The sequence below is a fragment of the Bufo bufo genome, chromosome 6, assembly GCF_905171765.1.
Source record: "Bufo bufo chromosome 6, aBufBuf1.1, whole genome shotgun sequence".
Classification (NCBI taxonomy): Eukaryota; Metazoa; Chordata; class Amphibia; order Anura; family Bufonidae; genus Bufo; species Bufo bufo.
Window position 1 is genome coordinate 339405131 of NC_053394.1, and position 72089 is coordinate 339477219.

The 72089-nt window shown below is 44.7% G+C and overlaps 2 protein-coding genes across 2 annotated transcripts; both read right to left on the reverse strand.

Moving 5' to 3' along the window:
* Nucleotides 1-4456: 4456 nt before the first annotated feature.
* DHX35 (DEAH-box helicase 35) lies at nucleotides 4457-46934 on the reverse strand. The gene is made up of 22 exons (XM_040437599.1): nucleotides 46844-46934; nucleotides 44527-44654; nucleotides 44351-44443; nucleotides 41601-41678; nucleotides 40133-40237; nucleotides 39413-39474; nucleotides 39161-39230; nucleotides 37982-38041; nucleotides 37778-37890; nucleotides 35392-35488; nucleotides 33843-34001; nucleotides 33543-33753; nucleotides 20824-20948; nucleotides 18187-18241; nucleotides 16660-16755; nucleotides 16254-16348; nucleotides 15376-15453; nucleotides 13781-13910; nucleotides 13610-13691; nucleotides 8126-8197; nucleotides 6624-6735; nucleotides 4457-5493 (listed from the first exon to the last, which is right to left on the reverse strand). The coding sequence occupies exons 1-22, from the start codon at nucleotides 46881-46883 to the stop codon at nucleotides 5449-5451; spliced, it is 2106 nt and encodes a 701-aa protein (XP_040293533.1). The 5' UTR covers nucleotides 46884-46934; the 3' UTR covers nucleotides 4457-5448.
* A 9909-nt stretch (nucleotides 46935-56843) lies between these two features.
* FAM83D (family with sequence similarity 83 member D) lies at nucleotides 56844-69847 on the reverse strand. The gene is made up of 4 exons (XM_040436154.1): nucleotides 69400-69847; nucleotides 58691-58858; nucleotides 58091-58215; nucleotides 56844-57952 (listed from the first exon to the last, which is right to left on the reverse strand). Exons 1-4 carry the CDS (start codon nucleotides 69841-69843, stop codon nucleotides 56995-56997), a joined length of 1695 nt encoding a protein of 564 aa, XP_040292088.1. The 5' UTR covers nucleotides 69844-69847; the 3' UTR covers nucleotides 56844-56994.
* Between the last annotated feature and the right edge of the window lie 2242 nt (nucleotides 69848-72089).

Consider the following 72089-nt stretch of genomic DNA (forward strand, 5'->3'; position numbering starts at 1 on the left):
AAAAAAAAAAAAAAAAAAAAAGTAATATGTATAGCGTTTTTTTTTTTCATACTGATCTGCATAGGAAGTGACATGGGACGGTGCATACTTTCCTGTAACAAAACACATGGCTTGCAAAAGAAACGCCATAAAAAAAGCATGTTCTCAAACACACTATTTGTTAGGGGGGGAAAAAAAAAATCGACAAAAATACCAACATAAAAAAACAGCAACCTACAAAATAGAGTGAGCTTGCTGTAAAGAGGAAAATAAATGTATTTTATTCTTAAAGGTTAAGATTTTTTTCCCCGTTTAATACAGATAATTATTCCAAAATGAACAGAACAAAAAGGCAGAGGGTTTGAAGTGGTGCAGACATCGGGGTTTGAAACATGTGGTGTTATTGTGCCACCTAATGGTGAAAAGTTGTCACTACACTATATTTTTTTTATATTGCTTTTAAGAATGATTTTGTATTCGGATAAAAATCAATATCCATTATTTTAACCCTTAAGTGATCACCTATATGCCTTTTTACAGTGGTCACTAAGGAGCCTTAGGCTAGGTCACCGTCTTTTTACAGCGACCCAGTCTAACTGCTGAATAACCGGGCTCCTGCTCTAATACCCAGTATCGGCAATCTCGGCCATTTAACCCATTAGACCCCTTTCAGACAAGTGAGTGTCACGCTCCGGACTTGCAGCACAACTCCCGTCCTGAACTTCCAGCACTGCCTGGGTCACATAGCGTCATATTAATTTATTAGAGGTCTGAAATGTATAGGATAACACTGACAGCCTTATGTCAGTGTTATCCACTACATTTCAGAATTGTAAGGGTCACATAGCATCATAAATCAATATAATGCTATGCAAGGAAAGCTGTCTTACATTTAATATCGTCAGTGGATGCGCCAAAGTTACGTAGAGGCCGGCGATAACTTTGGCGATCCACCGCCAGCACAGGGGTTTATTAATAAATGTGCCCCTATGTATTTGGCATCTCTGTAATCATACTGACCCAAAGGGTAAAGTTATCATGTTATTTAGGGCTCATGCACATGACCGTGTTTTTTGTCCGCATCCAATCGGCATTTTTTTGTGGATCAGATGAGGATGCATTCACTTCCATGGGGCCGCAAAAGATAGGAACAGGACACTGTGTGCTGTCCGCATCCGTATGTCCATTACGCGGCCCCGTACAAATATAGAACATGTCCTATTGTTCCGTTTTATGGACAAGGATAGGATTGTTCTATAGAAGGCAGGACATTCCGTTCTGTAAAACTGAATATGCATGGCCTGTATCTGTGTTTTGCGGATCCGCAATTCGCGGAACGCAAAACGGCGACAGCCATGTGCATGAGCCCTCAGGCTGCATTGTGAATGTCGCAAAATTTACAAAGTAAAAAGTTAATAAGAGATAATCAATGAGTTATATTTAACCTAAACTGGTGCCATTAAAATCTGCAACTTAGGCCACATGCACACGAACGTTGTTTGCTTCCGTGTCTGTTCCTTTTTTTTTTGCCGATTCATTTCAATGGGTCCGCAAAAAATGCGGACAGCACACTGTGTGCTATCTGCATCAGTATGTCCGTTCCGTAGCCCCGCAAAAAAAAAAAATGTCCTACTCTTGTCCGTTTTAGGCATTGTTACAATGGATTGGCAAAAAGAAAAAAAAACGGATGGCATACGTATGTCATCCCTTTTTTTTTTGTGGATGCGCAATTTGCAGACCGCAAAACACATACACATAGGGTCGTGTGCATGCAGCCTTATCCTACAAAAAAAACACAAGCCCTCATACTATAAGATAAAACAAGTTACAGCTCTTGGAATGCAGCAATCAAAAAATGAAAAAAAGTGTGTGGCCACTAAGGGGTTAAGAAATCTGGTGGGCGCCGAGAGTCGTACTAAGGACGCATACATTACAGATCCATAATACAGCAGTGTGCATTAGCCCTTACCAACACACAGGAGCAATGTCAATGCCGCGGGCAGGCGTCGGCCATGCTGCGGCCGGGGGTCAGTAATCACGTCACAAGCTGAGGTACCTTCTGGTTTATTGTGATGATGTCCAGATATTTACAGGCAAAAGGCTGCGGCGGATCAAGGACACATACGGAGACATGTGGAGGACGAGGTTGGTGACCACGTTGTACCAATATGCACATATACAGGGTAAATGCTCATTAACCCTTTGCTGAACAGAACCGAGCCTAAAGCAAACCTGTGATAAAGACCTGATGATAGTAGTGTGGGGGGGGGGGGGGGGGGAATAAAAGAGGATGTTATTATCTTTATACGTGAAGTAGAGGCTCTAATGTTTTTCAGGATTTTTATTTTTTTTGCATTTTACTAATTCGGAGTCATTAATTGTTGCCCATAGGCTTTCATTTTTACAACAGTTCTGGAGCATCCATTCTTAGAACTCAGCCCTGTGTCTTTCCTCCGTTATTCCTCCTGGAAACAGAGATTTACTATTCTTTTGTCGATAGGGTGCAATGTCAGACAACCTTCTCGAAATGGGACTGTGATGTAAAAAGGAACGGCACAAGGCAGACTTCTGAGAGACGATGCTCCAGCACTCCAGGGGTTGTGAAACTACATCTCCCATCATGCACACTTGCTTGGCTGCTCTCTAAACTCCCACAGAAGTGAAAGGAGCATGCTGGGAGTTGTAGTTTCAGAACAGCTGGAGTTGACGAAGATTGCTGATCCCTGCTCTAGTTGGACAATCCTCTTTAGGGCACCGCCACTTGGAGTGGGTATTCTGCACTATGGGAGAGGTCATCAGTATCAGATGAGCCGGGGTCTCGGCAGCCCCTCTGCCCGGCTGTTTTCTGGAGCTGCTGTGAGCTGGAACCAGGCTAGAATACTACAGCTCCGGACAATGTGCAGTAACCAGGCCCAGCGACTACAACGTGTACAGTACTGTGGGGTTCCAGTGCCTGGCTCCGGCGCACAGCTAATTATGGTGGGTGTCGGGAATCAGCCCCCCGCCAATCTGATATTGATAACTTTTCCTAAGGCTAGGTCATACATATTTAACTCCCAGAAAACTCCTTGAACATATTACTTAATGGAGCACATCCCGTGTTCTGGGCTTTCATCATGGTGTTACCGGCTCATACACATTTACATTATAGAGGCACCCATGTACACAGCATCTCATTGGAAGTGACAGGAGCTGGTTCCCCGATCCAAACCCCTACCTCCTTGTTTTCGGTTTCATTTCGATATATCTGGCACAATTTGGTGGTTGCTTTCGGTTTATTGTGACATATTAAATGTCCCCTGAACACACAAACTGACACATCACATGCAACGGTGATCTACAGTTCGTATGTCATTAGGACGAGTATTGGTCCATGATCATCCCCTCGGGCTGCCCGATTCACATCTTCAGCTACTCCTTGCACAGGCATGGCTTTTTTTTTTGTCATCTGTGCCTGGATGATGGTCATGGCATTATGACATACAGATCTTTGCCCAGCACAGCAGTGGTGTTATCTGGTCATTAAGGAGTTAAAACACCTGGGAATCTGCTAGCCTCGAGATTTTAAAGGGCATCTGTCAGCAGTTTTGTACCTATGACACTGGCTGACCTGTTGTATGTGCGCTTGGCAGCTGAAGACGTCTGTGTTGGTCCCATGTTCATATGTGCCCGCATTGCTGAGAATGAAAATTTTATATATTCTAATGAGCCTCTAGGAGCAAAAGGGGCATTGCTGTTACACCTAAAGGCTCTGCTCTCTCTGCAACCGATGCCCCCTCACCACTGTGATTGACAGGGCCAGGGGTTATGACTTTTTCGCTGTCTAGCCCTGTCAAGTGGAGAAGGCGCTGCAGTGGCAGAGAGAGCAGATTCCCTAGGTGTAACGGCAACGCCCCCGTTGCTCCTATAGGCTCATTTGCATATATTAAAACATAATTTTTCTCAGCAACGTGGGCACATATGAACATGGTATCAAAAAATATCTACACTAATGTGGAGGGGGAATGCATAATAAAAACCTAACTTTTACTACATATACAATAAAAATGCAAACCACCAACAAATATGAAGATGAGACAAGTGCGGGGTTATTCTGTAAGATACACCCCAGTGTAGTGCACAGCGTAGGGGCATGCCGATGCCACACCCAATCCCAATGATCTGCATTAATTAAGGGCACGCTCCTCTCCCTCTTTTGAGGAGCTGGCAAAAAATGAGTCAATGGGACAGAAACGTGCCACGTCGGGAGCGAACATCAGGGGCTACATTTAGGCAATTAGGCGACAATTTTTATAATGATAGTCTATGGTGCCGCACTGCGACCTGCTTCGAGATGGATTTTTCTGCGACTGTCGTGTCGCAGCATGTCGCATTGCAACACTGTAGACTTCCATTTTAAAAATGTGGTTGTGTAGACCTAGCCTTAGGATTTTGGCCGTGCATAGGGGCAGGTATCCGGACGGGATCACCCTTTTTCGGGACGGGTGCTCTGTCTAGATAGGTAAGGTGTAAGTTGTTTCCCTCCCCTATTTGTTAGGGTGACACTAGGGATAGAAACCTCCCAGTACAAACTATACCACCACTGCACGGACACCAGGACCCCTACAGAACCAAATGGTGCCCTATTCGGTACCGGACCCATATTACAATTTTTTTTAAGGACCCGGTAAGACCGTTCTACTATACATTGTGAATTACTGACACCTATTCATCATTGGGTGACATAATTATTACCAGCATGGGGGTATATCTCACAGATTAACTCCGCACTTGTCTCGTATTGATATTTCTTGGAGTTTTGCATTTTTATTGTATATCTAGTAAAAGTTACGTTTTATTATACACTCCCCCTCCATATTAGTATAGGCATTTTTTGATTGTACTTGGGTGACACAACACTGCCCCCCTCTTTATTCCAAATGTGAACATGGGACCAACACAGACGCCTTCGGCTGCCAAGCACACATAGAACAGGTCAGCCAGTGTCATAGGTACAAACCTGCTGACAGATACCCTTTGCAAACCTGATGAGTAGATGCGCATTGATAAAAATAAGCCTATGTAACAAAGATGGTAGCAATTGCAAAAACGGCACCGGTGCTACTCTCACCTTGTGAGGATTTGCTATCCTGGCATCTGACCCTATTCACTTCCTTTCCGTCATTTACAACTTAAAAAAATAAAACGGCTTTCTGTTATACATACATATATATACTTAGAAATACATATACTATGTGCCTAAAGGAAGACGTTGTGTGGAATGGCACAGCCAAACACAATTTGGAGCTCAGAGTACATGTACATGAATATGCTCGGCGCTAAGAAGCCGCCCCACGAAACGGTGAGAGGCCCTGAACTCCATCCTCAGAGGAAGGCAGGCAGATCTCCATGGGAGTTGAGGTCAGACAGAGATGTTGGCGAGAGCGGAGTTGATTTTCTCTCTTGTGGTTACGTATAAATGCCGGGGGTTTACAAATTGTCCAGCTTGGCCCTTTTCCTGGTTCGAGATAGATGCTGCGGGAATGAAAGAAACAGAATGAAGCTTAGAACGTGCAGAACACTAGAGCTTGGTGCGGATAGGAAGTATACATGGATAGCGCACTTAGGCTTCATGCACAAAACTCGATTTTTTTTTTTCAGCATTTTTTGCAGACTGGTTGCGGGCCCATTCATTGGTGCTAACCGCATTTGTACTTTCCGCATGACCATCCCACAAAAAATAAATAGAATTCTTGTTCGTTTTGGGGGAAAGGATAGGAATTTCGACAATGGCGCCCACAGAAATTGTGGGATGCACAGGGCCGGTATCCGCATTTTGCAGATCCGTAAAAAATACATACGGTCATGTGCATGAGGCCTTGCTGTCAGCGTTGAGCATTGCAATCCCCATCCTCCAGAAGGCAAAAACGGTCATGCTTATAGTTCCACCTACAAGTATTCAGGCCTTAAAGGATATGGACACCTTTGCATCAATTTTATTTTGACTGAATTTCATCTATTTGGTACACTTTGTCTTCTGCAGCCTGCATGTGTCCATAATCCTTACAGGCTGCTCACTCCCCTCTGCCAGATTGGCTATGACGACTCACTCTGTGCCGCTTGCCTCCGGTCTCCTGAACCTGAATCTCTAGTCTTAAGCCAATATTTTTACAAACTAAAAAATAAACTTTCAGCAAAAAAAAAGATGTCAGCTTGGAAGATCGTTCAGGCTACACAGTGAGCCATCACACAGCTTGTCTGAGGAATTTCACTCTGAACGGGACTGAGCAGCTTGCAATGTATATGAACACATCGAGGCTGCAGAAGACAAATGGTTGAGAATTTTTAATAGAAGCCAATTGCCAAAAATATTTCTATCACATAATATATGCAATTAATTTGACAATAATGATGCAAAAGTGTCCATAGTCTTTAAGTCAATTTCTGGCACCTTAGCCGATTCAACTTGGTGGATATTCGCAAGAAGAATCAGCATCTTTAGTGATATTGGTGCTCATTGATGATGGATCCTCCTTTCCAGAACTGGGAGAATGATTCTACTGACCGTTTAGTCCAAGCCATGATCTCCATGATTTCCTCATGGCAACAGTGCGTTCTATAGATAAAACAAAATAGTCATTTGATGAGAGTGCCGTAGGTCATACCGTTCCCTGCTGATAAAAGTGCGGGGCCAGCTCCAGCAGCCATGCTGACTCGACTGCAGTCACATCCCGCATGTAGTACTTGTTGGTCTGGATCACCTCACTGAATAGCACCCTACAAAGGTAAAAACAGGACCATGGATTCGTTCCCATTCTAACGTTCAGGCGCCACAGCTTACAAAAATAAAATAAACCACTTGGAAAGAGGTTTTCATCCTGCTCCCTTGGGCTTCCGAAACAGCAGGAAAATCGGCCAAGTGAATAAGGCTAGTTGAGTATTTTGGGAGATGATTTTCAGTTTTTTTCTCTGCATTCGGTTTTAGAAACCGGACCCCGGAGAAAAGAAGTGCCTTGTCCATTCTTGACGCAAAATCCACATCCAGAATTCCATCGACAATGGCCAGCAATGAAATGCCTCGCCATAACAGCACCAGATTTTTTTTCAGTGCTGAAAATACTTTGTGTGAACCTAGCCAGAGTGAACATTCCCATGACAGAATTGTGGTGTGGACAGTAGCAAAAATGTCACTGAAAACCCGCCAGCGGCCGCGTCCTTTCTGCCTCCTAATCATTTCAATGGGAAGTAGCGCTGAGGATTGAGGAGCAGCATCTTAACGCCGCGGCCGTGCCTATAAGCCCCCCCCTGCTCCACGATCCTCAGCGATGCCTACATTGAGATGTATGGAAGGCAGAAAGGACGTGGCCGCCTGCAGGTTTTCAGCAGAACAGCACTCCGCTATCTCCGCAACTCCCATAGAAATAGAGTGGCCGAACACATTTGCAACCAGCTGCTCCGTTCATTTCAGGGGGGCTCCATAAGTTATGGGGCCCCCGTTTTTGTGATCGGTGGGGGTCCAAGTGGTAGATAGTAATAATAGATAATTTTAGGCTACTTTCACACTCGCGTTTGGGGCGGATCAGTCATGGATCTGCACAGATGGATACGTTCAGATAATGCGATCATCTGCATCCGTTCAGAATGGATCCGTTTGTATTACCTGTAACATAGCCAAGAGGGATCCGTCTTGAACACCATTAAAAGTCAATCGAGGACGGATCCGTTTTCTATTGTGTCAGTGAAAACGGATCCGTCTCCATTGACTTACATTGTGTGTCAGGACGGATCCGTTTGCCTTCGCAATGGTCAGACGGACACCAAAACGCTGCAAACAGCTTTTTTGGTGTCCGCCTCCAAAGCGGAATGGAGGCAGAACGGAGGCAAACTGATGCATTCTGAGCAGATCCTTTTCCATTCAGAATGCATTAGGGCAGAACTGATCCGTTTTGGACCGCTTGTGAGAGCCCTGAACGAATCTCACAAACTGAAAGCCAAAACGCCAGTGTGAAAGTAGCCTTAAAGTGTAAAATTCGTCAAAGCAGCCGAATCAAATTTTTTAATACTTTGCTCCTCTCTAGTGATAAGCCGCACAGAGTAATAAGTGCAGGCAGCGGTAACATTGGCTGAAATGTGGTGAATACGGTATACAGTACATGGTCAAACTCACCAGTTTGGAGGCTTCTCGGCATATAGAACTGATGTTGGATGTATATGTAATTCATGACCGTCTCTTAATGTCCTTAGGAGAGAGAAATAAGAAAAATGTCCAAGGGAACATATCATGTATTTCTACAAGGCAACCTGTATAACAGTGGGGGCAGCTATTTGGGAAAGAAATACCCCTAGAAAAACAAGGTGGCACAACATTCAGGACATCTGAGAGATGAACATCTAAGTACTATACCTCACTTTCGTCATATGTGTGCTCCTAAGGCCCTGTTCACACTAGTGTCATGAAATCCGGTTCGAATGGAGCAATTAAACATTTTCCGGTAAACCCTGGCTTATAATAAAGTCAGCTTTCCGTGCCAGTATTTTTGAGGGCAAGAAAAGTGCTGCAGATTACTCTGTCAAAGATCACCAAAAAACATTAGAGCTTGAATTGTCCTCTCGTGTCAGAGCTTTTCGACTATTTTACAATTGCCATTATTTATTTGAAAGCTGGACGACAATCAATATGGCTGCCGTTACAGCTCCCACAGGAGGCGGTGGCCGAGCCTGTAGCACTACATAACTGGAGTCTGGAAAAGCTGGGCGACAACTCATCCTGGTGGAATCCTAGAACTTACCCGTATATTATGCACTCTAATACGCATCAAGGTTTTAGATGAAGAAAAAACTGGCATCTGTCAGCAGGTTTGTACCTATGACACTGGCTGACCTGATGAGCACTTGGCAGCTGAAGACATCTGTGTTGGTCCCATGTTCATATGTGCCCGCATTGCTGAGAAAAATGATGATTTAATATATGCAAATGAGCCTCTAGGAGCAACGGGGGCGTTACCATTACACCTAGAGGCTCTGCGCTCTCTGCAACTAGTGTGCCCTCTGCACTTTGATTGACAGAGCCAAGTGTGATCATGTTTTCACTGCCTGGCTCTGTCACTAAAAAGTGCAGAGGGCGCGGCAGTTGCAAAGAGAGCAGAGCAGAGTGATTTCTAATATTTCTCTATGATCACCTACTGGTACCCTTGACGTACATTTGTAATTAGGTCACCGTGCACTTTTGAGACAGGGGTAAGTTGACCCTTCATCCGTGTGGTTTATGTGTAGATTTTATTTTTGAGTATTTTCCCTCTTGTTTTAGTATTCCCCTCCGCTTTCTTTTTTTCTCCTAGATTCTGCATTTTATGGGTGGGTCAACCCCTTCCTTAAGTTATACCCCTATTCCCTACACCTCTCTATTGTATTTATGTTCCTACCCCCAGGCTCGATTTTGACAATGTTTCAGTTTAAATTTCTACATGGATCTGAGGGGCCTTTTTTCACTACACTAGCGTCTTACACTTGATGCAGGCCGCTATGCTTTACCAGTTTCCCATAGTTATTCTCCACTACCCCTTTATTTTGTACAATGCCACGGTACACTGGCGCAGCGCACTTGGCGCATGCGCTCTAGCTCCAACAGCTTTTTCCCTCGATTCAATACCTTCTCAGCTATCCTCCTCCTTCCTCTAGTACTTTTATTGCTATCCAGTGTATATGCACTTTAAACACCGGGAGACGCTCTTGGGCGCCTCATGCGCCATGCTGCTCTATGTACATTATGGCCCGTTTCTAACATTATATATATGTATGTATGTATATATATTTTAATACTCTCCTTGACTTTACCAGCAAAATGTAGCACATGGATTTGGTTGATTGGATTGGCTCACCCTCTATTAGCATGGAATGGGTGCTCCCCCTAAAAAAGATATCCCCAATCTTTTAAAATGGTTGGATTGTTAAAATGGATGGATGAGAGGGGCACACCGACAACTAGAATCACAATGCAGACCAGCCAGTATGTGAATAAGCTATTTATTAGCAACTCAATAAAATAAGATAAAATGAGGATCCTCAAAAATCAATCATTTGAAACATACACTTTATAAAACATAAAAAACCAAGGTGGTAGTATCATAAGATACAACAATGACACTGATGGATAATAATGTTAGCTGATTGTAGCAGGTTTTTCTAGGAAACGATTCAAGTACGCAGGTCTATTGCGCAATGTCTCTCTGGTTACTAAAAATTCAGGCTAAGCCGATATTTGCAAGTACATGTAGAGTCTTTGTGGTGTTAAATCTTCACAGCATATAACAAAGAATCTGCTGTTAAACTGTACTGTATATGGACACACTACTCACAGTTTCGGTATAATGAGGCGGCCGATCACTTGTGCTTGGCGTGGCGTCCCACGTGGTACAGCACCGATGGTCTGATTTTGGATCCGCTTATTTATACTGATGAGTAGATCTCCAGGACAATGCAAACAATAGGTATAGGCGCCGGGGTCAAGTGTTTGTCAAGACCCAATAAGTTATTCGGCGTTGCTGTGTGTCTTTTATCCAAACACAAGAAATCCTATGTTTTCTTCCTGTGCGCTATGAGGAAGCGCTTCTGAAGATTCAAAGACGGTGCGCAGATGATAGTCTCGAGGAAAGAAAGAAACCGCAGGCTGTGTACACCAGACGCGTTTCGGAGTTGACAGTGACTCCTTCCTCAGGGGTCCAGTCTCGTCTGTGGTATAGGGGTTTATATAGGGCTAAATCCAGCCTCTCATTAGTGATTATTGCATCGTCACAAGGAATGTCAGAAAATACCGACATGGATTCTCTAATCATATAACCTTCAATCGTAACGGTGTGCGTATAAAAACTATTAAACATAGAAAAGGTGTGCATAATATATATATAATAACATATGTTAAAAACATACTGGCTGGATAAATAATTATAAATATAATTATAAATACAATTATAAACTTCTTGTCCAAGAAAACATATTTTAACATGCATAAAATCCCATATTGATGGAATGCGGTTTTATATATAATGTGATTTGGGACAACATGACTACAGAATATATACCGCATGTTCATGTTGAATCACCATTCTTTATTTTCCTTAGTATGGTTTTTAATAGAGTATATTTATCTTGCTATGTCGGCATCTCTATCCAATGCGGTTTTTATGCGTTTTATCTATATAGCTTCGGATTCCATACAAATAGTTGAGATGCAAACATAGAAAAACAGTACACAATTATAGGGCAGTAGCTTAAGAGTAATAGTAATAATAATATTATTGTTTGCATGGGCACCTAGTTAAAAATATGAATAAATAGATATACATAAATAAAATTGCATATAAAAATATAAATTAAAATACATAGAAAATATTTAATACATTTTTTTAAATATATAAAATTGTATCAAATATATAATATTTATATATTTAAAAAAATGTATTAAATATTTTCTATGTATTTTAATTTATATTTTTATATGCAATTTTATTTATGTATATCTATTTATTCATATTTTTAACTAGGTGCCCATGCAAACAATAATATTATTATTACTATTACTCTTAAGCTACTGCCCTATAATTGTGTACTGTTTTTCTATGTTTGCATCTCAACTATTTGTATGGAATCCGAAGCTATATAGATAAAACGCATAAAAACCGCATTGGATAGAGATGCCGACATAGCAAGATAAATATACTCTATTAAAAACCATACTAAGGAAAATAAAGAATGGTGATTCAACATGAACATGCGGTATATATTCTGTAGTCATGTTGTCCCAAATCACATTATATATAAAACCGCATTCCATCAATATGGGATTTTATGCATGTTAAAATATGTTTTCTTGGACAAGAAGTTTATAATTGTATTTATAATTATATTTATAATTATTTATCCAGCCAGTATGTTTTTAACATATGTTATTATATATATATTATGCACACCTTTTCTATGTTTAATAGTTTTTATACGCACACCGTTACGATTGAAGGTTATATGATTAGAGAATCCATGTCGGTATTTTCTGACATTCCTTGTGACGATGCAATAATCACTAATGAGAGGCTGGATTTAGCCCTATATAAACCCCTATACCACAGACGAGACTGGACCACTGAGGAAGGAGTCACTGTCAACTCCGAAACGCGTCTGGTGTACACAGTCTCGAGGAAAGAAAGAAACCGCAGGCTATCATCTGCGCACCGTCTTTGAATCTTCAGAAGCGCTTCCACACAGCGCACAGGAAGAAAACATAGGATTTCTTGTGTTTGGATAAAAGACACACAGCAACGCCGAATAACTTATTGGGTCTTGACAAACACTTGACCCCGGCGCCTATACCTATTGTTTGCATTGTCCTGGAGATCTACTCATCAGTATAAATAAGCGGATCCAAAATCAGACCATCGGTGCTGTACCACGTGGGACGCCACGCCAAGCACAAGTGATCGGCCGCCTCATTATACCGAAACTGTGAGTAGTGTGTCCATATACAGTACAGTTTAACAGCAGATTCTTTGTTATATGCTGTGAAGATTTAACACCACAAAGACTCTACATGTACTTGCAAATATCGGCTTAGCCTGAATTTTTAGTAACCAGAGAGACATTGCGCAATAGACCTGCGTACTTGAATCGTTTCCTAGAAAAACCTGCTACAATCAGCTAACATTATTATCCATCAGTGTCATTGTTGTATCTTATGATACTACCACCTTGGTTTTTTATGTTTTATAAAGTGTATGTTTCAAATGATTGATTTTTGAGGATCCTCATTTTATCTTATTTTATTGAGTTGCTAATAAATAGCTTATTCACATACTGGCTGGTCTGCATTGTGATTCTAGTTGTCGGTGTGCCCCTCTCATCCATCCATTTTAAAAATGTAGCACATACTTTATTTTATACTGAGACCATGCTGCTTCACACGGTAAGGTGCACTGACATTTAGGCCCCATGTTTTGGGGGAAAAAGTGCATTTTATAGTGTGAAAACTACAGTATATAGCTGAGGAACAGCTGACAAGATCACACAAGAGCACAGATTAAAGGGGTATTATAATCTTCAGTATTTTCATCATATGCATAGGAGTTGCCATAAGGTAGGGACGCTCAACCTGTGGCCCTCCAGCTGTTGGAGAACTACAACTCCTAGCATGCCCTAATAGCTGTAGGCTGTACAGGCATGCTAGGAGTTATAGTTCTTCAACAGCTGGAGGGCCGCAGGTTGGGCATTCTTGCCATAAGACAGGCACCATTTCTGGGACTACTGCTGAGGGCAGTGATTGGCTGCAGGGTTCACGTGCTGTCCTACCTGCATGTCACTCCTGTGGTTCCTATACATGCAATGGCAGGAGGGTCGGACCAGCGCCACAGAGAACAATGCAGGAGAAAAGGGCGAATAGGAGTTGATTTTTTACTTCAGGCTGTTCAGGGCCTTCCGAGATATTTAATTATCTCCTTTAAATGCCGAAACCCCTTCAAGGACTAGGGGTGAGGCAGTCTATGCGTAATACGTTTTAAATGGCAGCTATTTATACAACCATGCAGCTGTCACAAAATGGGTTAATACACAACGTGGCAAAGTCAATACTGGAGCTGCTTAGCTTGGTCAATTCCCCTCTAATTACCTGTAGGCGCCTGTGGAATGAAGCTTGGCAGCATTGGCAAAGAAACCAGCGACTATACAACGTAAAATGGGATCTGGATCTCCTACAAGAGGATGGCAATAATGTGTTATGAAGTACAGTCATAAGGAAGACAACAGAGGTGCAATGGTCCTGTGACTCCTGCCCGCTCACCTTCACTAGATATCTTGGGTACTTTAAACTTGCTGAGAAGCTTCTTCAGTTGTTCCCGCACAGTGACCGCTCTCATAAGCCCCTTGTAGTTGAGAAAGTGCTGCTGACACCACTGTGAGCTCTTGTTAAACTGCCAGAAAAAGAGATTTTTTGTAAAAATACAATAAATGTTGAAATTTACAATATAGAAGACAAAATATATAATTACAAAGTCTGAACAATTAGGAGTCTCTAGTCCTCACATTAAACACAAGTCATGGAGGGGAAATGGAATTTTGTATTCAGTACTAGCAACAGAAAGTAATGAAACAGATTTGGGATTAATGTTAACTTGGGAAGTAGAGTTGTAACAACACTTTGCTGGATGCAGCCCAATTGTGGTCATTCATGTACTGTAAATGGGTGCAAACCCTCCTTCCTGGGCCGACCTGTAAAGCGATGCATGCTTACCTCCTTCCCAGAGCTGGCTCCAGCCATCTCCAGTTGCTGTTCTGCTGGGCTCCCTGGATGTAAACTTCCTGTCTGATTCCACTCTTGCCAATTGCTGGTGACAGCGAAGCCCCTGCTCTTCTTGTGTCACGTGACTATTTCCTATGACGCAAGGGGAGCAGGTCTAGCAATTGGCTGTTGGGGGGCAAACAAGAAGTTTAGATCCAGGTTGCCTAGCGGAGCAGCCTAGGCCATGGAGCAAAGGAGCTGGGAGCCAGCACCAGGAAGCAGGTAAGTATGATTCCCTTCGCGGGTCTGCCCAGGAAGGGTGGTTTGCCAAACCCCCGCCAAAAGGTGCACCACCTCTTTAAGCTGGTCATACACTTAAGGCAGCCAACAGCATCAGCCAAATAAGCTTCTGCCAGACATTTCTGGAACCTGAGAACAAAAGAAATCCAACAGCCTGATCCTTTCATCCTGCAACATCTGCTGTCAGAATATCAAATGCACATGGGATGGTTGTCTGGTCCCGCCAAAATTGACAGCTTCAGCTGACATTGGTCAATTATGTATGATCACCTTTAATTATGCATGAAATGAGGGTTAACCCACAAATTAAGGCTAATTTACACAACCATAGGCAGTTAAGGAAACACGGGCTGTGTGTCAGCTGCATCTCATGGACCAACGGTGGTGATTTATGATACAGTCAGTTTCTGACCGTGAGTCTATTATACTTGTCCGACATCTTCATATGAGTAAAAGGTGGGTGCACGTGTCAGCACTAAACTTTCTGGATGCTCACTTGATGTTGAAATATACATTGTACCTCGTCAGTTAAAGGGGTTTTCCAAGATTCTGATACTGATGACCTTACCTCGGGATAGGCCATCAGTATCTGATCAGTGGGTATCCGACACCCGGGATCCCCACTGATCAGCGAAATGAGAAGGCACTGGTGCTGTACATTGTATAGCTGTGCTTGGTATCAACCCATCAGACCCATTCACTCACAGCAGCACCAGTGCCTTCTCATTCCGCTGATCGTTGGGGGTCCCAGGTGTCGGACCCCCACTGATCAGATACTGATGACGGTCATCAGTATCAAAATCCTGTAAAAACCCTTTAAGAAATAAAATGGTCTCAATGAAGGAAACCGCTCTTACCTTGATAAAAGCCTCAAACACATTTAACATCGTCAGGTGGTCTCCCTCTTCCACCGCAAACTTTCGAAGTTCTCTTGTCTAAGAACAGAAGTTGAGAAGAAGTTCAGATGCAAATGCAGGGAAAAAAATAAAAATCAGCAACAAAACCCGTAAGGCTATGTTCACACTGTGGATTTTGACTCAGTCCTGGTTTCTGCCACATTTTTCAAATGTAATGCCATGGACCCGCTCGCGGTTTAGCACCATTAAGTGGAGCAAATGGGACACCCGTCACAGCTTCCATCTGTATAGGACTTTCTTGGTGCAGTCTCAGCTTTAAACCTGCGGCCACCCAAAATGGCAGTTCGGCCTCCCACTTAAAGCAATGGGAGTCAGATTCAACATGGTCACCACATTTTGATGCAGAATCTGTGGCAAATTTGGGGCAGATTAGTCACAGGTCTCACCTGCTGTATTTTACAGGGTGAAATCCCCAGCAAAAATTGACGTGCTGAGTATTTAAAATCTGCCCCACATGTTCACTTCAGCACGGATTCCACACATTTTTTGATTTGTTTAAGGGTACATTCACATGGCGCCAGCAAAACACAGATCCGCAAAACGATGACGTGTGTGAGACATCCACACTGCATCTATTTTTTATTTTTTGTGAAACCATTGACTTCAATGAACCATATTTTACACCGAGAACAAGAGCACGTTCTATCTTTCTGCAAAATGGACATGCAGAAAGCACACGCAAAAAAAATACGATGCAACATGTGTATTATCCATATTTTGCAGATCCACATTTTGCGAACCGCAAAATACATACAGTCTTATGAATGTACCCCAAACCCCATCCACGTTGTTTGCTCTTAAACCTTCGGTGCACTTACTGCTTGAGCTTTCTGGTTTGGAGGAACAACAAAGATATTCTGAATCTGCATCATTGCTGCAATGCTTAAAATTTCAGCCGAACATCCAAAATTACCTGCGTGATGAGAAGACAACGCATCCAACTTTAGACTGATAACTCGAGCAATCTGCCACGTACAGAAGTAAGATATGTGGACACAAGTCTACACAAATAATGCAAGACAGGGAGCCTGCCTGGAAGGATGCCTGAAGGAAAAGCACATTATGCTGGCACCTACTTCTCCAAACCGGCACCCTAACCAGGAATGTAGGGATATAAGAAATATTTGTCTGGATACTGGATGTGCAATGGTCCTGTGCCATCTCATGTGACAAGGCAGCTGCCTAGACAATCCATATTCAGTCAAATAGCCACCTAAAACTTACCCGACTCCAGCAGCATCTTGGCGAACATTGGGTTAAGTGGAAACTCTGCCATTCTTACACCAAGTGGCTCAGTCAAACGACAGTGCTTGTCCAAGCCTACAAAAGAGGAAAAAGTTCAATCCTTTCCGGAGATTTGAAACATTGGATAATCTACAGAGCAACGCCAATACTCCGGCAATATCAGAGCCATAGAGGTGCTAGATTATTGGACACCGTACACGGTTTCCCCAGATTCGCCTGATGGCATCTGCTCTTCCTTTATCTACAGCTGCTTTCCCATGGCCGTGTGCAGTCCTACATAATGCGGTCCGTGTGACGGCCGCGGGCTTATGTGAGCTGAACTCACTGCATCATAGTGATCTTCAAGACCCAGAATGCAGGACATAGACTGGCGGTCGGGATGGAACTCACAGCATCACAGATAACTAAGGTGCAGTCAGTTCGTCTCACGTGAGCAGTGGTCGGCCCGGGGAATGCAGACGTCACACGGACTACATGTCACGGACCACAATGGCCAAGTGAAAGCAGCCTAAAAGGCAGAGTAATCCCTTGAATGGACGCTTTCAGGCTATAATAGGGGATATATACATATACAGCAATGAACAACTCTTCAACTCACAAAACTGAGCAGACTTTAACCAGGAAGCATGTTTTAGTAATAATGGTATCCTTTGTAATACATGACAGTTACGTAGATTAGCTCCCCACCAGGGACAGGGGTCCTGAGAGCATTCCTCACTCCCTGGATGCATCTGCCGAGTTGCATGAAATCTCTCAAGATATGGTCCTGCACCAGGGCCTCATAAAACAGAATGAAGCCAAGCTAATCTGGTCAAAAAAATTATTTTGGCTTCATGTTTTTTGTTTCTACCGATTACATTTTCAGCATTGTTGGGTTGTACAGGGACCAACTTGAGGGTTGTACAGGGACCAACTTGAGCAATAGTTAAAGGGGTTGTCCCATCACAGACAATGGGGGCACATCGCTAGGATATGGTGCACCTATATCGAGAACGGAGAACCCGAAAATGTTGGAAGGTGCACTGTGCATGTGCAGCCATCCTCTATTCATTTTCTATGGGGGTCACCGAAAATAGCTGAGAGCTGGCTTGGCTATTTCCGTCAGGCCCATAGAAGTGAATGGGAGCAGTGGCCGGTCATTCACTTCTCTGGGGGGCGCACTTGGTGGTGGCCGGACCGGAGTCCTCCAGCCACCACCTTGCGGCGCTCCTTTCTCTATATAGGTGCTGGTCCCAGTGGTGGCACCTGCGCCTATAAGACGATGGGGGCATATCCTAGCGATATGCCCCCCCATGACTGTGATGAGACAACCCCTTTAATATAATAGCAGAAAACCAACCAGCATAGCAAAAGTGAGAACCATCAGAACACTGGTTGGATCAGGGAAAATAACTCTGTCTATGGCGAGAAATAATTACAGACCAAGTCAAACTGTAGCCATCACTGACAACAATACGCAGGACATGTGTTCAGTATAACAGTCAGACAAGACAAGACGATCCTCACCTCCGAGCGCATACAGAAGTTCCAAGGCCTGAACCATGGACTGTGCTGGGGGCGGCTGGAAAAAGTAAAAGCAGAGGTAATAAACAGAACATCTACCTAATCACAAGCCTATGGCATTAGATAGAAAAGTTACATACAGTAAAATAAAGAGAAAATGTTGTTAGAGGTGTGGCTTTAGTGGCTCCTTACGGACCAGGCCGTTTTTTGGAAATTTGACATGTGCCACTTTATGTGGTAATAACTTTGAAACGCTTTTACTTATCCAAGCCGAGACACATTGTACTTCATGATAGTGTTAAATATCAGTCTATATTTTTTTTTTTATTAAAAAAATATATAAAAATTTTTTTGATAGTGATACCTCATAATAGTCATTACTTTACATTTCCCATATGTCTACTTCATGTTTGGATCATTTTGGGAATGCCATTTTATTTTTTGGGGACGTTAGAAGGCTTAGAAGTTTAGAAGCAAATCTTGAAATTTTTCAGAAAATTTCCAAAAGTCACTTTTTAAAGGACCAGTTCAGGTCCGAAGTCACTTTGTGCGGCTTACATAATAGAAACCACCCAAAAATGACCCCATTTTAGAAACTACACCCCTCAAGATATTCAAAACTGATTTTACAAACGTTGTTCCACAAGAATTAAAGGAAAATGTAGATTCAGAATTTCACTTTATTGGCAGATTTTCCATTTTAATCCATTTTTTTCCAGTAACAAAGCAAGGGTTAACAGCCAAACAAAACACAATATTTATTACCACGATTCTGTAGTTTACAGAAACACCCCATATGTGGTCGTAAACTGCTGTACGTGCACAGGGCAGGGCGCAGAAGGAAAGGAACGCAGATTTTGCTGGACTCGTTTTTTGACACCATGTCCCATTTGAAGCCCCCCTGGTGCACCCCAGAGTAGAAACTACCAAAAAATGACAGGTGGCAGTTTTGTTGGTACTATTTTAGGGTACATATGATTTTTGGTTGCTCTATATTACACTTTATGTGAGGCAAGGTAACAAAAAATACTGTATTTTTCGCCCATAAAACGCACCTAGGTTTTTGAGGAGGAAAAGAATAAAAAAAAAAATTTGAACCAAAAGGTGTGCTTTTTTTAAACTAATGGTGGTCTGTGGATGGCACTGTTACGGGGGCATCTGTAGATGGCACTATTACGGGGGCATCTGTGGATGACATGACACTGCTATGGGGGGAGGGGGGGGATCTGTGGATGGGAGAAGAGCCCGATAAGTAGGAGAAAGAGGCATTTCTCTGTAATAAGATATATTATAAAGTTTCTAATCTTTGCTTATACTATTGATTGATGGGAAAAACTTAAATGCCATCAAGATAATTAACATCTAACTATGCCTATTACCTTATCTTTCCAGGCATGTTGTCCCTGATGGTACCATTTTCCTGGTCTTGTGTTTCATGCTTGCATAGAGAAATCATCTCTCCACTCTATGCTAATGACCGCTTTCAAGTCAAGTCACTGCACCAAAATCCTTCCTCCTTCACCTCGATTGATATTTCAGAACAATGGCAACATCATCCCCCCACATCTCCACGTCATGTGCAGACGCAGTCTGTCTCCTCCAGGGTACCTGCGCAGTGAAGCAAACCTACCAGGCACGCATTGTCCCCACTACCTGGCACATGCGCAGTGAAGCACTGAAGACGTACATTCATCTTCACTGTGCAGGTGCCCTGGAAGAAGCAGACTGTGCCAGCACGGGATGTGGAGGGTGATGAGCGGATGAGGTTGGCACTGCTCTGAAACATAAATTAAAGGGGCAGGAGCTAGGATTTGGGCACGGCAAGTTTGACTCTGAGAATACAAAACGCCAGCTTCCTTGACAACAGCACCATCAAGGACAACAATCTTGGAAAAGTAAGGTAACGTTCAAAGTTAAATGTCAAATATCTTGCTGACAGGTTCCCTTTAAATGATAGTTACTCTTTGAAGGGGATGACTCCCTTTAGAGGTCTTTGGCCTGACCCCCTCATGTCCTCAGACCTGCAGAGAGAAGCATACTTACCCGTTCCCAACTGCGGGGCTCCGGTTTCCAGGATTCATGTGTGAAGCTGCAGCCAATGAATGACTGCAGAAGTGACGGGTCCACCATGCGTCACTTTAATGGGTCATATGATGCACGGAGAATGTGTCACCGCTGCGGTCAGTCATTGACTGCAATGGCACATGTGACCGTCCTCAAACCGAATGTTGACAAGCAGCACCAGGTGCGTCACAGCTGAGGACCAAAGGAGCGAGAACCCTGCAGCAGATAAATTCTTTGCTCTGCAGGTCCTATGACATTGCAGGGTCTGACTTAAAGGCCCTTAAAAGTGGATCACCCCCTTTAAAGTAAAAGCATGAGAAGCATCATGTGACCATGTGACCAGGGTGCCCACTGTATACACCCCCAGACCAAAGAATGGTAAGGGTGGTACACCACTTTTAAAAATGAGAAGAGGTCTGTGAAAAAACGTGTCCATCAGCAGCTCCCCTCTCGACAGTGCTGCCACGGTGTCCGAGAAGGAAGAACCGTGGCAGTCTGTTAATTTGGCATGATCATAGGCTGATCAAATTAGTCATCTTTTATAATAAGAAATCATTTAACTGTCTCTTCACTCACCGACAAGAAGTGGAAGCGCAGGACATTGTCAATCCCAAGGGCCTTCAGCTGAAGGATGACCGGCGCCAGGTTACTCCTCTGCATCTCTGGGACCGTGGAAGGAGGAAGCTTTTGGAAATCCTCCTCTAGGAATAAGAAAGAGAGACATAAGCGTAATCCCATGCAGTGTTTTGGCTCGTACAGATAAAGGTGTTACTAATCCATCTTAAAGCGGTTGTCCCACTGATATTCTACATTTTTTTCAAACCAGCACCTGAATCTGAACACTTTTGTAATTGCATGTAATTAAAAATTTAGTATAGCTACTGAGTTATTCACTAAAATGTATCTGTATAGCGCCACCTGCTGTTTGCTCTTTTTCAAATTTCTTTGTCCTGCTGAGATGAAAGCACATGCTCAGTTCTATCCTTCAACTGCCACTAGCTGCAGCAGAAGGGACACTTCCTCTGAGAAAGGACATATTTCAAGCTGGCAGCTTAGGGAGTGTAAGTAAGAGAGCGATTGGAGCAATGAAGCCATGTGAGGTACACCGCTGGTTCTAGCTTTGTTCAAACGAGGCTGTTATGTAATAAACTATGTATGATTTTCATTTTTTTTTATTAATCATAGAATAATCCCTTGAAGGACATGGTCACACAGTGGATGTTTTACTAGGATATTGGCTCGATTTCCACATAGAATTGCGCTTAAAAATCCCTCAATATTAGGCTCCCATTAGCTTGCAGATGGATTTCACGGCAGTGCCTCGGATTGCTGCTGGGGGTTCCACAGCAAGATGTGTTTCTACTGTATGAACATGCCCTAAAACAGTGACTGCTAACCTCTGGCACTCCAGCTGTGGTGAAACTAGGACTCCTAGCATGCTCCATTCATTTCTATGGAGATCTTAGAACAGCCAAGCAAGTGTGCATCTTGGGATTTGTAGTTTTACCACAGCTGGAGTGCTGCAGGTAAGCCATCAGACCTAAAAGAATGATCTCACGTGTATCCATGATGTTAAAGGGGTTGTCAGAGTTATTTTTTTGTTCTTTGTATGTTTCTAACTAATCAAATGTAACAGCTTTACCATGCACTTACTGCATCTGTAGTTGCTCCTTTCTCAGATATGTATTTTTTTATTCAATATTTTTTTAAGTAACTCAGTGTATTCTACTTCCTGTCCCGACTTTAAGCACAGCAAACAGCTTCACTTGACTCTCTCAGTCAAACCATTCACTCTGACCAGAGAGGGGAAAAGGGAGGGGGGGAGATGAGTGACTCAATTAGAGTGTCACACATTACACTGATCAATGCAATGCTGTTCTGTTGACATGTTTATGAAGGGCTATCAAGAGAAAAACAGAGCTGTCATTCCAATTCTACATCTACTATTACACTGGCAGATTGCATCTTTCCATCGCAGCAAAAATAAATAAAAAATGGATTATCTATATAGGAGTTTTATCTCTGTGTTGACGGCTAAAGAAGGACAATGCTTTGCATTTCATATAGTACTGCCAAAATGAAACAGAAAAAAAAATAAAAATCCTAAAAAAAAAAAAATGGTCTTCCATGAATATTAATTTTAAAAAATTACCCCTTTCTGATGGAAGCATTCCTTTTAATTACATGTGATCTCGGACTGATGCCTAAAGGGGTTGTGTTGATTTTTCTGGATAGATCATCAGCATCTGATCAGCTGTTTAAGAAGGTCTTCTTGCTTTTTCCTGCAGGCCCAGTGAAGTCATGACTACTACTACTACCCTGGGTGCAGCTAAGCTCCTTTCACTTCAGTGATACTAGTCGTGACGTCACTGGGCCTGCGGGAAAAAGCGAGAAGGCCGCGGCACTACTGCCAGTGCAACGGTCTTCTAAAACAGCTGATCGGCTGGGGACCCAGGTGTCGGACCCCTGCCTATCAAATACTGATGATAGGATGATCAGTAAGAAAGAGCTACAGAACCCAAGTCGTGGAGCTGTGTAGAAATCTCCACTTGCACAGTTTAGCAGCCCTAGGGATTATGACTACTGCATTAATGTAGATAATTTGAAATAGCGCTCCCTTTTTCTCAGCATATTCCTCGACTTACATTATAATAACTTCCTGAATTTAACAACAGTACAAGCTGAGTCACAAAGAATACACCCCTGAGATGCACTCAAATAGTGTCGTAACAGGGTGCAAAACCTGTGCCATCATCAAGGTCATGATGGGTTGAAATCCAGCTGTCACGAGCGGGGTACAGTAATCGGCAGATCGACAACAAGGGTATAATTGGGAGAGTCACATTTCCTCATACATTTACCTCAGCAACACAGATGTCTTCAGCGGCCAAGTGCACATGTAAGGCCTCTTTCACACGGGCGTTAAGGAAAAATGTCCGGGTGCGTTGCGGGAACACCCGCGATTTTTCCGCGCGAGTGCAAAACATTGTAATGCGTTTTGCACTCGCGTGAGAAAAATCGCGCGTGTTTGGTACCCAAACCCGAACTTCTTCACAGAAGTTCGGGCTTGGGATCGGTGTTCTGTAAATAGTATTATTTTCCCTTATAACATGGTTATAAGGGAAAATAATAGCATTCTGAATACAGCATGCTAAGTAAAACAGGGCTGGAGGGGGTTAAAAAAAATAAAAAATCATTTAACTCCACTTGCTCGCGATGCCGGGCATCTCCGTCTGACTCTTTTACTGTCTTAGGACCTGTGGAGAGCATTAACTATAGTTTAAGGACCTGGGATGACGTCACTCTGGTCATCACATGGTACGTCACATGATCTTTTACCATGGTGAATCACCATGGTAAAAGATCATGTAACGTACCATGTGATGACCGGAGTGACGTCATCCCAGGTCCTTAAACTATAGTTAATGCTCTCCACAGGTCCTAAGACAGTAAAAGAGGCAGACGGAGATGCCGGCTACGCGAGCAAGTGGATAAAGGTGAGTTAAATGACTTTTTTTTTTTTTTTTAACCCCTCCAGCCCTATTGTACTATGCATTCTGTATTCAGAATGCTATTATTTTCCCTTATAACCATGTTATAAGGGAAAATAATAATGATCAGGTCTCCATCCCGATCGTCTCCTAGCAACCGTGCGTGAAAATCGCACCGCATCCGCACTTGCTTGCGGATGCTTGCGATTTTCACGCAACCCCATTCATTTCTATGGGGCCTGCGTTACGTGAAAAACGCACAAAGAGGAGCATGCTGCGATTTTCACGCAACGCAAAAGTGATGCGTGAAAATCACCGCTCGTGTGCACAGCCCCATAGTAATGAATGGGTCAGTATTCAGTGCGGGTGCAATGCGTTCACCTCCCGCATCGCATCCGCGCGGAATACTCGCTCGTGTGAAAGGGGCCTAACAGGTCATCCAGTTTCATAGGTACAAAACTGCTGACAGATGCCCTTTAATGATTTGTTTGGTTTTAGTCTATATTGTATCTGTTCTTTTTCCATAGTTTGATATAACTTGTCAATTTTTCAGCAGTGTTTTTCTATTAGTTTTTTTAAAATGTAACAATTTTTTGTTATTTTTGTCATACTGATGAAATAAGGACGTGAAAGACAAAACAAATGGACACATGCCCCATGCAAACATGGAATAAATTCACTTGATGATTTCTCTGGGCCAAAAACGGTAGCAATACATATCCATCAGAACAGTGGTCCCCAATCAGTGGCTTGGGAGCCACATATGGTTCGCGACCCCCAGATGGGTGGCTCGCCATAGGAACTGTCAGTTTTGGCCATACGCACTGGTTACAATACATCTGTTCTGACAATATCGCAGACATATCCTAACCCTGGACAGGTAGAACACCAGTAGGACACGTTTCACACACCACAATATCTGCAAATCCATGATTTCCATGTTTAATATATCTGGCCTTTTCCCGACTACTACTGAAAGGTAAAGAGGAGTTGAAACACAGTCCCGACCACCATCTGGCTGGGAAACGGTGGACTGCGCAGGTGCTCACTGTTGCAGTACCTCCCATTGCGGTGCACAGGAGCTACTGAATAAGCATAGCATAGCAAGCTAGGCTGTTTCCAGCCGGCTGGTGTCCGGGACCGTGTCTCATCTCGCCGTTACTAAGGCAAGATGAGACAACTCCTTTAATTGTGGCTCACAAGGTACAGAAGGTTGGGAACCTCTGAATTAGAACATGCTGTGTACTTAAGACAATAAAATAAAAATAAAAAAAGAGCGAGAAAAAAAAAAGGAAAATTAAAACCATTTTAATGTATTGTCACCATTCACAAATTATTACGGATCTGTAATACAGAAGTGTGAACGAGCCCATACTTACAAACCCTGAACCTCTTTTAAGATATCCTATTATAGTGGTCAGACCTGAGAGGACCTACAAAGAGTTCCTCTTGCTCTGGAGGACTAAACATGTCTTTGCTTTACACAAACAGCACTTTTTTGTAATACTTCACTGTATCTGCAGTAGCGCTGCAGGAGTAATGAATACTTGGGGACAGGGTGGATAAAAATCAATGATTTTATTTAATTGATTTTTTTTTTATTTAAATCTGATTTTTTTTTTTGATAAAATGCTTTTTGAGGAAAATATATTACCATCCAAAGGTTATTCCATCATTAAATAAAGATTCGTTTTTTAAATTATGTAGAATAAGGCTGTACAGTGATCCCTCAAGATACAATGGCCTCAGGATACAATATTTTCAACATACAGCGGTCTTTTCTGACCCATCGTAAGTCGAAACCAGACTCAACATACAATGTGTCAGACTCAGACCCAACGAATCTTGTCCACTTCTCTGGTAAAATAGCTGTATTAGTAGCTAGTTAGCAGCTATTCCTGACTGTTATATGGAAGGACTTGTTTTATCTGTCTTACAGTTATCTGCTTATTTTTCTTAAATCTTCATTTTCTCTTATCTTGGATGACATGTTGGGGCTGTGGAACCGATTACTCAACTTACAATGGTTTCAACATACCATGGTCGTCCAGGAACCAATTAATATTGTAACTTGAGGGACCACTGTATATATGTTTAATTATTTGGATAAATACAGTCATGTGAAAAAATTAGGACACCCTTTGAAAGCATGTGGTTTTTTGTAACATTTTTAATAAATGGTTATTTCATCTCCGTTTCAACAATACAGAGAGATTAAAGTAATCCGACTAAACAAAGAAAACTGAAGAAAAGTCTTTTCAAGATCTTCTGTAAATGTCATTCTACAAAAATGCCTATTCTAACTGAGGAAAAAGATAGGACACCCTTGCCCCTAATAGCGAGTGTTACCTCCTTTGGCTGAAATAACTGCAGTGAGACGGTTCTTGTAGCCATCTACCAGTCTTCGACATCGGTCTGAGGAAATTTTACCCCACTCCTCAATGCAGAACTTTTTCAGCTGTGAGATGTTTGAGGGGTTTCTTGCACGTACAGCCCTTTTCAAGTCACCCCACAGCATCTCAATGGGATTCAAATCTGGACTTTGACTTGGCCATTCCAGGACTCTCCATTTCTTCTTTTTCAGCCAATCTTTGGTTGATTTACTAGTATGTTTTGGGTCATTGTCATGTTGCATGGTCCAGTTCCGCTTCAGCTTTAATTTTCTAACTGATGGTCTCACATGTTCTTCAAGCACCTTCTGATACACAGTAGAATTCATCGTGGATTCTATGATGGTGAGCTGACCAGGTCCTGCTGCAGCAAAGCAGCCCCAAACCATGACACTTCCACCTCCATGCTTCACAGTTGGTATGAGGTTCTTTCTTGGAATGCTGTGTTTGGTTTACGCCAAACATGTCCTCTGCTGTTGTGTCCAAATAATTCAATTTTGGACTCATCTGTCCAAAGAACATTATTCCAGAAGTCCTGGTCTTTGTCAACTTTATCGCTGGCAAATGTCAGTCTGGCCTCGATGTTTCTCTTGGAAAGCAAAGGTTTCCTCCTTGCACACCTCCCATGCAAGTTAAACTTGTACAGTCTCTTTCTGATTGTAGAGGCATGTACTTCTACATCAACAGTAGCCAGAGCCTGCTGTAGTTCTCGAGATGACACTTTAGGGTTTTTGGATACCTCTTTAGCATCTTGCGGTCTGCTCTTGGGGTGAACTTGCTGGGGCGACCAGTCCTGGGCATGTTGGCAGTTGTTTTGAAAGCCCTCCACTTGTAGACTATCTTCCGGACAGTGGAATGGCTGATTTCAAAATCTTTTGAGATCTTTTTTAAATCCCTTCCCAGACTCATAGGCTGCTACAATCTTTTTTCTGAAGTCCTCTGACAGCTCTTTTGCTCTCACCATGGTGCTCACTCTCACTTCAACAGTCAGGAGCACACCAAACTAAATGTCTGAGGTTTAAATAGGGCAAGCCTCATTCAACATGCAGAGTAACGATCTACTAATTATGTGCACCTGGTGTGATATACCTGTGTGAGATCTGAGCCAATTTAAGAGGGAATACATGTGAGGGTGTCCTATCTTTTTCCTCAGTTAGAATAGGCATTTTTGTAGAATGACATTTACAGAAGATCTTGAAAAGACTTTTCTTCAGTTTTCTTTGTTTAGTTGGATTACTTTAATCTCTCTGTATTGTTGAAACGGAGATGAAATAACCATTTATTAAAAATGTTACAAAAAACCACATGCTTTCAAAGGGTGTCCTAATTTTTTCACATGACTGTAAATTCCATTAATCCATTCACAATGTCATGCTCTTCCAGAGGTTTTTGTAAGATTATTGGGCAGTTTTTCTGCCTACAAGATATTATCACAGATGCTTGGTTTACTTTTGCAGTTCTCAAAACTGAATTTGACTCAGCAGAGATCACATGCCTCTTCTTCACAGCAAAAATGTTATAACATGAACACAGTTGAGAAAAAGACCTTAATCCTAACTTCTACAAACCTATGAATGCAGAATCAACCTAATCAAACTAATATGAAAAGTTGTTATTCTAAAAATCTTCATCTACTTGCATATTATAAGTTATACCAGCAAGAATTTGTCTTTATGTAGAAAACTATGATTTAAATCAAGCCTTACTGACCAGTGATTTAAATCGTGATTTAAATCTGTTTGATTTAAATCTAATCCACCCTGCTTGGGGAGTCATTGATAATTACTGGAGGGTCCGGCAGAAGGACACCTTGTGATCATTGTCTCATCAGAGGCTATGAAACAGCAAACTCTGGTTGCCTATACTTGTTCACAAGCTTCAGTGCCATTCCACCTCTCAGCTATACAGTTTTTGATGCAGAAGACAGAGGTGGACTCAGCAGGAAAAAAGAAGCATAATCCACCCTTTATATTCCCAATTCCCTTTGAATACACACCTGCCTTTTGCCCAAAAAACTGCATGTGTAATTTCAGCCCTGCACAATGTTTTGTAATGAAACCTTTCACTTAGCTATTCATCGCTTCATTCTGGAGAAGAAAAAAAGTACTTTTAATCCATATGCAAATGAGCAGTTAAGTGCACTGAGGGCAGGCCCAGGGCACTTTGTGCACCCTTGCTCCTCCTGCTTCCTCAGCCAGCTCCTTCATCTTGACTTATTAGGTTATTTTCACACTTGCTTTGTTGTTTTCCGGTATTGAGATGGGGCAGAGGATCACAATACCGGAAAAACACATTTCCGTTTAGTCCTCATGCATTCTGAATAGAAAGAGATCCGTTCAGGATGCATCAGGATGTCTTCCGTTCCGGCAGCATTCAGTTTTGTGACCGGACATAAAATCGCTGCAAGCTGCGGTTTTGTGTCCGGTCATAATAAAGGAATAAATACGGCTCTGGCACCGAAAACAATGTAAGTCAATGGTGACGGATCAGCCTAAAAAAAAAATCCGTCACCCATTGACTTTCAGTGCATTTAGCGACGGATCCGTTTATTTCCATTTTGATTTCACACAACATCATCCTAACGGAAGGGATGCATCTTGATGTGCAAAATCAAAAGGGATCCGTTTAATTCCGGTATTGAGATCCTCTGCCGGATCTCAATACCGGGATTAACAACGCAAGTGTGAAAGTAGCCTTATTACAGGGCCAAGAGCGATGACTATGAAGGAACCTAGCCATGTCAATCAAGAAGAAGAGGGAGGGGCTGCCAGAGGATGCAATAGGGACAAGGGTGCACCGAGAGACTTGGTGCACTTAAATGCTCATTTGCCTATGGATTAAAAGTTTTCTGGTGACAGACACCTATTAACGTTACTGATCAATATCTCAGAGGTTCACTTTAACAATTATATATAATGTGAAATAAGTGGAACCATTAAAAATCCCTTACTAGAACGTCACTAATAACTTTCTAGAGTAAAGGCTTGACTGAGTGAGGTTCACAGTGCAGCTCTGCTGCTGATGTTAGCTGGATACATATAAAACTATCTGCAGAGTCTAAACGATCAACGCTGTAAACAACTGCCCCCAGTGTGTATATGTGTGTGTGTGTATATGTCGCAGCTACTCCCGGTTTTCAAAGAGCTGCCGTAGCTTCCCATGTTTTCTTTAGAAGGCTTTCCGCCTTCCTGTCCATGGGATCTTTCAATTGTGTGGCGTCTTCAAAGGGAAAAACCGCACGTTTTGAGACTTTGGCCACTAAAGCATCGACTTTAGGGATGGACTCCCAGTCTGTGCAATCTGCCTCGTCAAAGGGATACCTCCTCAAAGGGATACCTCCGCGGGGAATGAAGGAACCTTTTTCAGGTTTATCCCATTCGGCTTTCATTAGCTTCTGTACGTTATCTGGCACTGGAAACACAGACAGATGCCTTTCCCCCAGACCCACGAATATCTCCTCCTGAATATCCTGGGGGGAGAGGGGGACGCATCTCTTTTTTGGGATGCCAGGGCAGATTGAACCTCTTCTCTAACCATGGCCTTGAGGTCTTCCAACAGGCCAGAGGACTCGGACTTCACAACAGATGCAGTACATTCCTTGCACAGCGGTTTAGAACCAGAAGAGGGCAGACGTTTAAAACACACGCCCTAACCTTAACAGAGGAGGAAGACTCCTTTTCTCCCTGAACCTTATAAGGGAGAGAAGGGTCAGCCACCATAGGCAACATCACAAAGGAGGGTGCCTGACACAGGCTACTCACTGGACCCTGGGTAGAAGAAGGCTCCGATCCTGAGCCAGGTGTGGTAGGGGCACTCATGTTCAGCAGGTCCTGTTCACCAAAATTGCCAGAGGCAGAAGCAGGGGTGAAAACGCTGGGCGCCATCTTCAGCAGGCATTTTGTCCTTTTTATTCCACTGGGCATGCACCGGCGTGATGTCATGACGCTAAGCCACGCCCCCTCGGCGGCTGACTTCATCACCCGGCGGCTGGAGGGAAGCGTGTCCTAGCATCGCTCCAGCCGCCCTACCACTCTGCATATAGCCCGCCTGGACCTCCGCAGGAGGGAACTTTGCCGGGGCCACCAACACCAGGAGGGGCCCGGATCTTTGCAGGAGGAGGGAGATCCTAAGATGGGACAGCACTCCAAAAACAACAGAAATTGTATTCACCCATGTGGCAAAATGGGAACCTTTCGGCTCAACAGTAGAGCCTTTCTCAATCGCATGACACATAAGAGACACCTTGTTGGCAATCACTTATTCTGGTTTTCTCCCGTATCGGATATAATTGTCTGTGATGAATAAGAATCTATCCAACGCATTCAAGTGCGTTACCTAATAATATCTGCATATGCGAAGAACTATTGATTGCTTGGACTACTAATAAGTTAGGTTTGACTAACAGACGCTACCTTTTTTCTGGATGAAACCTAAAGGACTAATACTCCAGATCGGACAGGTCCCTCTCTGATCATATTTTATGATTGTTACCCACCGCATTTAGAATTGCGCATTTTTATACAGTTTCTTTTTATTCTATTCCATGTTGTATGTTTTATGTCTTAGTTTTATGGTGTATGTATCTGTGATACAATCAGATCCTGGTTGTTAAAAAAAATCACTATTCATTTATATTGTAGCTGCCTAGTATTTTATTTTATTTATTTTTTAATAATAAATTCGCCCCACATTTTTTAACTATATTTTTTAATAATAAATCCACCTCATATTTTGAACGAAATGGTGTTCTAAAAGTCCATGTAGGAACGGATATTTGAGTGCCCCCCTACCTATCCTTTACTCAATAGTTACTAAAACAGGCATTTCAGGAGAGGTGACACAGGTCCTCGTGTTACAGCTTGGTACTCTGACTATACCAGCGGATGTGGGTGGTATAAGAATTGCAGAGGGTTCAAAGTCTTTATATTAAAGAATTGATGTAAATTCCTGCTTTTACAACGCCCTGAGATGATGATGATGATGAACAGATCTCTATGGACGTACGCTGCATTTACAGACAAGCAGAACAACCCCCTTCCCCCCGGCAGTCCCTCACATCTGCAGAATATACTTTCATACGCAGGATAATCCTGAATAAACACATTACACAAGTGTGGTGGCGTGACCGGAGCACCTCTAGTAATAATCAGAGAAAGTCAGAGTCGAGATGTTATTACTTGAATTATTCAGCTGTTATGGCGGGAGAGACGGTTGATTGTATTCACTTTTGAAAAGTGCCCGCAGTGACACACCTATAAGTATGAGGGGTGCGAGCGACGTGATCCGGCATGTGCGACGCATCTGGCGATTGTATGCAGCCGCCTGAGGCTCTATGGGAAGGGCTGAGGGAGAGTGATGGAAGCACTGAGGATTAGACAACAAAAGGTGGGCAGAATACGGTGTCATTACTGAATGTCTAGGCGTATGATGAGATGAAGCACACGCTTCTCCTCTGCCACCATTGACTAGCTGACACGTGGGGCATCCTTGCTTTTTTAATTCCGCCAAAAAAAGAGGCTCTACAGTAGCTGCAGTGTGTATTATACATGTTTGTGCCCCAGCTGCTGAAGAACATCATAATACACCCCCCATGCAAGAGGTTTAATTTATGAAAAGGATGTGGGCACTTGATATCAAATCAGACTCTGCCTTAGAGTACTTTTACACTTGCGTTAAAGTTTTCCAGCGCTGACTTCCGTCCTAGGGGCTCAGTACCGGAAAAAACTGATCAGTTTTATCCTAATGCATTCTAAATAGAAAGCAATCCGTTCAGAATGTTTCAGGATGTCTTCAGTTTAGTCACTCTTACGGTATTTGGCCGGAAAAAATACCGCAGCATGCTGCAGTATTTTCTCTGGCCAAAATTCCGGAACACTTACCGGAATGCCGGATCCGGCATTAATTCCCATTGAAATGTATTAGTGCTGGATCCGGCATTAAAAATGTGAAAAAAAGAAATACTAGATCCGTTTTTCCGGGTGACACCGGAGAGAGGATCTGGTATTTCAATGCATTTGTCAAACGGATCCGCATCCGGAAACAAATGGTTTCCGCTTGAACACGTTTTCCACGTCCAGAACTGCCGGATTCCTCTAACGCAAGTGTGAAAGTACCCTTACACTTCAAAATGATGTTCTGCAGCAGCTGAAGTATTGTGAGAAATAATACACTGTATGTAATATTCTTATAATGTACAGTATGTGGCTTGAATGTCGCCTAGCTATGGCACATGTGAAATGCATTTGTGATAGGGCGGTATGAATCAGATTAGCTCTGTATGAACCTGAGGCATATTGTTGCACAGATGATTCATTATGAATCGCCCTTTCCAGTGACATTTAGATGCACTGGAAGCAACAAAGGACCATGGACGACCTCTCTCTGTCCTTTACATTACACAGACAGGTCATTGGGTAATGCTCACAGGAGTTGGACCAAGCCCCCTATATGAATGGAAGGGTGGCGTGCATATGTGACCACCGCCTCACTCATTACCTGGAACTAACCACTGCTTGGCTGTCACTAGCAGTCATGCAGTAGTGAATGGAAAGGTGATCGCATGTGCACTTCCACTCGGATCAAAGAAAATTGTGACCTCCATTCTTGTGATCAGGGGTCCCAGCGGTCACAGCCCCAGGAAGCATTCATTTATCATCTGCCCATGTGGATAAGTGATAAATGCTGATGTGGGGTAAATTCTGCAGTGGCACTGAAAGGAAACCGAACACTTAAAGGGGTTATCCGAGTTATGAGGAAAAAAATTAAAACCTCATAAAATTCATCAGGACATACATATACATTAGTTAAGCTTGATTTCTTAAGAGAGAAACCCATACTTACACCTTTTCATGGTTCGGTTATAGCTGTGTTTACATGCTGAAGTACATGCTGAGGGGGGTGTATAACAACAATGCTCTCCCTCATGAATATTTTTGTAATTTGGACTTGTTGAGGGGGCTAGGGCTCTAATAACGATCCCCAGACGCGGGAGGGAAACCGGTAAACTGGCCCATGGAAGCGAGGGAAAGAGCCAGACACATACCCTGCTGCCGAATCAATCTATCACCACGGCTCTGGTAAGAATCGCGCATGCGCGATCGCTTACAATCGCCGAGGCTGTGTGAGGAGAGCGAGAGAGGGGGCGGGCACCAAAGGCTCTGACGTCTCGTTTACAGAGCCGGGCCACTCCCTCAAGCGGGGAGAAGCTTGTAACCAGACGTCAGCGGCAGAGCGCCTTTTAATGATACAGGCTGAAGCATATCGATAATTCTGTTATGGGTGTATCACCCACATTCAGAGGCGCCCAGCCATAACTTTCACTATTATGTCAAATATTGGAAAAACATGAGTAAGGTATGGACGGCAAAGGCACCACAGGTGATCTTTTCTATGGACAGATACAAATTATCTTTACCTGTATATAACCTATAGCATTGTCCAGACCGGTTCCTCCCGCTGCGTCCAGCTCTTTGACTGGCTGATGCTTGTGAAACAGGAACTAAAACCAGTGATTCCACCGCACGCTTGGGGTCATATGCTCGCAGCTTAACGAAACCGCAGTCTACAACAAAGGTGATCCTGTTTATAGTGATGGATGTCTCTGCAATGTTCGTGGCAACAACTACCTAAGAGAAAAGAATATTATATGTCAGATAAAGTAGGTTTTTGAAGACCTAAGCCAAGCCTTCCTCAGACCAGGCACCACCTGCCATACCTTTCGAACACTGTGGGGGGCTCTCTCAAACACCTTCATCTGTTCTGAAGCAGGGAGTCCAGCGTACATGGGGAGAACGCGTAGGTGCTTCTTCATGCCTGAGCGAGCAAGACTACGGGCCTGCTCAACCAACATGGACACCACACTTTCCACTTCTTCCTGGTAATGGGACATGAAGAGCATTAGATGAAGATCTGCTACACATTCTGGTTTTAGGTGCTGAGAATTTGCCCAGTGCAGCCGATGTATTTTATTGCTTTTGAGGGGCCATTATGTAATTGTACCTTGCCTCGTATCTTAATTTTTTTTTTAATGGGGTGAGGCAGTCTGCAGTGTCTGCTTTACAACCGCAGGAGGGCAATTCCCATGTAGAAAGCTCCATACACGATGTGGTAGCTGAACCTGGTACTGCAGCACTGCTCCATTCACTCAAGTCCCAAAAACCCATTTAAAGGGGTTACCAGCTTCCGATGACCCCATAACCATATGCCCCCATTTAGTTATATTAGCCCCATAGTAGAAGTTTGGTATAACCTCAAATAAATGTATACTTAATAGGGTCTCACCTCTGACCCACTTTCGACCAGGGAAGACTGCAAACACAATCTAGCACCGAATGACGCGAGAGGTGCGGCTCTCTCTATTCATGCTTATGTTGTGTGGTTAGCTCATTCTGTAACTTCCAAAGTCACAAATGGAGAGAGTTGCACATACGTTACCACGTATTCATCATTCTCCAGCCGAATGCGGCCGCCTTAGACTGTCTCTCCTGGGTGGAAGGATTTAGGGGACATCCGTTCTCCTGAAATGTGGGGATCCCACAGATGATGTCCCATGGTCATGCTAGAAATGTCTAAGGCTACATTCACACATCCGTGGTGTGTTGCGGACCCACAAATTGCGGGTCCGCAACACACCAGCCCGGCACCCCCATTGAAATGCCTATTCTTGTCTGCAAGCTGCGGACAAGAATAGGACATGCTCTATCTTTTTGCAGAGCTGCGGACCCAAAATCGGGGCCGCGCTCCGCAATTGCGGCTGCAGACAGCACACTGTGTGCTGTCCGCAACCATTCCGTCCCCATAAAGAATGAATGGGTCCGCACCCGTTCCGCAAAATTGTGGAAAGGATGCGGACCCATTTTGCGGACGTGTGAATGGAGCCTAAGATGGGAAAACCTCTCTCAATATTTGCAACATAGGGGAAATTATTAAGACTGGAGTGTCTGACAGCAGTCTTAAAAAGCAACCTCGTTGGCATATAATGTGCCAAAATTACTAAGAGACACCTCTTCATAATATTGGCACATCCTTGGAAGGCCATCAGTAAATGAAATGTACGCCAACTGGTGCACATATTCTTAAGCATGTCGGGCCTCCGAGGTCCTGCCTACAGTATTGCCCTCTTCCGTTCAATTGCTCCATTTAGGATTCTAAATACATAAAACAAACCATCTGCACCTAAAATGTAGAGAAACTAAAGAAAAATAAATCCTATTGTACAGTGATATTATTCAAATTTTATTTTCTCGTCATGTATTTCTCAGTACCTGGCCTGTAAGGAAAGCAAGAACGTCACCCTCCAAGTCACTCTGGTGGATCTTCATGACTGTCTGCACTGTAGACTTCATGTAATCCGGAACAGGGCTGGAAGAAGAGTATAACCCAAAAACATAGAAGAGGAGACGGTTAAAGAGATTGTCTCACCTCAGACTTTGATGGCATATTGCTAGGATATGCCATCAATGTCAGATAGGTGCAGGTGCCACGTCTGGGACCAGCTATTATCTCCAAAACGGGACCCCGAAGTGAACAGAGGCCAGCCACGCATGAGAAGGAAACCCTCCATAAATTTCTATGGGAGTTCCAAAAAAATAGCTGAGCGCTGGCTTGGTTATCTCCAGCACTCCCATTAAAGTGAATACAGTGGTGGCCACGCTTGCTCCGTGCGCTCTCCGTTCAGTTCTATGGGATTTCCAAAAACAGCCAGGGGCGCTTGCTCAGCTATTTTTGCTGTGTTCTATCCTCCACTTTCAGGGGTCTGTTTCAAGATCGGTGCAGTTCCCAGAAGCGGGACCTGAACCCATCTGACATTGGTGGCATATGCTACCAATGTCTGATATGATAAAACCCATTTAACCCCTAAGGACGCAGCCAATATTCATTTTTTGCAGATTTGTTTTCGTCTTCCCACCTTCCAGGAGAGCCATAACCATTTTAATGTCTCATTCATATAGCCACATTGAGGCTTAATTTTTGCAGGACAAGTTATATTATTAATGGCACCATTTAATGTACCATATCTCATACTGGAAGATGAGAAAAACCGAGGCGAAACCGACAAAAAAAATTATAATTCAATTCTTCCAATGGTTTGGTTTTTTACAGCGTTCTCTATGCGGTAAAACGGACAAGACGGCCTTATTATGCGGTACAAATAAAGCAACACTACAATAAATTTATATACTTTTTAATGTTTTACTACTTTCAAAAAATGTTTAATTCTTTGCATTGCCATATTCTGACAGTTGTAACTTTATTATGTTTCCGTTTAGAGACTCGTGTGAGGACTTTTTGTGAGCAAGTTGCAGTTTTTATTGGTACCATTTTGCGCTACGTGACACCTTTTGATCACTTTTTATTCATTTGTTGTTGTTTTTTTTTGGGGGGGGGGGGCTAGGTAACTAAAAAGCAGCAAAATGAATTATGTGAGACATGAATTAGGTTAATTTTTATTGTTCATTTCTATATGTAAAATTGGGAAAAGGAGTGAATTTATTATTTTTTACTTTACTTACCTTAGAAACATAGAATGTGTCAGCAGATAAGAACCATTTGGCCCATCTAGTCTGCCCAATATACTGAGTACTATGGATAGCCCTTGGCCCTATCTTATATGAAGGATGGCCTTATGCCTATCCCATGCATGCTTAAACTCCTTCACTGTATTTGCAGCTACCACTTCTGCAGGAAGGCTATTCCATGCATCCACTACTCTCTCAGTAAAGTAATACTTCCTAATATTACTTTTAAACCTTTGCCCCTCTAATTTAAAACTATGTCCTCTTGTAGCAGTTTTTCTTCTTTTAAATATGCTCTCTTCCTTTACCGAGTTGATTCCCTTTATGTATTTAAAAGTTTCTATCATATCCCCTCTGTCTCTTCTTTCTTCCAAGCTATACAGGTTAAGTTCCTTTAACCTTTAGTTCCCTTAGAGTCTAGGACCTTATACCACAGACTGCAACAGTGCACTACTGCAGAATATGAGATGTTGACAAGCTTCCTATTAAGCCCTGCCACGGCAACCTATCGGAGCCCCGCGGTTACTCTCTCGGGGCTCCAATTAAGGGCCCATTCACACAGCCATATAAACGGTTCCGCACCCATTCCGCAATTTTGAGGAACAAGTACAGACCCATTCATTTCAATGGGGCCCCAAAAGATGCGGACAGCACACCATCTGTAGTTCCGATCCGTGGCCCCGCAAAAAAAGATAGACCATGTCCTATTTTTGTCCACAATTGCGGACAAGAATAGGCATTTTCTATGATAGTGCGGTCCACAAATAGCAGAACGCACACGGGCTGGCATCTGTGTCTTGCAGATCACTACTGTCGTCTGAATGAAGGACTCAGGGAGCCCCATCCCTCTAGCCAACCTCTCAGATGATTTCACTATTGAAGGTAGCATCTGAGGGGTTAAATTGACGGAATCTGTTTCCTACCCCAGCCACTGCTGGCAGGTCTCTGTATAATACAAGTGATACTTGCCATGGATGGAGTGAGCCCGAGAGCCCACTCCATACACACCTGAGGCAATGAGGCATACGGTTATGCCTGGTGGCCTGAAGAGGTTACACTATGACACAAAATAAGGAAATACAATCTGATCTCTATAAAAAGATCAGTCTTTATGAAAAAAGGTAAAGATTCTCACCTCTGTGTATAGAAAATGTCAACTGGGAACGTCCTTCCCTCCACAGTTAAGATAGCGCATGTGTCTCTGCTGGGGTCACTAGTGTCATTCTGGTTGAAGAAAGCCTTGAATTTCTGTGTGGATAAACCCAGCGGTGATATACGTGGAAACCAACAAGATAGGAGATATATCACATATTCTTGACAAGTTGGTCTTATCATTTACCTCTGCGTCCAGTGTTGCCGAGGCCACAATCAGTCTCAGGTCTCCTCGTTTCTTTTGAATCTGCAAATTCGGGAAAGAACACCAACATTTAGAATGTACTATAGGAAACAGTCCTAATGTCAATAATGGGAGTTATAAACTGAGACTCCCACTGATCGCTATAGGATACAAAAATTGAAGACGGTCGGCACTCCTCTGGCAGAGTCGTGGTGCCCGTGTCCAGGGTATGAAAGCCCACTCACAATATGAAACAAAGGACCGGCACTTCACTGATGAACAAATCTGTGGCTTTATTGAAGCATGGAGGAAACAGCGCTGATGCGACACGTGTTTCGGCTCAGGTGTGAGCCTTTGTCAAGCATAATGAATTGCTACATGAAACACATTTAAATAGACCGCCCAGTAGGCGTCGAACGTGATGAGGTCACATCACGTTCTTTGTTTCAGATCGCTATAAGATAATGGGCATTACAGTCATATTGATTTCAGAGCTATCAACATAACTCAGTGGTGGGGGGGGGGGGGGGGGATCTCAGACACGGATCGGAGAAGGTCTTGGCTCATAGAACACCACCAATGCTCCATATGGTAGGACGCAATGACATGTCAGAAGACGTTTTATGGGGGTTACCCCAACAAAAGCATCACACTCTAATGCTAAATAGGAATCTACTTTGCCTCGCCCCCAAAAACCTATGGAGGTCCAAAATAATGGCATTTAAAGGGGTATTCCCTTAACAGACAATGGGGGCATATCAATAGGATATGGCCCCATTGTCTGATATGTGCGGGTCCCACCTCTGGGACTGAGAACGGAAAGTGGCAGAGGGCGCACTGCGTAAGCGCAGCCGCCCTCTATTCATTTTTATGGGGTCGCCGTCAGCCCCGTAGAAATGAATGGGAGCGGCGGCCGTGCAAGTGCAGTGCGCTCCCATTCACTTGTATGGGGAGAGCGCTTGGAGGTGGCCGGCCACCATTCTGCCTGGTATGTTCTCAGCGTAGGTGACCCGCACCCATCAGACAATGGGGCATATCCTAGCAATATGCCCCCATTGTCGGCGATGGGAATACCCCTTTAATACTGTCCTATAGAGGGCTGCCGTCATTCAACTACGGATGTGTACGAATCAGAAGCCAAAGGTAAAATACAGGAGAAATCACACTATGATGTTTGCCCACCTTTTTCAGAAGGCCAATAGCGATGTCAGTGTACAGTGTCCGTTCATGGGCCTCATCCAACATCAGTACACTGCAAGAGAAGACAGGGTTATGCTGCTCCTGCTGAGACAAGAAAGCCTAAAGTCTAACTGGAACCAGTACAGATAAAACAGGTTTTAAGTAAGATGCAGTGTATTTCTGCCCTTGCCAGAGCGCGGTAAGCAGAACTTAATATTATAGATAAGCTGTCCTTATATTATCAGCAGAACCTACCTGTATCTGGTGAGCAGTGGATCCGACATCATTTCTCGGACCAGCATACCATCGGTCAGAAACTGTTGGACCAAGCACACAACAGACACAGCTATACAGAAGGCTGATCAGGAGACATAAGCAAGTCATAAGAAAGCAGCAAGTGACGTTAACACTACATTTATGGGCTGTCCATGTGCCCTAAGAGGTCTCATGAATGCCACGGAGAGAGGTTGGGATACATCCCTCTACTAGCCAGAGAGGGTCTTTATGTGGAGGATCAGCGGGACTATGTATTCCATGATTACTTAGTTTTAGGGTTCAGCATCACATTTAGGCCCCTTTCAGACAAGCGAGTCTCTCGCTGTGGACTTGCAGCGCAGCTCCCGTCCTGAACTTCCAGCACTGCCGGGGTCGCATAGCATTATATTGATTTATGATGCTATGTAACCCTTACAGTTCTGGCATGTATTGGATAACACCGACCTAACGCTGTCAGTGTTATCCAATACATGCCAGAACTGTAAGGGTTACATAGCATCATAAATCAATAGAATGCTATGCGACCCCGGCAGTGCTGGAAGTTCAGGCGAGTGCCTCGCTGCTGACTCGGACAAGTTCGTCTGAAAGGGGCCTTACTGTGGCTGTGCTAGCTGATAAAACATGATTACTAGGGGCTCTAGAAGTCAGACCACTAGTTATAAGATCATTGGAGGGAAGCAGGTGCTCTTGTGATCTTACCTTGATACGTGTGGTTTGAGGGTCAGTACAATCGTCAAATCTTATACAGTAGCCAACTTCATGTCCAAGCAGGGCTCCGCGTTCTTCTGCCACTCTCCCTGCCACCTAGACCGATATCAGAGTCACATTTTGCTTTAAAGTGGCTTTGTACTTTTATTAAACTTTTTACATGTTATAGGGACATATCAAATGTTTAGATCCCCACCGATCTCTAGAACGAAGGGAGAGAAGTGTGTGTCCTCGCTGCACAAAATGGGCCCGTATACTTTCTATCGAGTCTGTCTCACATCCTAGTCCTGCAGTGAGGGGACAGAATGTACTCAGCGCTCAGACCCCCACAGATGTCCCTATAACATATCAAAAGTTTAAAGAAAGTACAGTGCCACTTGAAAATTTGCACAAAAAGATCTTTGGTCCTACTTTGCCGCAAACAATTCACATCAAGCGAAAGTGCCGAGCTGGTACCAGCACCCAGGACCATGTATACTGCTGGCTGTTATATGTGACTTTCTGCACTGGACTGGCTAAGAGACTGATGCAGCAGGAGCTACTAAGTGCTCCCTTGTCTCGGCGATCACCTCTGCAGGGAGAGATTGAGCTGGATGAAGTCAGTGGCTTCGCTCAGCTGGATTTATTCTCTACATCCCTGTACTTATGAATTGCAGAAATCAAAACCAGCCCCACGTTATCTCCTTCTCAACATCTGCAGCAGATGTGACACTGTAGCTACAGTACACCTCCCAAAATAGTAGCACCCCAACATGGTACCAAATAAAATATAATCCAGAAATAAAATATAGCAACAAAATAACTAAAGATTTTGTTTAAAACGTGTTTTTTATTGTGCAAAAGTATTAAAATATTTAAAAAAAATATATATAAAAATGTATAAAAATATTTCTATAAAAAAAATAAGCAATTGTTGCACCGTTAAGTGGGTTTTACCATTGATGGCCTATGCTCAGAAAAGGCTATCAATATCTGATCGGCATCCCGCACCCACGCCGATCAGCTGTTTCAGAGTAGCTCGGGCGCAGTAACTACGGTACAACGGAAGGGGCTGGTTACTGCACTGTTGCTGTCATTCCCATCAGTGGGATTCACTACAGACAGAGCTGTGTAGGTCCTGATCCAACTTCCAGTGCAGAACAGCTGATCGACGGGGTGCGGACTGTCGGACCCCCGCCATTCAGATATCGATGGCTTATCGATCAGCTGTTTTAGAGTTTCTCCAGAGCGAGGACTACACATCTCCGTCCCCTGTGTAGTGGAGGGAGCTGCTCCTATTCACGTCACATCCCAATTGTTCCAGCAGTATAACCACACTCATGCAGTAGTCATCACGGAGTCAGAAGTTGCCAGTTTGTAGAAATAATACCGTTTTTGGAGCAAACTTCTATCCAGTATTCACCTATATGACGGTCTCCTGCACTAAGCACAGTGACCAAATGATTTTCTTGGAGCTTACCGAAACTGCTGCCACCCTGCGAGGCTGGGTCACGCCGACGACTCTTCCTTCTGCCGTCCATCCAGCTTCTGTCAGGTACTGCATCACAGGACAAACATTCATGAAAAGGCAAGAGGATTTACCTGTTATAGACTTATGGGAGAGATTTATAAGACACACGTGGCTTATTTAGTTGCGGCTTTTGCCACATATTTGGCTGTGGTCCTGCTGGCAATTTGACCCTCTGCATTGCAAAGGATTACATTTTGCAGCATATATTGACACGCTGCAGATTTACAATGCGTGCCGCGTGTTAAGTCATGGGCTATGCGAGCTTGCTTGTGCTTACTCCACACTGCTAAAAGCCTGTACCCATGTGGTATGTAAGGTTTTTAGCAGGGGAAGCGAGCGCAGGCAGAAGCTCTCATGGTACATCGCTGCTCCTGTCTGTGCCCGCCCCACAGTGGAATTCCATATACCACTGACATGTCAGCAGTGTATGGCAGTACGACTGCAAAGTGCTACAGCCATCTGAACCTCCTATGCCTATTTTGCTGGGAGAACATAAAAAAAAAATGTATTAGAAAAATTATTTTATCGCATTTACAATAAGTTTTAATAAAGTACATAGAAAGATTTAAGTGCACTTTAAACATTTTTTTATATACTTTATCAGGGAAAGATGTTTCTTTGCACTAGAAAACAGGGTGTAAAGAGTCTTCTTAGAGAAACTGCCTGAGCATTGCCAGGGAGAATCTGTCTTCAGTTCTACTGAGCGCTGAAGACGCCTGTGTGTAACAAGTCAGATAGACAGGGTGATGGACAGCGACTGCTAGCGCTCATGTACATAGTCAGGGACTGGGGTAGTCACAAGAGTCCGGCTGGAAGCCTCTGTATGTCACACACAGGTGTCTTCAGTGCTCGGTAGAACAGAAGACTGAAGACAGCCTCTCCTTAGCAGTGCTCAGAGATCTGCTAAGAAGTCTTTTTACATCCTGTTTTCTACTAGAAAGAAACACAATTCCTTAATAAAGTATATGACAAAAATGTTTAACATCCCTGTCCCTACACTTAAAAATAAACAAATAACAGTGACAGTGCACCCCACCCAGTAAGCCCCCTTAGAGATCCTCCACACGGAATTAGAAGCCTAGTGATGCCCTGGTAGTGAACCCATGCAGTACAATGTCCCCTAAGGCCTCTTTCACTCGAGCGTGACGGATTAGGTCCGGATGCATTCAGGGTGCATTCAGTGAAACTCGCACTATTTTGCAAGCAAGTTCAGTCAGTTTTGTCTGCGATTGAGTTTAGTTGTTCAGTTTTTTTCCACGCGGGCGCAATGCGTTTTGATGCGTTTTTCACGCGCGTGATAAAAAACTGAAGGCTTACAAACATCTCTTAGCAACCATCAGTGAAAAACGCATCGTACCTGCACTTGCTTGCAGATGCAATGCGTTTTTCACGCAGCCCCATTCACTTCTATGGGGCCAGGGCTACGGGAAAAACGCAGAATACAGAACATGCTGCGATTTTCACGCAACGCAGAACTGATGCGTGAAAAACAACGCTCATGCACACAGACCCATTGAAATGAATGGGTCAGGATTCAGTGCGGGTGCTATGCGTTCACATCACGCATTGCACCCGCGCGGAAAACTCGCTCGTGTGAAAGGGGCCTTATTGTCTCCCCAGATGCCCCATTAGTGCCTCTAATAAATAGTCCCCTAGCCCCATTCTCGAACAAAACACATCACTTATTACAGTCTGTGCCGACGGTGGTTCGGTGCGCCAGATGTGATAACTTCAATGCACTGGGCCTGCTTGTGCCAAGCCACCAAATAAATAGTCCTCTAGCCCCATTCCCATGACGAACAGAACACATCAATTATTACAGTCTGCGCTGTCGGTGGTTAGGTGCGCCAGATGTGATAACTTCAATGCACTGGGCCTGCTTGTGCCAAGCCACCAACGTAGGGTTTATAGGACGAATGGGGAAGCAGGTACCAGAGAGCACCCTGCGTCACCATTGTATTCACCTGTATCTGCATCCTTACAATGCAGACACAGTTGAAATCGGGAGGCAGGCTTCCCAGAACAGCGTCTGAAATCTGGGACTGTTCCACTGGATCTAGGACTGTTGGCAGTCATATGTGCGTGACCACAAGCTCTTACATGTCTGGTGGAAGTTCTGAAAGGGAATCAAAAGAACAGCATGGGGCGCAGTAACAAGATGCACAATTTTCTAAACTATTTCACTCGAAAAATAGTTCTATTTTGTGGGGAGTAAAATAATCTTTATTTTAAAAGGACAACCCCTTTAAAATGCAGTAAAGGAACTTTCGTATAAAGCTTTTGGTAGTTCCCTTTAAAGGGAACCTGTCATCTGGATTTTGTGTATAGAGCTGAGGACATGGGTTGCTAGATGGCCGCTAGCACATCCGCAGTACCCAGTCCCCATAGCTCTGTGTGCTTTTATTGTGTAAAAAACCCGGTTTGATACATCTGCAAATTAACCTGAGATGAGTCCTGTACGTGAGATGAGTCAGGGACAGGACTCATCTCAGGTTAATTTCCATATGTATCAAATCGGTTTTTTTTACACAATAAAAGCACACAGAGCTATGGGGACTGGATATTGCGGATGTGCTAGCGGCCATCTAGTAACCCATGTCCTCAGCTCTATACACAAAATCCCGGTGACAGGTTCCCTTTAAAGATCCCATCCAGGGTCAATATGCTGGCTCGCCCTTGGGCTCCAGTTGCTGAATTACCTGTGGTATTTGTGTGCTTTTCCCGCATCCAGTTTCTCCAATAATCACCACAGTTTGGTAATTTTCCACCAGGTAAAGGATGTGATTTCTGAGCTGTGAAGGTAAAGACAAGACATGTGTGAGACATCTTAGGACCATATGAACGGTCCAGGAAGCATCCCATGACCCTAAGGTACCTTAAATACAGGCAATTTCTGCCTCTGCTGTTCAATGGAAAGGGAAGCATGTGGGTTATAGATGACGGATGACACCTCGGCATTGCTCGGCCTCTCCTCCGCAAGGCTTGCTCCTGGGCCTTCAGTACCTACAACACACAGATCATTACAGACGTCCTTGTACAAGAACTGCTCCTAGCCACCCGGCCGTGCAGACTGGCCCTACTGATGTGAAAGTGGTGGGCTGAAGTCCTCAGCACATCAAGATGGTCAGGAGCTCTGGAATGGTGCACCGAGGCTGCAGACCCTTCATTCTCAGGATTGGTAAGCCCCCCGCATATGCCCTTACTTTATAACATGGGAATAACCCTTTAGACAATTAAAGGGGGTGTTCTATCCTCAGGATGGGTCACCAATATCCGATAGGTAGGGGTCCAACTGCTAGACAGCTGTTTGAAGAGGCCATGGCACTCTGGTAAGAGCTGCAGCCTCCTTAAAGTATCCCAAGCACAGCGCTGTACATTGTCTAGTGGCAGTGCTTGGAACTGCAGGCCCAGGAAGAGGCCGCAGCGGTCACCGGAGCACCGCAACCTCTTCAAACAGCTGATCAGCAGAGGTGCGGACTCCCATCAATCAACATTAAAGGGGTTGTACCATCTCGGGGTATATCAGTTGGATATGTCTCACCTCTGGGACCTGCACCTATACTTAGAATGAAGCCAGCAAAGTCCCAGAGGGAACACCGCGGCCGCCCTCCACTCATTCCTATGGGAGCGCCGTAAATAGCCGAGTGCTGGCTCAGCTATTTCCGTCAGCCCCATAGAAGTGAATGGAGCGCAAGTGCAGTGCGCCTCTTATTCATTGAAACGGGACTTCCGAAAATAGCTAAGAGTGCCACTTGGCTATTTTCGGATCTCCTATTGGAATGCATGGGGGCTCATGCACGCCTCTTAATAAATGTGTCTCATCCTCCGCTGTTTGTGCGCCAGAACTGAAATCTACTCCGTGCAACTTATTTTATTACTGGCCAAACATTCTCATTTACAAAAAAACTAAAAATACAAAGTGTCACTACACCGCTGATCGTCGCCTGGAGTCGGACCCCCACCAATCTGATATTGATGACCTACCCTGAGGATAGGTCATCAATATCTTTGCACTGTTGCCTAATATCCCCCCAGCAGGTTCAGCCAACAGTCTGTGTATGCGGAGCTCCTAATTCTACCCCGGCAGATGACATAGGGGGGAGAGAAAGATCGGGCAAAGGGACTATTTTCATCCGATCCTTTCGTGCTCTCAGCTTTCCATTCTCTCCCTAGTGACAACACATACGCTCAATTATGGGTGTGTATGGGGGAGAGATGGTTGTCAGCACTTATTGAATGTGTATGTTAGGCCGCATGCACACGACCGTGGTGTGTTTTGCGGTCCGCAAATCGGTGTCCGTGCGTGTTCCGCAATTTGCGGAACGGCACGGACAGCCTTCAATATAAATGCCTATTCCTGTCCTCAAAGCGCGAACAAGTATAGGACATGTTATATTTTTTTTGCGGGGCCGCGGAACGGAACAACGGATGCGGACAGCACACAGAGTGCTGTCCGCATCTTTTGCGGCCCCATTGAAGTGAATGGGTCCGCATCCGAGCCGATGCGGACCCAAACAACGGCCATGTGCATGAGGCCTTAGACTTAGAAGCGGTGCACATCACTCCAAACAAGGCACGTGGGACCCCCGCAGTCAGACACTTATCTATCATGAGAAGAGAGGTGCCCCTTTATTCTGAGGGGGTCCCAGAGCTTGGTCCTAAGGGTCTTGCCTCTGGGGCCTTCACCTAGTGACAGAACATGGCTGAACTGACCCCTGGTCACAGACTCCCGGACAACGGAGAATCCTTTCAACTGAAGTCTATGGAGGCATGCCATGTCTTAGCTCACTATAAAGCCTGCTGAACTGTGAATGCAGCTCTAGAGTACAGTACAGCCTGTGACTTGGGGTACAAGACAGTAACCTCATTTTCCCCAGGCCCCCTATGGTAATACAGCAGCGGCCAATCACAACGTTTCTTTTTTTTATGCAACCTGCACTGGAGAAATGAAAGCTGGATACTTATTGGTCGCTTTAGGCAACAGGTCCAGTGCGCTAGTGATACCAAACAGCCCATGTAATACACCATATACTACGCGCCTGTTCCGTTTTGAGCCTGCCAGGCCACCGTTATCTGCTCTGTTGCTTAAAAACAACGGTGTTCCGCTGAGCACACGTCTCCGTTTGATACCAGCACCAGGACACATCACTGCGGTAGCCTTTAGCGCCCTATTTTACAATCACCCCTCTTACCCGGCTTCCAGAAGCGCACCGGTCCCACGGGCGCCGCCATTTTTGTTTTGGGCTCGCCAAGAGCACGTCTGCGAAAGTGAGCATGCGCGGAGGCAGCAGACGGGCTTGATTGATGGTCGCCATGGTTTCCTTCCGGCTTTTTGGACAGATCGCAAATGCAGTAACCTAGTAACAAGCCAGACAGGGTGCGAGACATGGGGACCCCAATGCGAGCGCCCGTGTATGGAGGGGCCGGCGGCGTGTGCGACAAGTACTGGATGTAGGAGGGAGAAATGGCAGTGACTGGTAGAATGACAGAGGAGAGGAGGGGGCGAGGAGAGGCTGATGTAAAGGGGAGGGGTACAGGCTGGCAGAATGGCGGGGCTGGGTGCCCGTGGATACAGGGTAAAGGAATACCTTCCAACAAGAGGGGCACACTCCACAGATACACTACACTGCGCAGTGCCCCTAGGTGCCTGCCACACAAGTACCCATTATAGGGCCCCTATAGCTGTGTATACCAATTACAGATGCCCCATAATGTGCCAGCTACAGAGCACAGTACCCATAGGTGCCAGCCACACAAGTACCTATTATAGGGCCCCTATAGCTGTGTATACCAATTACAGATGCCCCATTATGTGCCAGCTACAGAGCACAGTACCCATAGGTGCCAGCCACACAAGTACCCATTATAGGGCCCCTATAGCTGTGTATACCAATTACAGATGCCCCATTATGTGCCAGCTACAGAGCACAGTACCCATAGGTGCCAGCCACACAAGTACCCATTATAGGGCCCCTATAGCTGTGTATACCAATTACAGATGCCCCATTATGTGCCAGCTACAGAGCACAGTACCCATAGGTGCCAGACACACAAGTACCTATTATAGGGCTCTATAGCTGTGTATACCAATTACAGATGCCCCATAATGGGCCAGCTACAGAGCACAGTACCTATAGGTGCCAGACACACAAGTACCCATTATAAGCCCCTATAGCAATCAATACAAATTACAAGTGCCCCATAATGTGCCAGCCACATGAGTACCCATTATAGGGCATCCTATAGCAGTATATACATATTATAGAAGCCTATAAATGTGCCCTCTACACAGCACAGCACCCATTATAGAGTCCCTATACCATTGTATACCCAAATGCAGATGCCCCATAATGTGCCAGCTACACAGCACAGCGCCTATAGGTGCCAGCCATAGATTCACTGTAAATGTGCCTGCCACATAAGTACCCATTATAGAGTCCCTATAGCAATCAATAGCAATTACAAATGCTGCATAATGTGCCAGCTACACAGCACAGCGCCCATAAGTGCCAGCCATAGATTTACTTTAAGTGTGCCACTCACATAAGTGCCCATCAGAGGGTCCCTTATAGCCACGTATACCATTACAAAGGCCCCTAAATGTGTCCTTCACAGATGCCCCATAATGTGCCAGCTATACAGCACAGCGCCCATAAGTGCCAGTTATAGATTGCCAGCCATAGATTCATTGTAAGTGTGCCAGCCACATATGTACCCACTCCCAATAACATTGTGTACCCAAATGCAGAGGCTCCTCAAGCAGTGTGGCAGGAGGCTGTACCCCGACCTGGATATAGGCTCCACAGGCTGGATAACCAGAGCCCCATGGTGATATGTGGATCATATGTTGTTACCGAATATCCTTGAGACATGTCGCCTGCTACATTGCACTGCTCTACAAATAATACAAGAGAATATAAATCTTAAAGTCGAACATCAAATCCATCAGATTTCTTGAGCAGTCTCTCAGCACCTGTCATCCAGTCTGAAGCCTTGACAGTGAATAGTTGGCATTACCTTGAATTTAGTGCTTTGTCTTTAAAACTTTGTACAATTTTGCACCCATGGCATCTAAGGGATCATTTGCCAGAAGCTTGCTGCTCTTGGCAGGGGCGTAGCTATAGGGGGTGTAGAGTTAGCAGTCGCTACCGGGCCCAGGAGACTGAGGGGGCCCAAAGACCCTTGTGCTGTATAACAAGACACTGGTATCATAGAAAGTGCATGCTGGTCAAGTTACCCCTCTGGCTGGAGGGAAGGGGTTAGGTGTCACCGCCAGTTCTGTGAGAAGGTCTGGCAGACGTTCTTCTCTACCTCTTGTATGACGTTCTTTGTTTTGGTTTCACTTTCTCATCTCCTTTCCTTCTGCCAGGAGTGTCTTCCTTTATATTCCCTCCCATACTGCCTCACTTTGCGGTTTATACTACTTCCTGGATGAAGTGTTAACTGCTGGAGGCTGCTTCTGCTGTTTGCTCAGATAAGTCCTTTACTTTATTGTGTTTCCTTGCTGGCTTGAGTGACCCTGACTCCGTCCGTATTAAGTGCAGGGAGCCGGTGTGCCGGTGGTCGTGTCCCCTCACTATTATAGGGTTTTCAGGTGTCACACAGACTTAGGTACGTGGGCATGCAATCATGGGCATAGCAGTCAGGGAGAGCTCTTAGGGTTTTATAGGGCTCACCTATAAGCTCCTTAGTTTGGGATCAAGCCAGTCGCTCGTTTATTCATAAGTTCCAGCTATCTGCAAACTTCACCCGTGACATTATAAACCGCCATAACCGTCTTAAGCCTGGATCCGGTTTCAGCCTTGATTGACCGCATGCAAGGTCTTTCACTGGAGGTAGCAGATCTCCGTAAAACTGTGTCTCAGTTTCAGGTGACCGTTTCTGCTGGCGTTCATGGAGTTTGTTCCGAGCCTAAGATCTCGCTTCCGGATACGTTCTCCGGGGGTAGTGAGAATTTTGTTTGCTTTAGAGAGGCTTGCAAACTCCATTTTCGCCTACTTCCCCATTCCTCTGGTGATGAGGAGCAGAGGGTGGGGATCATCATCTCGCTGCTCAGGGATAACGCTCAGTCTTGGGCCTTCTTGCTGCTGGTGTGGGCACGCCCTCTCCGATCGGTGGATGAATTTTTTGTAGCCCTGGGGCAGATATATGATGACCCGGATCGTATTGTTCTGGCTGAATCTAAACTGCGTTTTTTATGCCGGGGTAAACAGTCCGCAGAGATATATTGTTCTGAATTTCGGAGATGGGCAGCTGATACTGGTTGGAATAATGCTGCACTCCGAAGTCAATTTTGCCATGGTCTTTCGGAAAGATTGAAAGATGCATTCGCTTTTCATGAGAGACCTGCGTCGTTAGAGTCTGCCATGTCTCTAGCTGTTCGTATTGACAGGCGTCTTAGGGAGAGACTACTCTTTCCTGTCATATTCAGCCAAAGGACAGTGGGGCTGTCTCATTCAGTGCGCAGGGGTCTCAGTCTGTCTTAATCCCCTCTGAGGAGGAGGCCATGCAGCTGGGTACGTTCCATCTTTTTGCGGCCCGTATGTGAAACTATTCACTTTTTTTCCATTTACGTTCCGTATTTTGCGTTCCGTATACGGAACCATTCATTTCAATGGATCTGCAAAAAACGGAAGGTACTCTGTATGCCTTCCGTATTTCCATTCAAAGATAGAATATGTCCTATTATTTTCCGCATAACGGACAAGGATAGTACGGTTCTATCAGGTGCTAGCTGTTCCGTTCCGCAAAATACTGAAAAAGCCATACAGTCGTGTGCAAGAGGCCTAATGCAGATGTGAACGCAGCCTTAGGCCTCATGCATACGACCATGTAGTGCGCAAAACAGACAAGAATTGGCCATGTATCAATACCTATACAGCATAATATAGTTTATTATATATATCATTTTGAGTATTATTTATACACTTTTCGTATTCATATATTGGGAGAATATATAGATGTAGAAAAAACGGGACATGTTCTGTCTTATTGTGGGGCCGTGGAACAGACATAGTTTTAGAGAACACACGGTGTGCTGTCCGCCTCTTTACAGCCCCATTGAAATGAACGGGCCCACATCCGACCTTATGAAGCGTTTTTCAAATCAGATACTGGAAAAAAGATATCATAGTTGAGTTTTTTATAGTAAAGTCAATGGAGAACCTGTTGGTGGATTTTGAGTGTGAACATACCCTCACAGATTTTCTTGCAGGAATTTCTGCAGATGAAAATCATACCCATTTATCCCTTCGGCTTGCATCTAAAACAAACCCATTCGTCTGAGTTGAACTGATTTTCCAGACGCAGAAATTTCTGCAACAAAATCTGCTGTGTATGAAGGCATGCTTATAGACCAGGGAGGAAAAATATGGATAATGCCGCATGCACACGGCGGTTGTGCGGCTGTTCCGTGCATTGGGGACCGCAATTGCGGTCCCAATGCACGGGCAACATCCGTGCAGGACCCATTCAACTAGAATGGGTCTGTGGTCTGTGCGGAACAACGGAAAGAAACATCACGTTAGCACTCCATAGTGCTTCCGGTGTTCCGTATCTCCGGAATTGCGGACCCATTCAAGTGAATGGGTCCGCATCCGTGTGCACACGGATGTGTGAGGCCCTAAGAGACGTATTTTCATAGATGTCTTCAGTAATAATGGTCTACAAGACAAGATCAGTGAAGAACAGGCAGATATGAAGTGGCTTCTCCTGATGGGCGATGTCTCTAAAGATGTCAGGTACAGCTGAATTTCACACCCATTCTTACAACATGATGTACTCGCCTTCAGGGACCTCGTGTAGAATATTGCAAGCCTGTGAGATAAAGAATCAAAACCATCCAGTAATAGCTGAATGACTAAAGTATAAATGATGCACCTCACCAGTTACTCACCTTTATCTATCTTCCGGACAGGTCATCAGTATCTGATCAGTGGGGGTCTGACACTCAGCTGTTTGAGAAGGCCACGGTGCTTGCAGTAGCACCACAGCCTTCTGCGGCTTTTTCTAAGCCGTATGACATCACATTTATCGGTCACGTGGCCTAGGCGCAGCTCAGCCCCACTCACTTCAGTGCTTGTGCTTAGCCACGGAGCTACTGCGAGCGTTGGTGCCTTCTCAAACAGGTGATTGGTGGGGGTCCCAGGTGATGTATGTAGTGTGGATCACAATGATTTACTAATACAGACATTTCAGGAGTGGAGATGGGTCCGCTTTAAAAAATGACCTCCTGGAAAGATCATTTGCTTTTGCCGCTGTTATTATCTTTTTGTCATTATTTCATGTTTTTTAGGTTTCACCATATTGATACACCACTTATAGAGATAGCTAGGCCCACACTTTCCTGTACCATACCTGTGTGGTGGATGCAATAACTGATAAATGATGTTAATCATTTAAGAGTTTTTTCCGAAATTCATATATTGATGGGGGTCCAATCTCCAGTGCTGCACTGCTCTGGTCTCTTCCTAGGCCAGTGACTTCACATGGCCTAGTGTCAGCTCAGTCCCATTTAAGTGAGTAGTATAGTCACTATACGCGGTTCGTGCTTAGTAAGCTATAAGGAGGCTGCAGCGGTCATCGGAGTGGTGGTCGTACCGGTTGTCAGACCCCCACTGATCAGATACCGATACTGGGGTCATCAATATCTAAGTCCGGGACCAAAAAAAGACGTTATTAGCATTGGATCCAAAACATGTCAGAGGCGCAAATCTTTCCTTTATGCTTTTGCTTTGTGTAGATCTCACTTTTTTGGGGGGGGGGGGGGGGGGCTTACGGTCGTAAAACCAGCAGATAAGGCGCTGCCATTGTGATCATGGACTCTGAAAAATATAAGGGAGAAATAGTGAGACAACTCAGGCTAGTTTCACGCTAGCATCAGCAATCCTGATACCGGACACTACCGGAAGTCCACTCCCGCCCACAGCACGGCAACCACCCAATTCCAGATCGTTTTATTAAGGCCTGGCATAACTTATCACAATTGAGACTCAGGATCATAGATGGGGTCCCAGTACAGAGAACAGGGGAGGACTGTGAATCCTTCCTCAAGAAACTCAAACTTAGGTGGATTTACTAATTAGATATACTTGAACCAATACTTTGTTATTTTTAGGTCTTGGTTGCACTTGGAAACCAGAACATCAGCACCACTTTTTAGGCGTATGCTTACAGAAAACTTCAACTACTCAAGATTCCAGTATTGGTTGCCTTTTTCCTTTCTCCACTACCTCCCACATGGGGTAAGTTTTGTAAGCAGAGAACTTGGGTTTGCAGGTAGCGTGATCTGTGTATAGGTGTTTCCTCCACCTGTTTTAGCCCATTTACCGTCCATGATGGTAAGGGGAAAACGGGTGGACTAAAGACTGGTTTTCCTAATAAGTATGTATGATACTGATCAAAAAGCCACACTACTAGTGGGTGCTTGTCATCTAAGTGATGATCCCACTAAGTGGCTGTCTGACCAGCTTTTGATTTGCGGTATAAATCACGACTTATCTGCTACTACTTCCCACGGTCTTGCTTATTGTTTGCACATGCCCTTCTGCCTGTGCTTACTTTGCCAAGGCCCTTTATTGCCACAATCTTGGACTCAAGAACCGGAGGATTTCTTCACTACAATCCTTGCAATAGGTCATCAATAGCAAATTAGCTGGCTTCCAACTTCCAGCACCAGGAACGGACACTACACCGTGGACAGAGAAGTGTACTTCTGGTGCTAAACAGCTGATCGGCACGAGTGTCTGGAAACGGGCCACCACTGATCTGACGTTGAAGACCTTTCCCAATGTCACATCACAAATAGCTAAAGCTCAGAGCTTTGTTTAGTGCTTTATGGCGGTCAATATGGACTTTATTAGACTGCCGTCTTCTTCAAGTCCAGCATGGTAGATGTGAAGTGGGCTTCCTGTAAGAGACTGTGACCTGTTCTCTCATGTCTGAAATAGGAAGCTCATAAAGGGAAGTGTAGCAGACATTAGCTTTTTTTTTTTGGAACTATCCTCCAATTATACTTTTCTTAAGTATTCAGGTCGGTGTTCCTAACAATCAAGTCTTCGGCAGATAAATGACACAAAACAGTTTTATTATTACATATTTTACAGTCTGAAAACAATTATTAAGTCATAGCAACACACGACCATGCTGCAAGTACCATCACCCAAGTGCATGCATATTAGATTCCTACCACCATTTCCAAAATTGTAACACAAAAGCTACTAAATTCAACTCAATAAAAGTATAAAGGATAGACGCAAAAGAACAAAGTGCATGACAGAGGATTGTCACTGTAAACATAGCTCTTCAACAGGTTTTATATCTGCACGTAAAATGATCATCCACAAGTCATAACGGCTTTGTGTTGCTGCTTGGTTGGAGGTATTGTCCTGTACTTAAAAACAAGGGGTAAAGTCTTCGCCCATGGATTGTATATAAAAAAAAAAACTGCCAATGCTTTCTGACATGCCCGCATGTGAAGCTGCAAGCTCAGTGGGAATTCTCGTCTCTTAATGCATTAGCCCCTCTGCATTTAGCTGCTGCCCTTTTTTGTTCTCATGTCTGGAAGCTCACAACAAACCTTAGGGATAGAGAACAGGGGGGGGGGGGGGGGGGGGGGGGGGGGGACATTTGAAATCAGTTTTCCTTGAGTCTGCATTGGCATATCTCACAGCACATGTGGTTAAAGGGGTTGTGCAGGTTAGAATACTTGCTGCTGGGAACAGAGCATGCATGCAGCTAGTAATAAGCATATTGTACGGATGTCAGTGCTTCGCTGGGAACATGGCTGCTGGTGGAGAAGTCCGTCCAACAGTGGTCTCCCTTTGCATATAATGGGAATGGATTGCCCCTCCCAGCATAAGTGAATGGAGGCCGCTGTTGGACGGGATTCTCCAAAAGCAGCGCCGGCTTGCAAGACAGAAGGACCTGCATGTAAACATGTGAAATTCATTACCATAACTAACCATACCTACTGTTCAAAGCTGGAGTGATGTAAAAATGTTAAAAGTTGCTAAATATTTGTGCACAAGTGACCTAAATGTTGCAAAAGCCCTATTATTCAACTAACCCCCCCCCCCCCCAAATATGTACTATACTCAAAACAGTGCTGTCTACAGATGGGACATCAGCCAATTTTTTCCCATGGAGCACTGCTTGTAAACAAATTTTCCATGCCTTATTGAGTCCCCCTCACCCCTGCACAAATACCTTTGTTTTCAGCCCAAAATGAACGGGAGTAAAGAGCCAGGTGAGATTCCATCACTACTGCCCTTAAGGTTCCTGAAAACCCCTCAGGGGAAAGCCCAGACCTAGTATGTTGAGCTCCAGCCGACCCCCTGGGTGAAAGTTGAGCACAGACAGGCGTACCCTCGGCTTGCCACTTGTCCCAGTCCCTTGCAGAAGCCTTTTGGCCCGGAGGCATAGGGAATGGTTTACACACACACTACTGCCCAGCTCTGTCAAAGCAATGAGGCAGGGGATGGCTACAGAAAGGAGCAGAGCATGGGTACAATGAGAGCAAAAGATCGCTCAGGAACCGAATGATGGATCAAGAAAAGCAGCATTAAAAAAGGAACCTGTCACCGGTTTTTAACCATAAGAATCATCGGCATCCTGAGATAGTTCTCCCCCACCCTAATCATCCTAGGTTTTTTTTTTTAAACACCTCCAAGTACTTCCTTTACAGCCCACTTTTGCTGCATTTACATATATGGCGGGAACATTTATTTTAGGTTTTGCTCTGAACGGACTTAAAGAAATCCCCTCATAATATATTTCCCCCATTGTTCCTTTGTAGTCTATCACCATGTTGTGGCAGCTGCTTCAACCTAGTACACATAGGTTTATATACGCAAAGTATACTATTTCAATATAGCTTCTTTTTTGGTGCATTGGAGATATATAATTTTTTTTCTTATATATATAAAATTTGCAGAGGTAAACAATACACTTTTATCTTTAAACCAGATAAAGTTTTTTTTTTTTTTTCACTAGTTTGCTTAAAAACTACTCTTAGGCTACTTTCACACTGGCTTTTTGGCTTTCCGTTTGTGAGATCCGTTCAGGGCTCAAGCGGTCCAAAACGGATGAGTTTTGCCCTAATGCATTCTGGATGAAAAAAAGGATCCGCTCAGAATGCATCAGTTTGCCTCCGTTCCGTCTCCATTCCGCGTTGGAGGCGTACACCAGAACACTGCCTGCAGCGTTTTGGTGTCAGTCTGACGAAACTGAGCCAAACGGATCCGCTGACACACAATGTAAGTCAATGGGGACGGATCCGTTTTCTATGACACAATACAAACGGATCCGTTCTGAACAGATGAAGACGGTTGTATTATCTGAACGGATCCATCTGTAAAGATCCGCACCAAACGCGAGTGTGAAAGTAGCCTTAGAATATGGGTTTGTATTTTATCCATACTTTAGTTTCAAGTACAAGCAGACCACCTCCAACCTTCAGCACAAAGAGCTATCATAAATGATGGCTCCCATAGAGCTAGATGGCTCTTACAAACTTCCTTGGGAAGTATCAGATATCCGTAATAACACAAAGCTCCCTCTCGGGCTGCTTGTTTAACCTATTGAAAGACCATGGAATTGTACAACTCAGCCCTAGAAGCATTCACCTAGCAGTAAAGTAAGAGGGAGGAAAAAGAAAAAACACATACACGTTACAAAAGAATCATGACAGGCGTGATGAAGTTAAATAGCAGATGAAAACTGCATTCTGGAATTGGTAAGAGTCCAAATCTGTCCCACATTGTGCCCCAGGAGATTGAGATCCTCATGTGTGATGGCCTCCTAGAGATGTAGATGCTAAGTATCAGCCATCCATGGCTGGAGGCAATACGGCACATACCTAACATTGGTCCATGTCATTCTCCATAGAATACGTAACTAGGAGTACATATCCGGATACCTGGTGACATGAGAGGATGTCACTTGTATAAAGTTCTTTAGTAACACTGCAGACATGAACAGGGGCAAGAGGCAATAGTGTTACACGTTCTGAGCATTAGCTCAGCTTTTAGTCACTAACTAGTGGCATGGGCCTAAAGTGCCAAATGTACAGCAGATATTTAAAAAGTGGTAAGCGCAAGCATCATCAGTCCAGGAGACTTTCATTCAATTCTCAATAAGACCTCCTACTTTCCACCCAGTTAGGCCTTATTCATGTGGATGTAACCTGGATATATTCTAGCTCCATATTACAGTTTGACTGTGACTCTACTAACCCTAACAGCATCATAGGAATCTACAATGATGCAAGGTCAAGATTTGCACCGCTAACAGACAAACTGTGCCCAACATCACGGCCGCTTGAATCAAGCCAAAAGAAGGTCTATCACATATTGTGAGCAAAGCGAGCACCATCTCGGAGGTTGAACAAACTGCTGTGCATAGCACTTCTTTGCAAGCCATAACCAGTGGTTTCACAGCTGAGGAATGTGTTGCCCAAGCGGCTTCTCCTAGAAAGTATGGATACCATGTGGTCTAGTTTAGACCTTATAGAAGTGTAATGATATTGACGTTCCTTTGTAAGTTTCTTGAAAGAGTCCCGCACTGGATATTCTGAAAAATTCCGTCCATTGCCTTTATTGTCAGAGGAGCGAATGGAGATACTGGAGCCAGTGCTGGTGGTGGATGCAGAAGATGAGGAGGACAAGGATGTGAAAGAAGAGGATGACAACCTTGACTTAGAAGAGCTGGATGTGGTTTGACTATAACCAGCAGAGGATGACTCTGGGACACTAGCTGTCTGAGTAGTTATAGACCTTGAGGAGACCATAGTTTGGGTAGAAGCCACCCTTGCCACAACAGAAGTTTGTGTTCCAGCAGTTGAGGTAGAGACATTTGTTTGAGTGGTTGCATCCACTGCTTTCACAGTCTTCCAATCAAGCCATGGCTCTGTCTGAGTGGCTACACATTCAGTTTCTTTAAGGCCAGAGATTATGTCGCAATTCTGCATCAAATCATCTTCAAAAGCCCTCACATTTGTAGACAGATCACAGTTTCTCTCCCACCTTGGTTTAGCTTCTATATTATTTCTCTTTGGAGTGCTGGAGACCTTTGCCAACTCCAGATGCAGAAGATTGCTTAATAAAGGATTTTTTTGCGCTACCGGATTATACGTCAGCTTGGAAGTGGATATTGGGCGATTTCGGATGCTGGAAATAAGCTTTGTACTGACTGGTTTGGACTGAGCATAGAGGATCCTAAATTGGAGGTCAAATTTCTCCACCACTTGTCCAGTTAGTACAAGCAAATTGCTGCTGTTGAGCTTCCCATCCATCCAAGTGAAACTGTGAAGATATTAAGAAAAACATATGGGATCACATGCCGTTCAGTTTTATGCAACATACCAAGGTTGGCCATTCTGTTTGAGATCCCTCATTGCATATCTATACTATTTGGTTTCAGTACATGTTTCAGTAGCGCACCTGTAACTTCCTGTAGCAACCTTCAACCCATCAACAAGCAGGAACTTCTCACGAGCCTTTCCGACAATTTTGGCACCAGATCTGGTGTAATAGTTATTTCCAGTTAATGTTCGGACCCTCATAAACTGAGAAGACAGAGCAGAAATTATTACTTTTAAAGGCAGAACCATGAAACACACACACACACATATATATATATATATATATATATATATATAAATATAAATCAGCACCGTCACAGATAACAAAGAGATGAAGGGTGCAAAAAAGCCCAATGTGGATACAAGCCAATCCAATGATGCAGACGATGAAAAAGGGCAGCACTCCAGTAGATTAAAAATCAAAAAACTTTATTTACCCATAAGGCTGTAGCGACGTTTCGGCTCTAACACAGGAGCCTTCCTCAAGCCTTGAGGAAGGCTCCTGTGTTAGAGCCGAAACGTCGCTACAGCCTTATGGGTAAATAAAGTTTTTTGATTTTTAATCTACTGGAGTGCTGCCCTTTTTCATCGTTATATATATATATATATATATATATTATAAATGGGGGGGGGGGTAAGATGAGGTATAACAGCAATGAGCATCATTTTGAGAGCATACCTGTTCATTTTCTATGGAAACTCCAAGGTTCTGACACATTTTAAGAAAGTCTGGAAGCTGTGCCTCATCCAGCAAGATGTAAGCTGGAACCCTACGTTTTCGGCATACTTCATGAATATCACGGAAGAGGTCATTGTCTGTAAAGGAATCCATGACCACTGCAATCACCTAAGGAATAAGATTGGTGAATAAGAAGGATAAGTGGAAAATTAAAAACCAGAGTCATCCATAACTTCTACGATAGCCATAACCACATGACTATCTTGGATACAGGTTATTCAGCAACCAAAAGTTGGACAGCTATCTGGATACTTGTCAAGTGAACACACCGGGGCATAATACCTTAAAGGGAGTCTGTCACCTCCATACGGCCATATACAGCGCTTACATTGCCCTATCGCACACCTATACATGAATGTAATGGTACCTTTGTCTTTACACTTGCAGAAGCTGGAAAAACGAACTTTGATTGATATGCAAATGAGCACCCGCAAGTGCCCAGGGGCGGCGTTCACTGTGTTGGTGCCCAGGCTGCCCTGCCTTTTTTTCATTGTTCCCCCGTCGCAGCCTATGCCCGCCCTCCTATTCCCTTGCGTCATCCTAAGGTCCGGCCGAGATCCCGCGACTGTGCACTGCCTCGCCGGGCCGGAGCATGCGCACTGCGATGCCCATTGTGGGCACTGCATATGTCTCAACAATATCACAGTTTATCAGAGTATATGTATTGAACATATGGAGAACGCTCAGATTTTTTTTTAGGCCCTAGTGTCGTCCTACAACCTAAAGCACCATTTCTTGAATAGAGTACTGGACTTAAAGGGAGTCTGTCACCTCATTTTCACCAATATAACTAACACTGCCCCATAGAAGATTGCAAACTCTTTCCAAGCATACCTGTGCGTACTCTGTCTGTATTCCATGTCCAGGAAGAGCCCGGCTGAAAGTGAAAGTAAAAACAGCTTTCACTCCTGACTCTATTTCTAACAGCTATATCTTCTGATATAGTGGATATAATGCTGTGGTTCTGGTATAGCTTGAAAGGTTGGAATGCCAGCTTTCAAACAAGGTCAGGTCATATTTTTAGCTGGTACCAATTCTAAAATATGAGCGGCTAAAGCAGCCCTCCCCTCTTCAGGATGGTTTGCTTTGGGCACTTGGGAGCTGTTTTCCAGCAGAATAAAGGCTAGTTCACGCTAGTTTGTGGTCCGCAAAACACGGCGCCCGTGTGCCTTACGCAATTTGCGTAATGGAACAGGAGGTCCATTATAGAAATGCCTATTCTTGTCTGCAAAACTGACAAGAATAGGACAGGACTCAATTTTTGGCAGGGCCACGGAACGGAGCAACGAATGTGGACCCATTGAAATGAATAGTTCCGTATACGGAATGCTGAAAACAGCCCGTATATGGATGAACGAGCCCTAAAAGTGCTTTTCCTGGACATGGAATAGACACAAAGCGCACACAGGTATGCTTGGAGTGTGTCTGCAATCTTCTATGGGGCAGTGCTCGTAGATATATTAGTGAAAAAGAGGTGACAGAATCCCTCGTATTCCGGTAAAGTAACTTAATTTTTGAAAAACTGCAAGTTCTGACCCAACCAGTTTCAATTTCCCTTGCAATCCATTTATTTAGCTCCTGTGTGAGCCTGCAACACACAGAGTATCATCCTCACAAAACTGCAAAGACTACAATCCCCACAATCCCTAGCTTTCCTGCTGCGAGTTTGTGCTGGATCCACCTCTCATCAGGTGCACTGGGTGGAGTCATTAGTTTAAATAGCTCATCAGCCCAGTGCTCTGAGCGGATTATACAAATCATTGTGGTCTTGGAAGCTAGGAAGGAAGGTTTTCTGTCTGTTCCAGCTCAGAGAGATAAGTGTGATTTCTGGTTTAGTTGTTTTGTGTCATCTCTTCCATCCAGGTTCTGTGCGAGCAGGCTGCTCCTATTTCCACTCTTCACCATCTCAGGGAAGTTAGGGTTTTGTCAGCCCAGGCATGGGGACACCTCACACCTACCTTAACCCCTTAAGGACCCAGAACGTACCGGTATGCCCCATTTCCCGAGTCCTTAAGGACCCAGGACGTACCGGTACGTCCTGACTTAAAATCTGTATTCCGGCGCCCCAGGGGTTAATCGGAACGGGATTTCGGCTGAAATCATTCAGCCGGCATCCCGTAACAATGCAGGGGGGGGGGGGGGGGGGGGGGTCATTTGAGTGGCTAAAATCAATATTTTTCACCCCCCCCCTGCACGATTTTATGCCGGCAGGTGGTGCGGGGGGGGCGTTGCGGGAGGTGCGGCAGGCGGGATCGCGATCCCCCGCCCACCTCCCCATGAACGATCGTTGGCTTCTAGTGGGTATACCAGGGTGCCAGCACATTGCTGGCACCCTGGTATAAACGGCTGACATCTGTGCAGATGTCAGCCGTTTAACCCTTTCCATACCGCGGTCCGTACGGACCGCTGTATGGAAAAAGTTAACTGTCATCGGTCAGGGAGCTCCCTCCCTCTCCATCGGGGGGCTGCTGTGCCTTTGCAGCCGCCCGATGAAGAGGGAGAGAGCCCCCTCAGCCCTGTGCTTACCCTTCCCCGTCTGCGAAGTTGTGGCAGACGGGGAAGGTTCCCATGGCAACAGGCGTCCTGCTGTCCATGGTGCTGAACAGATCTGTGCTAAAAGCATAGATCTGTTCAGTGTAAGTAAAATACAGTACAGAACAATATATATTGTACTGTACTGTATTATACAGACATCAGACCCACTGGATCTTCAAGAACCAAGTGGGTCTGGGTCACAAAAATTAAAAAAAAAAGTGAAAAAAGTTGATAAGATAAAAAAAAACATTTATCACTGAATAAAAAAAATAAAAATAAAATAAATACACTACACATATGCGTCCGTAACGACCTGATCTATAAAACGGTCATGTTACTTTCCCTGCACGGTGAACGCCATAAAACTAAAAAAATAAAAACTATGAGAAAATTGAAATTTTGCCCACCTTACTTCTCAAAAAAGTTATTAAAAGTGATCAAAAAAGTTGCATGTACGCCAAAATAGTACCAATCAAACAGTCATCTCATCCCGCAAAAAATGAGACCCTACTCAAGATAATCGCCCAAAAACTGAAAAAACTATGGCTCTTAGACTATGGAAACACAAACTTTTTTTGGTTTTAAAAATGAAATCATTGTGTAAAACTTACATAAATAAAAAAAATATATATATATACATATTAGGTATCGCCGCGTCCGTATCGACAGGCTCTATAAAAATATCACATGACCTAACCCCTCAGGTGACCACCGTAAAAAAATAAAAACAAAAACGGTGTAAAAAAAAGCCATTTTTTGCCATCTTACGTCACAAAAAGTGTAATACCGAGCGATCAAAAAGTCATATGCACCCCAAAATAGTGCCAAACAGTCATCTCATCCCGCAAAAATTGAGACCCTACTCAAGATAATCGCCCAAAAACTGAAAAGACTATGGCATTTAGACTATGGAGACAAACATTTTTTTGGTTTTAAAAATGAAGTTATTGTATAAAACTTACATAAATAAAAAAAATTGTATACATATTAGGTATCGCCGCGTCCGTGACAACCTGCTCTATAAAATTACCACATGATAAAACCTGTCAGATGAATGTTGTAAATAACAAAAAAAAAAAAACGTGCCAAAAAAGCTATTTCTTGTTACCTTGCTGAACAAAAAGTGTAATATAGAGCAACCAAAAATCATATGTACCCTAAACCAGGGCTTGACAAATTTCCTTGGAATCTAGGAGCCAGCTAAAAAAGTTAGGAGCCAGGCGGAGCCGCGTCATAAAATCTATATTGCGATATAATTTTAAGCATGTATATCGCAATATATAGTTTTCTATATTTGGGGGGGGGGGGGGGGTGTTCAAACTTTTTTTTTTTTTACTTTATTTAATAACTATTAGCCTCCTTAAGGGCTAGAACCCTTGTCATATTCACCCTAATAGAGCTCTATTAGGGTGAATAGGACTTTACACTCTCCCTGCTGTCCTGTGCTTTGTGCACACAACAGCAGGGAGCTGACCATGGGAGCCAGCCTCTGATCAGCCCCTCCAGCCTCTGATCAGCCCCTCCAGCCTCTGATCAGCCCCCCTCCAGCCTCCCTCTTATCAGCCCCTCCAGCCTCCCTCTTATCAGCCCCTCCAGCCTCCCTCTTATCAGCCCCTCCAGCCTCCCTCTTATCAGCCCCTCCAGCCTCCCTCTTATCAGCCCCTCCAGCCTCCCTCTTATCAGCCCCTCCAGCCTCCCTCTTATCAGCCCCTCCAGCCTCCCTCTTATCAACCCCTCCAGCCTCCCTCTTATCAGCCCCTCCAGCCTCCCTCTTATCAGCCCCCTCTGGTAACTAACAAACCCACCCTGCCTCCCTCCCCAGTATTAATCATTGGTGGCAGTGGCCACAGGGTCCCCCTCCTCCTCCTCCCCCCATCATTGGTGGCACTGGCAGTTCCGATCGGAGTCCCAGCAGTGTAATGCTGGGGCTCCGATCGGTTACCATGGCAGCCAGGAGTCACGCTACTGAAGTCCTGGCTGCGATGGTATGTTAGTGAGCAGCATTATACTCACGTGCGCCGTGATCTCCTTCTTCTCATAGGTCTGTGCGGCGCATTGCTAATGCTATAAGCATAGCAATGAGCCGCACAGACAGAAGAAAGAGCGCCCGGCGGCCACGGCGCACGTGAGTATAATGCTGCTCACTAACATACCATCGCAGGCCGCAGCCAGGACTTCAGTAGCGTGACTCCTGGCTGCCATGGTAACCGATCGGAGCCCCAGCATTACACTGCTGGGACTCCGATCGGAACTGCCCACTGCCACCAATGCAGAGAGTCGAGACTGAAGAACCCGGCCCCCGACCTCTGACAGGACGCTGTGATCCGCGCGAATAACCCCTCAACTGAGGGGTTAATCGCGCGGATCACAGCGTGCAGTCATAGGGGCCGGGATATGGCCGGCACATTCATTGGTGGCGCAGTGGCCACAGTCCCTCCCCTCCTCCTCCTACCCTGTTCTTAGTGGCCAGCGGCAGCCGCGCACAGTGGGGAGGGAGGGACTCCTCTCCTCCACTGTGCCGCTCAGGAAACCATGGTGCGCGCCGAGAGCGCATCTTTGAAAACGGGCTGACAAATACCCAAGCGCCAGGACCAAATTCCTGGTCGCCATGGCGACCGGGATTTGTCGAGCCCTGCCCTAAACTAGTACCAACAAAACTGCTACCCTATCCCGTAGTTTCTAAAATGGAGTCACTTTTTTGGAGTTTCTACTCTAGGGGTGCATCAGGGGGGCTTCAAATGGGACATGGTGTCAAAAAACCAGTCCCAGCAAAATCTGCCTTCCAAAAACCGTATGGCATTCCTTTCCTTCTGCGCCCTGCCGTGTGCCCGTACAGCGGTTTACGACCACATATGGGGTGTTTCTGTAAACTACAGAATAAGGGCCATAAATAATGAGTTTTGTTTGGCTGTTAACCCTTGCTTTGTAACTGGAAAAAAAATTAAAATGGAAAATCTGCCAAAAATGTGAAATTTTGAAATTGTGTCTCTATTTTCCATTAAATCTTGTGCAACACCTAAAGGGTTAACAAAGTTTGTAAAATCAGTTTTGAATAGCTTGAGGGGTGTAGTTTCTTAGATGGGGTCACTTTTATGGAATTTCTAATCTAGGGGTGCATCAGGGGGGCTTCAAATGGGACATGGTGTCAAAAAACCAGTCCAGCAAAACCTGCCTTCCAAAAACCAAACCGCGCACCTTTCACTCTACGCCCTGTGTGGCCGTACAGTAGTTTACGGCCACATATGGGGTGTTTCTGTGAACAGCAGAGTCAGGGCAATAAAGATACAGTCTTGTTTGGCTGTTAACCCTTGCTTTGTTAGTGGAAAAAATGGGTTAAAATTGAAAATTAGGCAAAAAAAATGAAATTCTCAAATTTCATCCCCATTTGCCAATAACTCTTGTGCAACACCTAAAGGGTTAACAACGTATGTAAAATCAGTTTTGAATACCTTGAGGGGTGTAGTTTCTTAGATGGGCACAGCACTGAATGAGGGACAGCCCCTTGGGCGCAAAGTAAGGTAATTTGCATTTTGATAAAAACACTTTATAAGTAACGGAAAGGCAGTGAGGGGTGATAATGGTATAGTTTAATTTATCATATTAAGACCAATAGAAGAATATATGTCACTTTATATGCTCTAACGGCCTGTCAGTGTCCCTTTAAAGTTATGAGCACTTAAAGTGACACTGGTCAGATTTGCAAAAAATGGCCTGGTCCTTAAGGTGAAAATGAGCCCGGTCCTTAAGGGGTTAAAGGTCTGCAGGTGGGCTGAGCAGTGCAGGGAAAGAGGTCAGGGATTAGCTAGGAGGTGACCCTTCCCCTGTCTCTCGCCCAGAGCCTGGTTGGTGGGTTTTCTGTGATTCTGAGTGCACGCCCGCCGTGACACTGATGCACCCTGAACGGATTGCTCTCCATTCAGAATGCATTAGGATAAAACTGATCAGTTCTTTTCCAGTATTGAGCCCCTGTGACGGAACTCAATGCCGGAAAACTTTGACGCAAGTGTGAAAGTACCTAAATGAGTGTTGATGTTTACTGATTAGCTGCCTGATAATCACCAGTACACTTAGAAAAGAATAACGCTAGTGTGAAAGTACCCTGGTATTGAAATACGGTAAAGGGTTTCAATATCGGAAACAAATGCATCCGTTTTGTCCTAATGCATTCTGAACGGAAAGCAGTCCGTTCAGAATGCATCAGGATGTCTTCCGTTCCGTCCCTCGTACGGTATTTGACCGGACAAAATATTGCAGCATGCTGCGGTATTTTTTCCGGACAAAGTCCCAGAACAATACTGCACTTGCCGGATCCGGCATTAATTTCCATAGAGATGTACTAATGCCGGATCCGGTATCAAGTGTTCCGGAATGTGCCAGGACATAGAAGCTATTTTTTGCTATTGATCTTTGAAAAAAAAATAAAAAATTTAAATACCAGATTCGTCTCATCCGGAATAATGGATCCGGTATTTCACCGGATCTGTCCAACATATCTGGGGGAAAAAAGGCTTTCCGTTTGTACCCGGCTTGCCAGATCCAGAAGGCAGTTCCATTGCTGGAATCAAAAAACCGCTAGTGTGAAAGTACCCTAACACTCCCTTTGTTTCACAAGACATTTAGCTAGAGAATTGATAGCAACACACTGAGCATGCTCGACCTAACAAAGGCTCAGAACTACAGGTCGACGCTATGGTAATTTATGTGGAAACACAATGGATAGCAGAGGAAGAAAACGACTTTTAGAACTACTGAACGGTAAATATGTGAAATGGACATTAAATTAGGTAATTGATGTATTAGTCTAAAACATAAGTTATATTTATGGTAACCGGAATACCCCTTTAAGAAACGCCCTAAACATGTTATTTCTTGGCTGCTGTCTAGAGATCTTAATCGGTGAATAATTTCTAGGAAAGGGCAGAGAGTGGGCTTAAAAATATTTTAAACGCATTCCTAGAAGTTATTCCTCCCTGGAAAACCCTTTTAATTGGTTGTGAAAGTCCCCTGAGGATCAAAGGGGTTTACTGGGACTTTACTACTGATGACCTATCCTTAGATCATCAAAATCTTGGTGGGGTTCTGACTCTTAGCACCCTTACCAATCAGCTGGCTCAAAGTCAAGTGACTTCAGATGACTGGAAGAGAGGCAAAGTACAGGTCACAGCCAAAAAACAATGTACAGAGGCCTGCTCAGAAGTGCAGTGTCTTCTTCAGCCAGGTGACTCCCACCAATCTGATACTGATGACCATGATAGGTCTTCAATATTAAAGTCCCAGAAAACCTCTCTAACATTACTATGCAAGAACCCTATATATATAAATTTACACAATTTTGCTAACATGAAGCCTCCAAGTCTAGACTTGTTCACACCATTACCCTTCAGTCTACAAATGTCAAACAAAAAGTTTCCTATTGGGATATCAGCAGTATGGATTGTCCACCTCGCCTGAATAGAACCAATACCTTCCCTGTTATGAAGTGTTCATCCCCCTCACAAAATACTCAAGGGGACAGGTGAACAGAAGGAACGCATAGGCTCACATAGAATGATGCATTGCTGCACAACTTTGTAAGGATGGCCGCCATCAGCCTTTGGGGTGAGCATGTCGAGACACAAGATGAATAAAAGGTTCCCAGCTGAATCAGCAGACCCCCGAGGCTTCTAGTAATGCTGATGCTATGTTAACCATCTTCTTGATATCAAGTGAACTGGACAGGTATTTGAACAGCCCAGGGCACTGAGGGGCCTCTATTGAGAGCTAGAACTTTCTGATTGTGAAGGTTGAATGGGGAGGGGTGTGCGTCAGTATAGTTTGATTAGTAGGAAAATATTACCTCTGGGACCCACACCTATCTCTAGAATGGGGCCCCTGTAAAGTGAAGGGCACACCACGCAGGCATGGCTACAATTCGCTTCTAAGGAGTGCTGAAAAAAGCCGAGCGTCTACTTCTGTAGAAGGGAAAGGAGAGGTGGCCGTGCTTGCATGGTGCGTCCTCCATTTACTTCTATGGGATTTCCGGGAATTACCCAAACGGCACTCGCTCGCTTCTTTTTTGGAACTCCCATAGAAGTGAATAGTGAGCATGCGCTGTGCGTTCTCTTTCGCTTTGGGAGCCCCACTCTACAGATAGGTGCGGCTCCCAGAGGTAGGACCCGCACCTACCCGACATTGGTGGCATATCTTAGCAATATGCCACCAAAATGGGCCAACCTTTAATATAGTCCAAAATTAACCATAACCTAGACTATGTTGAACCAATTCGATGCCATCTGGTCCATCTCCTACGTTTGAGAAAGAGTGTCTACAATTTGTAAAGCAAATCCCAGGGTCATTAATGTGACCATCATCAGGAACCCTCCCTAAACATCTTTCCAGGGAATTAGAAAGCCACTAATTTTCACCGTCATATCTGACTTTATGACACGAGTCATAGCAAGCCACCTTCAAAGCTATTCCAATAACTCAGTCATCGTAACGTAGGCCAAGGCCTTGTAATTCACTAAATGCCTTGTTAAAGCCAATCAGCCTATAATTCGAGTTCTCAAGTTCCACCTTTTAGGAAAATATCTTCTGTGTTAACCCATTAAAGGTTGAGTACTACGTACAAACACAAGGGCTGGAGTGAAAAGTAAACCCTCACACTATAGATTTCACCCTCCTTATCTGTAACGTTCCTTAATCATTTATAGTGAGAGGGAACAGTTAATAGGCGGACATTAAAGATCTTCCATAGAAGTTGTGTGTGGTGAGAATTACAGGCTCGATGACCAAAGCCAATATTGACACCATTTCAAGGTGGATATTCTTTCTATGGAAACCCTTCCCATAAAGCCCAAGTCACTAGGTTACTGCCCGATACGAAGGCTGGGCCTTTTGATCCAGACACGGTTTCATTGAACCAGTATAAACAGTATAAGCTCATAAAACCACCTTCTCAGCCAGAACTTCGCTGTCAGCACAATGAGGACGTGATAAACCCATTGCCATATGAGTCAGGCTTTGCAGAGAAGAAAATAGTGGTCGGATCTTCAAAGGATGAGCAGCCTCTAGGTGACCTTTAATGGGAGGCATGGAAGAGGAAACCTCTATGACGCCTCGGTGCCTCCAAATATTAAAGATGAAAAAGGTTGTCACACAATGAACTGTAATGTGGTCAGACTGTTATGTTATACACTATCGGGGGCTACTGTCAGACCACACATGACCAGTAACATATTGTGGTAACCATCCTCACCACCAATGGGTTCACATCTGCCTATCGGTTTCCATTTTTTTCTGGAGCAGAAAGAAGAAATATGATTAAGTCATATCAGACACCAACAGTACTTGATGGACCTCACTACCTTTTATGCGATCGGGGGGGGGGGGGTTATCATGGTGCCCATCTTTTTAGGGTAGGTTCGCAGAGATTTTTGGAAGATGTTTTAAGGCAGTTAGGTTTTTCAGCAAAAACTAAAAGTGTGATCAATAGTTCAGAAACGAAAAACTTGCCTCAAAAATTTCAATTGTGAACAGACAGTTCTAGTCTTTGGACCCCCCAGGGTGTCAAGTACAGACCCCCATCAGTTATACCATTTTCCCCCCCAAAAGTGGTCAATGTGCTCCCCCCCTTCACATGGTGTTATGGTGCTCCTGTCCCCCCCCCCCCCCCATGTATCAGAGGTAGGTCCAATATTCTACCCCCCCCCCATGTATCAGAGGTAGGTCCAGTATTCTACCCCCCCCATGTATCAGAGGTAGGTCCAGTATTCTACCCCCCCCCCCATGTATCAGAGGTAGGTCCAGTATTCTACCCCCCCCCCCCCCATGTATCAGAGGTAGGTCCAGTATTCTCCCCCCCCCCCCCATGTATCAGAGGTAGGTCCAGTATTCTACCCCCCCCCCCATGTATCAGAGGTAGGTCCAGTATTCTACCCCCCCCCCCCATGTATCAGAGGTAGGTCCAGTATTCTACCCCCCCCCATGTATCAGAGGTAGGTCCAGTATTCTACCCCCCCATGTATCAGAGGTAGGTCCAGTATTCTACCCCCCCCCTGTATCAGAGGTAGGTCCAGTATTCTACACCCCCCATGTATCAGAGGTAGGTCCAGTATTCTACAGAGGGCACCCACCTCCTTGGCCCCTTTGATCAGGGACCTGGCCGTTTCTTTGCAGCTGTAGATGGTTTCCCCGTGGCCGGGCTGGAAGTGTGCGTCCACCCGTGTGACTCCCCGGTAGGAGCCAGCGCTGAAGGCCGGCCAGCCGAGCTCCAGCAGCGGGGGCTCCACATCTGACACCTCGGGGAAATAAGTCACTGAAGAACAATCCATGGAGGCGGACACCTCGTCCTCCCCGCACTGGACGGCGGCAGCAGAGCTCAGGATCTCCGCCACTTCGGGCTCGGACAGGAAGCCGGGCACCCGCTCCCGCTGCAGGAAGGCGCGCAGCGCCTCAGGACCCCCGGACAGCAGCTGCTCCAGTGCCAGGCGCTGGGCCTCACTGTACAGGTCCGGGGGCACGACGGGGCAGCGGGAGCCCAGGGGCAAGTCATCCAGGCACTGGGACAGGTTCGCCATGGCAATCGCCGCCGATTTAACCAGCTACTGAACCGCCCATAGCGACTTCCCTATTTATATGCCATTTAAATCCAAACAAGCCCGGGGTGGCCGCTGATTGGCTGAGTAAACACACCCTCGACCAATGATAGGCCTGAGATCAGCTTCTCCTAGTATAGGTGACAAGCCACGCCCCTATAGTAAGGTATTTTCACGAAGTAGGAGTTTATCCGTGAGTGACTGGTATACCGCGTCCGTTATATCACGTGGTGGGAGAGAGAGGCTTCATGTTATAACACGTGGAGAAGAAAAAGCCTCATGTGTGTCAGAAAAGTGCAGTCAAAACCCAGGCAACAGTAAGGCCGGGTTCACACGAACTTGTGTGACCCGTGCCTGTGAAGCGGCCCGCAAATAGCGGGCCGCAATGCTTGTTCGCCGGCCGTAGGTCAGTCGCATCGGATCGCGGACCCATTCACTTTAATGGGTCCGCGATCCGGCCGTTCCGCGAAAAGATAGGACTTGTTCTATCTTTTAGCGGAACGGAACAACGGGACGTAACCCCAGGAGGCACTCCGTAGTGCTTCCGAGGGGTCCCGTCCCGTGCGGCCGTTCCGCGATTCCGGATTAGCGGACCCATTGAAGTGAATGGGTCCGCATCCGTGATGCGGAATTCACACGGAACTGTGGCCGTGTATTGCGGCCCGCGATTTGCGGGCCGCAATACGGCCACGGGTCACGCACGTTCGTGTGAACTTAGCCTAAGGCTGAGTTCACACGGGCGTCATGTTTTTGCCCGGATAAGATGCGGTGCGTTGCGGGAAAATGCGGGACAGAATAAAGTTACGTTAAAACCAAGCACACCATTGTTTTTCTTGTGAAATTCCCACATGACCCTTTTCCTATTGAAAAAACTAAAGTTGGATTAAAAATGGCCGACTTCAAAATGGCCGCCATGGTCACCACCCATCTTGAAAAGTTTCCCCCCTCACATATACTAATGTGCCACAAACAGGAAGTTAATATCACCAACCATTCTCATTTTATTAAGGTGTATCCATATAAATGGCCCACCCTGTACAATAGGGCTGGAGGGGTTAAAATAATAATAATAATAATTAAACTCACCTTAATCCACCTGATCGCGCAGCCCGGCTTCTCTTCTGTCTTCTTCTTTGCTGTGCACAGGAATAGGACCTTTGATGACGTCACTGTGCTCATCACATGGTCCAATCACATGGTTCATCACCATGGTGAGGGACCATGTGATTGGATCATGTGATGTGACGTCACCACAGGTCCTTAGCCGGCAGCTCAACATTACAGAAGAAGACAGAGATCCGCAACTACGCGATCAAGTGGACTCGGTGAGTTAGCTTTTTTTATTTTTAACCCCTCCATCACTATTTGTTATAAGGGAAAATAATACAGATCGGGTCCCCAGCCCGATCGTCTCCTAGCAACCATGCTTGAAAATCGCACCGCATCCACACATGCTTGCGATTTTCACGCGGCCCCATTCACTTCTATGGGGCCTGCATTGTGTGAAAAACGCAGAATATAGAGCTTGCTGCGATTTTCACGCAACGCACAAGTGATGCGTGAAAATCACAGCTCGTGTGCAGTTGTGCACAGCCCCATAGAAATGAACGGGTCCGGATTCAGTGTGGGTGCAATGCATTAAACTCACGCATTGCACCCACGCAGAATTCTCGCCCGTGTGAAAGGGGTCCAAGGCTGGGTTCACATGGGTGTCGCGTGTGAGGGCCGGATAGGATGCGGGTACCTCGCGGGAAAATCGTGCGATTTTGCCTGCGAGTGGGGTAATTTTGACTGTGATTGTGTTGCGTTCTTCAGTTTTTTCCGCGCGAGTGCAATGCGCTTTGCCCGAGCGTGAGAAAAAACTGACTGTGGTACCCAGACCCAAACCCGGACTTCTTCACTGACGTTCGGGTTTGGGTTAGGTGTTCTGTAGATTTTAATATTTTCTTATAAGGGAAAATAATATCATTCTTAATACAGAATGCTTAGTAAAATGTAGATTGAGGTGTTAAAAAAGAAAAAAAAATTAACTCCCCTCATCCACTTGATCGCGCAGCCGTCATCGTCTTTTTGCTTCTTCTTTCAGGACCTGCAAAAGGATCTTTGGTGACGTAATCGTGGTGAGCGCGGTGACGTCAGCGCAGGTCCTGCTGAATGAAGATAGAAATGTCGACATGTAGTTTTATTCCGGCCGCCTCTCGGCATGTTTGCCGTGCTGCCGCCGGAAC

Bases quoted from the DNA above. Each gene is read 5' to 3' on its own strand.
- DHX35 (XM_040437599.1), bottom strand. From the start codon at position 46,883: ATGGCGGCGCCCGTGGGACCGGTGCGCTTCTGGAAGCCGG. The intron at 39,231-39,412 runs GTAGGTTCTGCT...CTTCTCTTGCAG, and splicing joins CCACTGCTCACCAGATACAG to TGTACTGATGTTGGATGAGG. The intron at 20,949-33,542 runs GTAAAGATAATT...TCTTATTCCTAG, and splicing joins ATGCTATAGGTTATATACAG to AGGAGGATTTCCAAAAGCTT.
- FAM83D (XM_040436154.1), bottom strand. From the start codon at position 69,843: ATGGCGAACCTGTCCCAGTGCCTGGATGACTTGCCCCTGGGCTCCCGC. The intron at 58,859-69,399 runs GTGGGTGCCCTC...CTTATTCCTTAG, and splicing joins TGATCAAAGGGGCCAAGGAG to GTGATTGCAGTGGTCATGGA. The intron at 58,216-58,690 runs GTATGCTCTCAA...CTGTCTTCTCAG, and splicing joins TTTCCATAGAAAATGAACAG to TTTATGAGGGTCCGAACATT.